The 72089-nt window shown below is 34.9% G+C and overlaps 2 long non-coding RNA genes, 1 other non-coding gene and 1 pseudogene across 3 annotated transcripts; 2 read left to right on the top strand and 2 right to left on the bottom strand.

Moving 5' to 3' along the window:
• Nucleotides 1-7291: 7291 nt before the first annotated feature.
• On the top strand, nt 7292-11007 carry LOC143679442 (uncharacterized). The gene is made up of 2 exons (XR_013173769.1): nt 7292-7372; nt 10671-11007. It is a non-coding gene; the product is annotated as an uncharacterized LOC143679442 (long non-coding RNA).
• A 12653-nt stretch (nt 11008-23660) lies between these two features.
• LOC143681808 (U6 spliceosomal RNA) lies at nt 23661-23767 on the top strand. Its single transcript, XR_013174866.1, has one exon. It is a non-coding gene; the product is annotated as a U6 spliceosomal RNA (small nuclear RNA).
• Nucleotides 23768-30591: 6824 nt separating this feature from the next.
• Nucleotides 30592-65300, bottom strand: LOC143679441 (uncharacterized). Its single transcript, XR_013173768.1, has 5 exons — nt 65234-65300; nt 42293-42360; nt 37874-38078; nt 35044-35131; nt 30592-30728 (listed from the first exon to the last, which is right to left on the bottom strand). It is a non-coding gene; the product is annotated as an uncharacterized LOC143679441 (long non-coding RNA).
• Nucleotides 53458-53972, bottom strand: LOC143679587 (proteasome subunit alpha type-1 pseudogene; annotated as a pseudogene).
• Nucleotides 65301-72089: the final 6789 nt, after the last annotated feature.

The following is a 72089-nucleotide window of genomic DNA, read 5'->3' as shown; positions in this document are numbered from 1 at the left end:
CAAAACTCAATTGATACAAATTCCAACTTAAGAATTTACTTTATAGAGGAATTCAGAATACACATATTTAAAATTATTTTTTCCGTTATATCTTGAACGCAAGTCAATTATGTCACAATATGGGAAAGATCGTATCTATATTTTCAACTATATAAATGCAATTTATGCTGACACTCAGTATACACAGAGACACACAAATACATTCATACATACGCATATTATACCACATGTAAAACAGATAATAAGGCTGGACGTCAAACAGGGAGTCTTCAAAGTTTTCAATGTATTATATTATTATGTTTTTATTTCTTCTTTAAAGAAAGCACATAAATTAATTGTTTGGAAAATGTTATTTATAAATTATTTAATTAAAATAGTTTTAATTTAGAACCAAGAAAAAATATATTTGTAGTGGAATTGACTTGGAAGTCCAACTTTCATGGGCTTGAGATTGCAACTCTTTCACATAATAGATCCGTGATTCTGGGAAATTATTCAACAATATTTCCTCTGGTTTTTCTTGTGAAATATAAGAATAACAGATAATTGATGTTGAATTCACAGCCTAATGTGCCCAAATGATAACTATGATTTTGCTTACTCTTGCTTTTTAATAGAGTTACATTTTTAATTTCTTTAACATATAATGCTGTCTCTTGATAAACTATTTTCAATATGAGCAGAATGTTTTAAACAAAGATTTTAGAAAAAATATTCTTTCATAAAATTGTTATCCTGGCTTATGAAAACCTGGTTTACATTCTTGCCTGCCACGCTGGAGACCCAGGTTTGATTCCCAGAGCTGCTTGTCCATGCCAAAAACAAACCAAAAAAACTAGTTTACTGTATTTGAGGATTTTCTTTCTTGAGAAAAAATAACCTAAAAGACACTTATGTAGCTACTTTTTCTATTTTTCAGAAGAACTTTCCTTTCCATACATTCTTGGTTAAAATCTCTGAACAAAATAAAGGAAAAAAAAAAAGCCCACTTCATATTTTTCTTCTTTCGTGATCTCCTTTCCTACTGCCAATTAGGATAATATGAAAAATTTTGACAAAATATGTACAGATCATCATAGCATCACAATTTTCTTAAAGGTCATTGCCCATACTCCAGATTTATAACTAAAATCAACTGCAACACCTTTTGCAATTTTCGAGAGAGAAATATTTATAATACTTTCAACAATTTAGCTTTTAATATATTTATGAGTTTTACATGCACTCAAATATTCTGAGGTTTGTTGTTTAAAACATTGTATTAACTATAAAATGAATTGAAATAATTTTTCCTGAAATAATGTGTCTTCTTTTCTAATATTAAGGTCAGTAAGGTATGTGTAGTGAGAATAAAAATAAAAAAAGAAGCCAAAAGCTATTAGTGCCAATTAAATGTGTGAGAAGTGATGATATTGCATACTATAATTCTTTTAAAACATTTAATTATAGAATCTTGCTATTCCTTGGATGAACATATTTGCTTATTCTCAGAGAATATAATTAAAGTGTCCATCGACTGCCACGAATACCTCTTCAATCTCTAGTGTCTGAAATTACTTGCCATGAACATTCTGAGTTCTGAGAATTCCAGCCAGTCCTGCAATCCTCTGGCAGAGAGCATGTATCATCTAAGCCACAGTGGCAATTTTTACACAACCTCTTGCCATTTCCTAGGATTAGCCCAAGAACCATTCTCAGATGAACCTTCTGAACTTCCACATCATGACATTAAAAAACAATGACAGTTAGCTCAAGGGTTGCAGCTGCAGTTCCCTTCCTTCTGTTAGTGTTAAAGCTATGAAATTTGCTGGAGGGAAGGAATGCACAACTTCTATTTCCCTACTGTCTGAAATTATTTTTGCTGAGAAATGATCCTTATAGATCACCAACAGTCAAGAATTCTTTATTTAGGAAGACCCCAAAGCTTGTGACAAATATAAGAAGGGTTATTCTCAAAATATAGATTAAATGTGCTGCCTCCAAAGCAATATTTTTAGATAGATGGTTAGCAGCAGAAACAGAAACAGAAACAGAAGAAACACTTTGTGGCTCCATGGCAGAGGTAAATATATATTTTAACACAATTTGCCTGCAAACAAGGACTGTTTCATTTCTTAATTCCAGTCTGCCTTTCATCCAATGATGGAATATTCCCTAGTTATTTATTATCTTCCACAAACACACACACACAGTAAAGTAATTTGAAAAAAATGCAGAGACTTAACTTTTGGGATTCAGACATGTTGAGCAAACATGCCAGTACCTTACTTTTATGGAAATTCACTTTGATTTCAACTTAAATAGAATTGTGTATTTCTTGTCTGAATAAGGTCAAAGTATTTTGTATTTTCATAACCACCTTAAAATTAATTAATAAAAATTGTAAAAATTACTTTAGAGTCATTATGACAGTTTGACATTGTGGGTGAGACTGATAGCTATTTTCTATACAACATATAAGAGTTTACATTTATGTTCAGGTTTAAAAATTATAATAGAAAGGAATACATTTTATTTACTAGTACATCTGTCTACATGCATTGTTACTCCATAATAGAACACTACATATATTACTTTACAGTCAAATTTTGGGCAATTAGTACATTTTGAAAGGTAGAAGCAAGGATATCATGTTTTAGCCACAACATTCTGATAGAGAAATTTAAGTTTTAGAGCACTATTGTAGTGCTATTGTAGACAACAGTAGTGCTTAGTTTGCCAGAGATGCTGTAATAAACAACACAAACTAAATAGCTTAAAATCAGGAATTTATTGTTTCACAGTTTTGGAAGCTGGAAGCCCAAAATTACAGTACGTGAGGGTCATGTTTTCTCTGAAGAGTGCAGCATTGTGGTGGAACTGGCGATCCCTGACTCAATCTCAACCTCAATCCCCCTACTGTGTCCAGATGTCTTTGCTATGAAGGAGTCAATCTTAGTAGATGAAGGCCCACCCTGATTCAATTTGTCCTGACTTCCACTGATAATATCTTCAAAGGACCTATTTACAATGGGTTTATACGCACAGGATGGGGGTTGGAATGTACACAGGTCTCTGTGAGGAATGCGATTCAATCTATGCATACACAGAGGGAACAAGCATTTCTTGAAAAACTAGGTCCTGCACTATGTACTAAGGACACAGAAATGCAAGAGTTTCCTGATTAAGAAATGCACTCTCCAATGGTAAGTGAATAAAGGCAATTAAAATGTTATGATGAGTTCTATAATAAAGGTACGCAGAATATATGCAGAAAAACCACAATGGTGGGTACTTTCCAGGGTCCCAAAGAGGCTCCCGAGAGAGAATATCAGTGTTAAATCTCATCAATAAGACATATTTTACCTTATTTTGAAAGGTATATATATCATTGTCTTAGTTTCCTGGGGCTGCTGTACCAAAATACCTGACTTTTCCCTTAAACAAAGGAAATGTATTATCTCATGGTTCTGGAGGTGAAAACTCAAAGCGAAGGTGCCAGCAGGACCTTGGTTCCTCTTAAAGCAGACAGTCTATTCCATGCATCCCTTCTGTCCTTTGGTGGGTGGGCAGACGTCCGTGGTGTTCCTTGGCTTGTGGCAGATTAACTCAATTTCTGCCTCCATCACATGGGTCTCTCTCGCTCTCTCTCTCTCTCTCTCTCTCTCTCTCTCTCTCTCTCTCTCTTGCTTTAGGTGCCCAAATTTTCTGTTTTTATGAGGTTACCAGGCATATTGGATTAGGCCCACCCTAATCTAATTTGACCTAATTTTAACTAATAAAAAGTTCAAAGATTCCATTTACAAACGAATTCATGTTCATAGGTCTGGAGTTTAGGACTTGAACATGTCTTTTGAAGGGACACAATTCAATCCATAATAATCATTTTTTTAAGGAAAGTGTAATCTTCTACCTAGACTATATTGAAATGTGCAGATTTATCATTATCAGGACAATGCCTGGCTTCAAGCAGGTTCCAGGGTTCTGATTCCTGCCATTGTATGATTTTGCGAAGTAAAACATGTTAGAACAGAATGTATATATTTAGTTGTTGGCAAATATCAAACTCGCTTCTATACTAACATTAGCAGTTAAGGCATTTTCTCCTCTCTGCATTGCATAGGGCATCCAAGGAATACTTAGAATCTCACACAATCAAGCAGAATTTAAACCTACACATTCATGGTCACCAATCTAAAACTGACCTTCAATAATCCTTCAATAGCCTACTCAATTTTTCCAATCATTGAATAATACTTACAATGATTCTTTAAAACTATATCCATTCTGAGTACTTGATATTACATCATATTACACTGGGACAATGAAAGATATAAAGCAATTTTTTTTTAACTTCCTGGCTAGATTATCCAAACCTATTCAATTTGGATACCATCTTTATTTTCACACTTATTTTGAAGATTGTGTTTCTTCTCCTATCAAGGCATCTTTCCATTTATGTTCTGACTCCCTTCCTCTTTCACTTGTTTTCTTGTCTAGTAATTACCCTGTTTCCACATCATTGCATCTTCTTATGCATTTTTCAATCTCATCATGATTTATATATTACATAATGCCTTCTACCTCAAAATTAAAAAAATTCTTGAATTGAGATTTCACCAGCCAATAACCATTCTAACTCTTTCCTCCTCTTCACCACAAAATGTGTATTGATTATAACTCCTGCTTCCTCCTTCCTGTCTCATATTTACTCCCAATCCACTCAAGCCTAGCATCTACCATATCACACCACCACGATAACACTACTTCAATTTAGTAGGATCTGCCATCCAATGAAAACATTTTAGTCTTATCAGTATTTGACAGATAATATCCAAGATTGTCAAGAACTCAGATAAGTTTTGTCAGTCAAAAAGGAAGACTTTAAATAAAAGAATTATAATATGAGGAGGGTACCAAGAACAAGAAAGTCATTAAAGGTTTTCAACTATTTTGTGTGAGATCTTTAGACCCCCAAAGTAGCAGAAAACATTCTAATTCTCCTTAACTTTAATGTGGACAAAGAAATTTTAAAAGGAGAACAGGAGACTGTTAATTAAGAAAATTATTATTTCTTTAGAATAGATAGAGCATGTGTTTTCTCCAAGGGACAATGCTTCTGAGTAGGATATGTAGTAAGTGAAACAATAGGCTTTGACTTTCTGACAATGAGAAAACACAAGCTAGAAAGGGAGGAGGTTTGCTTGCTTGAACTCATGGCCTAGAGCTCATCCCCTATTTGAACCCTGCAGAAAATGGCAGAGAGAATAAAAAGGAGATCTTTTCATTTGGGGGAGGACATGAGGCTGAGGAACTGCAAGACAAGAAGGACGTCTACATGTAAATGGCAATGTAAGCCAAAGGAGCCATATTGCAGTAGAGAAAGCCTTCTTAGGGTCACCCAAAATCCTCAAGCTTAAGTCTGAGGGGTTTTCTCCAGTGCTGTGCAAGTCAAAATCCAAATTGACCAGAACTTCATGCCTTTTTTTTTTTTTTTTTTTTCTGTTTTAACTCCAGCTTGACATTGCCCTGGTCTTTCTGAGCAGGACTTTGTGTCCTGGGACACTACTCTTGAAGGATAATAGGCACAGAGTGGAAAGGGAAAAGAGGCTTTATGTACTGTGTCCCTTTCTACCTCCACTGAAATTAGTACCACAGATTCCATGAGGAGAGTTTCATGAATGCTCCCCTATGGCAGGAGAAAGGAGTGAAGAGACTCATTATTCTGGACTTACAGGTCTCTAAAAACAAAGAGCAGAAAGGAAGACCAAACTTTAATAGCTCCCTGTAAGTTACCTGGAGTCCTCCTTTGAAAAGGAAGGAGTGTGAAGAAGCACCTGGGTTATACACAATTGACAACTTCCTCCTTCATTTAATCTCCTGTGATTACCTTTTTAAAAAATTATTTCAGTATCTCTGCCGTATGTTCCCAGTCTCCTTGCTTGACTTGAATTCATTAACCACAATATTAAATTTTCTAAGTCTTGGCCCTAGTTGCTTCACTTTCCCATCAATCACACAGTTATGAGAATTCTACCTCAGCAATTTCCTTGAATAGCAAACTTCTGTCTAACTTCAGGGCAGCACCCTAGTAAAGCCATTATGATTTCTCACCTGTCCTTGGGAATACCTTTCTACTTGGTCTCCACACATTCACCCATGCCACCCTCCAGATCATTCTCCATAAGGCATCCAGACAGCCCTTTGGACCCCTAAATCCAATCTCTAATCTTACTTTGCATAAAATATTTCAATGGTCTTCCTGATCTTAGAACATTCTCCCTTATACCCATGTCCTTACTACAATCAGCTTTACTAAGCTCCTAAAGACCTCATTTGGTTGCCTTTTATTTTCCTTTTATATCTCTGCCACAGAAGAGATTTCCTTTCACCTTTAACAGTCATTTTCTTCTGTTAGCTTGGATAATTTCCATTTATGCTTTATAACCGTACTTAAATGTCAAATATTTGTGAAGGTTTCTCTGAACCCTAACTTAAATTATGTGTGCTTAATATAGAAAAATAAATATAGAAGGAATAAAATGTATGTCATATATAATATATTGATGGTATGTAACATAAAAAATTGGGCGGGCCGCAGTGGCTCAGCGGGCAAAGTGCTTGCCTGCTATGCCGGAGGACCTCGGTTCAATTCCCGGCCCCAGCCCATGTAACAAAACAAACAAAATACAATAAAACAAGAAAATGTTTAAAGATGTTTCCCTTTCTTCCTCCCTTCCTTCCTTTAAAAAAAAAAAAAAAAAAAAAAAATTATATGTAGTTATAGTTTTTCATGTTGCTTGTCTATTCTAAGTAAGCACATGTGTAATTTTTTATGTTTAATTTTATTTTTATTTTTATTTTATGTTTATGTTTTATTGTTCTCAACTGGAACAATATATCATTTAGGGACTGTATCCCTCTGAATTGTAATGGACAATTCAGAGTCTGTATCATAGTATTCTCTTTCTCTGTCTTTATTTTCGTTCTTTCCCGTCATTCCAGCCTTTTTCTTTCCTTCCCTGATATCTTTTGTACATAAAGAAATATACGTTATAGAGTTGATGGAGGCACTGAGTCAGAGTTCAAGAAGTAAAATAAAAAAAATCAAAGCAGTGATACTGACAGTGAGTCAGCACAGAAAAGATGTGAATAGAATGAAAGAGAAATAGAAATATAGAGATTTGCAAATTTAAATTCATAAAAAACCCAATTATTTTTCAGAAATTAAAGTTTTGAAAAACAGAGTTAAAACTTCCTCTTTGTTTTCATCTATTGTGTAAAAGAGAATTTGGAATGTTATACACTATTCCACTACTCAAATGCCAGTGTTTTAAGTTCTTCACGTCCCCCTTATATTCATTTCCGCATGTGTACTGCATTTTCAATAATTGTAAGTAAGATAGAGGTTTATTTTGTGTTCTGAATTTTCCACTCAAATTACCAGAAACACTGTCCAACATAGAGTTTATAATAATCACTTAAATAAGGACATAATATTCTACTGAACTTCTGCACCATGATTTATAACTGTTCCCTTATTCTTCATCAATTTTCTTCTAAATTTTCTGTATTAAAAATGAGGCTGCTGGGTACACAGGTGGCTCAGTGGTAGAATGCTCACCTTCCATGCAGGAGACCCGGGTTCAATTCCCGGACCAGGCACCCAAAAGAAAAAAATAAAAAAAAATGAGGCTGCAGTTTAGTGGTCGTATATTTTTCAGCCTTTATTTTTTAGGTTCATTTTCAAAGAGGAATATTACTGTATCAAAGTTGATGAAACATTTATAAGTGTAGATTATTTTAATTAAATTCAAACAGAGCACATAGCATAAATACTTGGAATCTGCAAGCTTCCTTTTTTCCCTACTTCCTTCCTTCTTTCCTTCCTTCATTCTATTATCAACTCTTTTGTTATTTTTGACTGACTGTGGAGGAGGCATTCTAGTCTATTTGAAATTAGCTTCCCAAAGACAAAATTACTGTTTGAGAATATAACATCCAAAATGCGGCCTGTGAATCAGATAGTCTTTTGTGAGAGAAAACTGCATTATGCATTGAGTTGCCACAGATTGAATATTACTATTTCAAGAATTTTTTTTTCTCTCCAAACTTTTCAAAAATAGGAACAGATATGTGGAAAGAATTTAGGATTTCCTCATTTTTGCTTATTTTGTTTCCTTTGCTTCCTTTCTGTTGTCTGTCACTTATTTCATTTTTTTATGTCATTTTCCTAAAGATATATTCTTAAATATGATTATCATACTAATTGTCTCATTGATGGTTAATTATAAGGCAGAGCTGCATTAGTTTAGCAAACTCATTCTTTCTTTCAGAAAAGTATATTGACTTTTGATAGAAATGTTCCTCTATTCCTGCCAAATACTTTGTTTTGCAAGTGCTTTAATTTTCTTTAAGCTTAATTTTCTTTCCCTGTTCATTATGTACTGGAACTGCTGAAAATACTGGCAATCTCTCCTTGTTTTGCCTTGAGCTACATTGGACTTTAATTTTTTAAATTTTTTTAAATTTTATTTTAAGGAGTACAGTTGCTGAGAAAACTTAATGGACAATTCAGCAGCAGTTTTATTCCAACAAAAATAAAGAAAGAAGAAATGCATGAAGGGGAAAAAGCTTAGATAACAATGGGTGAATGCTTACAACATATATTGGAATACCCAGAGTTAACACAGACGATGTAGATTTAGGAGGACATGTAGTTACAACTTAAATATTTTTTTAAATAACTTAATTCTTTGGAGTCTACCCCTAATTATTATACTCTGCAATTGCATTTTAAGTGATCAGCTCGAAATCTAAAAATTATGAGATTATGAGAATGAAAGAAAGTGTGAGTAAAGATAGTTTTTTTTTTAAGTCTTTGAAAGCTTATCCTCACTCTGCTACATTAAAAAATAATATGGAGAAATCAGGAATCTGTTAGAAAAAAGGATAAATAGTGACAATATAGTGAAAGAGATCACAGTGCTTATTCAGAATTTTCTACACAGTATGAACCAGCGTGAATGTTGACTGCAGGCTCAGCACAGATACCGTTATAAAAACCTATAGACCAGTGCCTCGTTTTATCTTTTCAACTTCCCACTATGAAACTTCTTTTCAAATATCCTTCTGCTCCCTTCTATACCTTGGTTTCCATGAAGCCATTCATTTTGTGAAATGTGTCTCTGTCCCTGAATCTGTCATAGTACAAGTAGAGAAGCAGAACAAGTAGGAGATATATATTAATAGATTTATTGCAAGGAATTGCCTTACGTGATTATGAAAGCTGGTAAGCTAAATCCAAAATTTATAAGGCAGGTCATCAGGAAGGGCAGTCTCTAACTCTTCGGCAAGAGCTGAAAATGTCCAGAGGTAGAATTTTGTCTTCTTCAGGAAAACCTCTGTTCTGCTTTTCAATTGACTGAATCAGGACCATTCAGATTGCCTAAATCATCTCCTTTGCTTAAAGGTAACTGATTTTGGCCTTTGATCGCACCTACAAATTACCTTCATAGTAACCGCCTAGATTAGTGTTTGTTTGAATAACTGGGAACTATCCTCTAGCCACTATCACACTGCCCTTCATCTCAAATATCTGCAAAGAGGGAGGTGTTCACTCAATCTTATGCACTCTGGGTCCTTCTCTGAAAACTGGAAATGTAACCATGAGAGTTTGCTTCTTTTTATTTGCTGAAGATAGATGATACAAAACTTGGGTGCTGAAAAAGATGTGTTGTCTTCTGCTTTGTGGACCAGCAAGGAATAAAATGGCAAAACGCAGAATGAGAGAGTGCTCAGAGAGAAGCAGATGTATGCATCAAAAGGTGCTGAGTCTACTAGAATAGTTTTGTTTTGTTTTGTTTTTCTAGTTGCTTCTGATGTCCAAACAAATTATATTCTTGGAGTATTTGACAAATCCCAGGACCCTTGCAATACATTACCCTTTTGGTTTAAGCCTTTTTGAGTTGGTGTCTGTTACTTGCAATCAAAACTATTCTAGCTCCATGAGATTTTCAAACAAGCTAAAAAGGTACTATAGAAAAAATACAAAGTAATGAATAAATAAAGAAGACATTTGCCAAAGAATAAATAAGGCAATATATGATCCAAATCTCAGCCTCTGGAGTCAGATATAATTATTTCAAATCACCCCAGCAGTGTAGACTTACATTCATTAATCAAAACTTTTAATTAGGCACCTCCCATCACCATTGTCCTCAGTAGGATGTATATTAGGACTAAACAATCCTTATCACATGGAGCTTAAAGCCTCATGCATAATAATGCCTATGGTTCCATATTTACCATCTCCAGGACTCTGCATGGAAACAGAGGCTTAGAGTTATGTCTTAAGCAAGATCACAGCTTGTAAGTAGAGATGCTCTCCTCACACAAAATCCTAAGCAGATAGCCTAATTTCTGCATATAGTTATCACTTATTAAATGTTAACAAGAAAATGGTCTCATCTCTAATATCAGAGAATTGATCAAAGATGCCTCTAAAGTCACTTTCAACTCAGACAGTTCATTAATCCAGATTAAGAATAAAAGTTGATATCATATTGTCAGAGACTGCTGCTGCCAGCACTATTTCCATTCTCCTTTTCCTCCTTAGTAACAGAATCCTAATATCATTCAGGGGAGCAAGGCACGGAGGAAAAGATAACATTTTGAAATTTCTCTTGCAGGTTGGTGTGGCATTATATTTAATTCTTGCCAGTGAGATATAAATTGAGTGGCACTTCTGGGGAGGTTCCTTAATAACGTATAGGACAGGCATTCTGGCCTGAGTCTCTTTATGCCACTCTCACTTTCCGCCTTTCACCATTCTGGAAAATCATATCATAAAAAGAACTCTAGCAGTCATCTTGTGAACTTGCGGATGAAGCCATACATTATGGATCACAGAGCTGAAACGTCGAAGAAACCTTGGATCTAGCTGATTGCACAGAGCCAGCAAACCAACCCTGATCTGCTACTTCTGGGATTCTTTCATGAGGGGGAATAAACCATGTTGCATTTCAACATTTGTAGTCTGATGTCTATTACTAGCAGCAAAATGTATTTTGTAAATTATGCAGTAAGTTTTAGTGCATAACAATTTAAGGTGAGTATAAATAGATGAAAATCGGAAAGCTGCAAGGATGACCCTCAATTATGAATAGCTATAGGTATGCCTCATCCTCTCAAATTTGTCTTTTCATAATCTAGCTCCAGCTTGAAAAAAAGAATTTGTATTAAGAGAAGGGGGGAGGCACAAAATAATGCCATTTATATTCTTTAGGACAAATATAAAATGTTTGCTAAAAGATAAAAACTGGAAGAAACCAACAAGACTAAGGAATACATGCCAGTCAGAGATAAGAAGGCACTTGCATCTAAAGGTTAAAGCATTTAAACCTTTATGAGATGTGGAAATACCCTGCCAACGCTGGTATACTTTCTTGGCATTTATCTTGTCATTTAAAGTCCTCACAGCAGGCATTATATTGGGTTTATTCATCGTGCTTGGTAGGAGATTGGAAGGCATAGTGAAAAGAATAGGGAGAGAAAAGGAAAATGAGAGATAGGCAGCAGGAAGACAAGTCATCCTTGGTGGCACACAATGAAAAGAGTCTTGGGTCTCAGCTGAAGAATTAAAAACAACAACAATATATTTATTGACCCCATTTTATGAGACAATATATTATACTATAAAAGAGATTACAACAGGACCAATTTCACCATAATTAAATAATTCACATTACTTGAGTTTGTATTAATACAGAACATCCATTTTAACAACAGTTTTCTAACAGCAAAACTTGGAAATAAAATTCTTCCCCCCTCACCTTTCTCCAACTCTTGCTGCTTCATCTCTATCTTTCTCTCTCTCTCTCTCTCGACTCCACTCTCCTTTGCTACTTATATTTACTCTTCCCCACTCCCCACTTCCCACACACTAGCTTTTTTCAATGGATGCAAAGTTGTTTAACTTTCAGGATCTCTTCAATTTCCTGGCATTAAACGTCCTTTTTCAAAAAAAGTTAATTGATTCTTGAGAAGAGATTAATTCATGAAATTACATCAGCTTCAATAATTCATACAGGCAAATTTTAAATAAGACAAGCCATATTTCTGACTTAGAAATCAAAATTAAATGATGAAGGAATAATTATATACGTGGAAGGATACATACCATACACATACTCCAAATCTAACTCAAATTTTAAAGCTGCAGTTGATTTTTAATGTTATTTTCCACAAGCATTGCAGTTTTCAACTATTCCAAGTTTAGCACTGCTAGTGTGCTTCTAGCATAACAGTTTTCCTCTTTATATATTGCTTTATCTACCCAAATCATGAAGCTTATCCTCGGGGCTCTTCCTTTTCTAAAGACTTATAACAGAGGCTGGTCCCCCAATTGCTTAGAAAAATTGTTATCTAATGGTTGTACCTCAAATTGGATTATGTGAGCTCATTTTCTAGTCCTGGGACATTAGCCATTTTTTTTTTAATTCTCTAAGACTCAGTTTCTTTATTTGCACCATGGTGGTCATAACATTATTATCCTCATATGTTTGTTGCAAGGATTAAAGGAGAAATTATGTGTAATTATGTGTGCCAGGTATATAACCTGGTACAGAATGAACATTTTGTAAATGCTAATTCTTACATCAGGTCAATAGTCATATGATTAATCCCAAACGAAATTAAATTGCAGGCTACTTGAACAGAGGAAGCATGTCTTCTCATGATATGCATGAACCTTAGGACTTACCAAATTGCTCTATATGTAGCGAACATTCAGTATGTAATTGTGGGTTGATTCACTGTTGATATTCATTGTTTCATTTTAAGAAAGTAAAATACCTGCATTTGAATAAAACCCCACAACTCCGTTTTCTTGGATGATTCAATCTGTAAAATGGGATCAGTGTTTAATTCAGAGTTGTTTGGATGTTGTTCTTTTGTTTTATTAATTTTTAAGGGAACTAAAAATAATCTAATGCAGGTAGTGTAACCTGCAAAATGTCTAGCGCATGTAAACCTCTCATCAGATCTAACTAGCAATATATTTTACATATTCCTTCTTAGAGTCTAGAACATTTCACCTATGACTTTTATTGGTCTATATAACTTAATATGCATAAATTAATTTTCCTATGGCTTCTCTTTCTTTTCTACTTTTTAAAGCAAATATCTTTTTTCTTTTTTTTTGGTAGGGTGGGGTGGGTGGGGGCGATACATGGTCTGAGAATTGAACTCAGACGTCCCACATGAAAGGCGAGCGTTCTACCATTGAACCATCCATGCACCCAGCAATTACCTTTTAAGAAAGAATTTTTGTTAAAAGAGGTAGTTATTGCATTTTATTTTTTGCTTTATCAAGTAAACACTGACAAAACCTGGTAAATTAATTTTCAAATACAGCATTGTGGAAGAAAAACACATATAAAGATGGTCCTAATGTTAAACTTACGATTGCTGCCAAATTAATTCAATGACCAAAATAAAGTTATAAGGTATCAACACACATTTTCTACTTTAAACATTAGGAAACAGATTTATATTTGAAATCACCTTTGACGTTCCAGATTTGACTTTTATATGGTGGTGTTTTCCTCTCCTGCATGTTGGAAAGCAAGATTTATGCAATACAACACAACTTTTTCCCTGTATCCTAAACTGACATCCAAGATTCCTCTTCAGTTAAACTAACTGAAGTATTCAGCTGTAACAGTGTCTGGCTTACTTCAGCAACAATCTATTAACCTGTCTTTCTAGACAGCTGCTGCTACAAATACAGGAGATTGACAGGAACGAAGACACCAGCATGTTTGGAGATTAGACTTCAGTTCATTAACAAAGGTTTATGCACAATAAACTAATCAAAGTGTTGCTCAAAGAAAATACATCTAAAAAAAGAAGTACTTGCTATCTTTTTTAAATAATTAAATTTCAGAATTAGAATATATAATCATAGAAATAATAATTGTACATATTTAGGAAAATATATAAGCCTGTTCATATAATTAAAATAGCAACATATATAAATTGCTATCCCTTGTTAAAAAATTATATTAGGCTTATATAACATATAGAATGATGAGACAGTATATATAATACATTGTGATTAAATATCCCACATTAGGTATAATTATATATACCTTTATTTATGTAATTACTTATGATCTATATGATTTAGACGTATATGATACATGCAATACTTATATATTCTTGTATATGCTCAGATTATATCATCATATATTATCTATTATATAATATTACACCATTATATTCACATATAGAGATATTAACAAATAAACATCATAAAAGAGATGTTGGAACTAACAAGTAAAGAAGCAATGGGTATAGACTATTAGAAGTAAATTTTCCCAATGGTCATCTTATAAAAACTACAGAAAAATTAAAACAAAATTAAAGAAAAGTTTAGGCATTACGTCACTTGGAAACACTCACAGATAACCACTAGCACCTGAATGAATGTCTCTGATGGTATAACCGGTCTTGATGCCTCACCCTACAGCTCCATCATGCCACCCCCAGCACACCTACATTCATATCCCTTTCATGTCATATAGTAAAAGTTTTGTGAATGTTTTATTTGTTCTAAAGTATTTAAAAACAAAACACCCTTACTGAATTAGAAATCACCTATTATTTGAGTGCTCATAATTTCCCACCCACAATGCACTTTATTATAGACATTGCCTGGTCAGGAGAACAGCAGACAAAGAAGGAAGTCACTATACGGGCAGGAGTAATGGAAGTGGTCATCGTGAGAATACTGGTTGTCACGACATAATCTGCAGAAAAAGTGTACCTCAAAGTCAGAGAGTCACTGGGTGGCTTGTGGTACTTTCATGCTTGGTGATAACTAAATAGGCAATTGCCATGTTCACAATCTGACAACAAATGGTGATGGAGGACAAAGCAAACAAGAGCAGCATTAGTATTCAGGTGGCAGCCATCATTTTGCATCTAGTTGATGTCTTGTTCTGTCTCTTGTTATAGGTATCACCCATGGGAACCAGAGAGCCTAGCCCAGCAAATCCTTATGTTACAGACGGAAGTTACAAATTGCCTAATTGGGTCACTAGGAGTCATCGTGCTACTTTGTTGAATTGTTCTAGGAAGGGAACTATCCAGCACAGCAACTGCAGTTGGGACTACAATAGCTGTTTATGGTACTCCACAACCCTCTGCTATGATCTTTAGTTTTTTCTGGGCTGAGGTCTGTAAACTAGGATGTGATAGAGACAATTAACATTACATCTATACATGTTTGGGGATGGCATTAATCTCTACCATTTACCTGGATGTGTTGTTGCTTTCAATTAACTATCCTGACTTGGGTAGCGGAATAGTTTTAGGGTTTCATTTGGAGACACTGTGAGGTCAATATAACAGTTCTGATCATTGTGAAGTAGAGCCATCCCAATTATATACTAAGATGCCAGGTTAATGAACATAGGATGAGGTCATAGTCCATTGGTACCCTTGTGAGATGGACTTGGACTTGGACTGGTGTGCTATTTCTCTCCTAGGCTCCATTTACTTGAATTCTAAAAAGAGTTGTTGAAATGCTTTGTGATTGGTCATAAATTCTTAGGGAAAAGATATTGATATTCTCAACTTAGTTCAAATGTACAATTTATGATGCATTACATCACACAAAATTTCTATCAGAATTTCACAGACGATATTTTGTAAATCAAGATGGGAGAGAAGGTTTTCAATAAGAAGTTTGACAGATAACCCCAAATTAATCACTATAACCAAGAACCAGAGGAAAATTCTCTGCTTACACATCCAAAAAAAAGCTTCACTGTTCTTGATGATGGAATGAGATTCATTTAACATAATAATAATTACTTAAAAATAGTTAGAATGAAGTACTGTATTTAAGTCACTGCAAAGGCTGTAATAGTTATATTCCAATGGTTATATTATTGAAAAGTACGCATTTTAATACAGTCAGCCTTAATTTTTTAACTGTAAGTGAGAAACCCATGCAGCACATTGTAAACACTCCCATGAAGCTCTCCAAGATTTTACACAGAGGTCAGAATTTGCATTCCTTAGGATAGGGATTAAACTTCTAGGGTTCTCAGCTGTACATACTATTGTGTCCTTAGCATCATAACAAAAGTATTAGAACACTCTTAAATCCATAAATGGACAAAGTTTCCTAGTAAGCATTAAAAATAAGTGCATGCCTGGATAACTAGGCCATAACAAGAAAGAGTGTAGCCAAAAAATTAAAACTCACAGACACACAAAAGAATAAAAAATATAGTCCTTGTTGCAAAGATGTATAATCCACTCTTTCTATACAAGACCATAAAGCAAAGGAATTCATCCAGTCAAACCAGAAGTGCAATAAGAGAAAACCAACCAAGAAGCTAAAGAACTAATTTAGGGATTTACCAGTATTACAGAGTTATGCAATCTTCTGGTATCTGTAAGCTACTTCACACTGGAAAATTAATTTCATGCTTGCCTACTCCTGTAAAGCTCCTGACTGAAGGGTCTCGAGGTTTAGAATGGTCAAGAGAATGTCAAAAACTGCTATTGAAGAAAGTCAAGGAAAAAGCTATCAACATCACTGCAGTCAATAATCCTTTTCTTTTTTATAATAAACTACACATGCTAAACTAGGGATATCACCTGGCATGTGTCAGGTATAAACAGCCATTTATTAAGACATAATTTTTTTTTTTTTTAGGGAAAGAAGTCCTCAGTTTTAGAAATAAGCTTTTATGTATTTTTTAGAAAACTATTTCTTAAAATTAAAACAGCATACAGTTTTTTTATCATTTACTTTAGCTTTTAGCTTTTCATAAGATATTTTCTATAGTTGAATTATTTATCATATTTCTATAATAATAGATTCTTCCCATTATAATAAATTCAGTTTGTCTTTAAAATATATATGAATAAAACAAGAATGTTATAGAATATCACCCTTCCTAGTTTCATTTGGAAAAGTGTGAGCTCAAGAAAATGTATTTATCTATATAATTAGAGGAATAAATGAGAAACTGCAAGGATGGCAGTATTATGTTAAGAGAAATAAAGAAACATTCTGGAGTCTGTCTAAATATGGGGATGAAAACATGGATCATATAAATCTGGTAGACATATAGTGTTATTATGAGCACTTTGTTGGGTTTATGAAAGAAAATGAAAATGCTTCCATTGCAGTGGAGAATTAAAATATGAACAAAGAGGTAAGATCTTCAGAAGTGCAGCATTTGGCTAGTTGTTGTCTATCAGATCCATTTTAGAATGCTTGGGTAAGAGATGGACATAGAGATGCCTGCTCACATCGCTTCCGAGGAAAGACTTACTGCTCAGCTGCAGGAATGTGACCTGCAATCTCTAGTTTTCACCTCCTTGGGATCCAGCTCCGCTGCAGAGAGACCCTTTGTCTGAGGTTGGAGCAAGGTGGGCTGTTAAAGCCAGGCTGTTTAGTCTGGCAGCGCCGTCAGAGCTCTCTGCTCGGCTAGCCAAGGCTTTGTCAAAGCTACCTCACACAGTTTGACTTCTCCCTCAACTCGTTCTTTCTCCCCTCACCGTTTTTTTTTTCATCCACAGGTGCAGTTCTTAATAAAAATTTCACGTATGAGTTCATCTCAATATCTGCTTTTGGAGAACCCTGCTTGCCACACAGACATTCACACATCTAATTCTAAAACGTTCCTTAGACCCACATAGGGCTGTGGCTGAATAGATCTCCCTGGGCTCAACCCCTTCTCCCTGAAGACAGTTCTGAGAGAACAGGATAGAACAGTACATAGCATTACAAGCCCTCAAAATGTAAAACAAACAAATCTCTTGAAAGGCCTGCTGCTGTACATGATAGCCACATCCATGCTAAGCCTCATCCAGGTTGTTTCCTGACTTCCACAGCTGCTCTCTATCAGCTATTCAGCTTCAAGAACTTCTATGGGTATTTTGAGTTTAAAATATTGTTTGCTAGATGTATTTTATAATTTTTTTTCTCCTGGGCCCTAAAAGATCTGAAGCTCCTCACATAATTATAGTACTTAAATAATTTTACACAAGGTAAGCTTGTGTACTATTCCCTTCTATCACTTCTTCTTGCTGATTATCTTTTCAATGGCCTGTTATTGTCATATTGAGGAAGAGTTATAAAATTCACTTGGCAATCCAAAGGGCTTCTCTTTTTAGCAAAATTTATTCTGATACAGCAATTCCTTGGATTTTTCTTAAGCAGTCTCCTCTCACCTGTATGTCATTGAGTATACTTTCTGCCAGGGTCTCCTCTGAGGAGAACTTGTTCAACTTGTTCAAAGGCATAGAACATCTGCATTTTCTGCTTGAAGGAAGCAGAGGCCTCTGCCTATATTCATAATAGCTCATTTTATAGGATGTCTGGCATCCAAAGTCTCTGATGCTAAGACTCCTGCCCATAGTCCCACTACTGAATCATATTCCTCTGATCATCCCCCAGCCCTGGTCATTTGGGCCAATTTCCATATTGCCACGATGTGTAACTACTATTAAAAGTTATTATGTGTTTACCATGTACTAAAGCTTTTGATAAACGCTCTACATGTAGTATCATTTTAAAATCACTTATTCATTTAAATACAATACATTTTCATATAATAAAAATCCAAATGAGACATTTTTTTCAGTCCCCCAGGTTGCCAACTCCTTGGAATTTACTTATTGCCCATTTCTATTAGTTATGTTCATACTTCAAGAGAAGTATCATATCTAATTTATGACAATTTTATTATCATTCCAATTTTTCTAGATGAGGAAATCAAAGTTCTTAAAGTTTAAATCTCTTTTGCAGGTCACACAGTTAGCAGGTAAAGCAATCAGGATCTGAGGCAGGTCTAAATGACTCCAAAAAAAATGCTTTTAACCACTTTGCTGCACATCTGCCTGAAGGTATTTGAATGAACACAATCCCCAGATTTCCTGTTATAACAATGACAGCCAAAGCTAACTCATATGCTCTTTGATTCAAATTTTTAAAAGGCATCTCCTCCTTAAGACAGTTCCATCTGTGAGAACACTGTAATAATTTATTAACTTTGTTGCAACAGAGCATTGTCTTGTCATCACCAAAAATTTGTCACAAAAAATAATCTATCAATGAAGTGTCTGCTACTAGCATGATAGTACACATTGGCAAAATTATATGTGGCAGCCCTGATAATCCACATGATCTTTTAAACTGCAGCAGATAATCAAGAAGCATGATTGTTTCACAAGGTAGGGTCATGACAAACATATTTTAGCTAAGGAGGACGATTAATTTTCAGCAGTTATTATTCCTTCTAAAAGGAAAAGGTTTTGCAAGGCTATTCCCAGCACAAAACTACATGCAGAATGGAAACTAGCGGGCAGCGAAAATTCAAATTCAGAAATGTACAGGGAGCTTCAGGACTATCTAGAGAGGAAATCCTTCCCTAATAATAAGTTACTAGAAGCAGGCATTTTGCAGCACATATTGGAGGGAAGATTATTTTTCTAAGAGAATATCTGAAGTTGAAAAACTCAAAGTGAATTTTAAACAATTGAAGATGTAGAAATCTAGAGTTTCAATAAATGAATAAGAATATTCACACAGAGCGTTGACACATCAAATTTCATTAGTCTTGTATAAGGACAAAACAAGAGTAACAGTACAGAAGCAAAGAAGAGAAATTGAAATGGGCCAGAATGGAAAAGAAGACACATCCATCAGCTAACGCCTTTCATGAGTGTTCATAAACGTTACTTGCATATTAATGTAAATTCCAACGAAATCTTTAGTTTTAACCTGCAGGATGACCATGCATATTCACTTTCCATTTGAATTTAAAACTAACATTTTTACTTTGTTCATGAAATGTGGAGGCAGATAAATCTTGGAGTTATACCTTAGGAGAGAAATAAAAGCCTGGATGGATTCCACCCGACTTCTATATTTCTATTGATTCTGAAACCAAAAGTTGTCAGTTCAGGCAAATGAGCAATATCCCATGATTAGCTCTCTTTAACAGGACAGACTTTACTTTGAGATTCATGTTGTACATAATTCAAAAACACAGTTTGCCCATTGGGAATCAGAAGCATGTGTCTCAGAACAGAGGTTGTTTAGCAATACCTGTAAACATCAATCAATGTTTAACTAACATGCCTTTGAAGACACAGGGAAAGAAATTTCAAATGACATCATAAAAGCATTTGTATGAAACCAGAATAAAAAAATACCATAAATGGCCCCCATATCTAAATAGATCGAAGGAGCTGTCTTTGTCCAGATTCTATTACCTGAACTCAGGTTAACAGTGGTGAATAAAGATTATTGAACTATCATCCCTTAGATATGTATACGTTGTTTAAAATATTCTTTGATGATATCATATGATATATTATATGTACATAATAACACATAAACACCAAGGAAAATAAATTTCCTTCCACAAAGAATCAGCAACATTTTGCATATAATGCGTATTCCATTTAGTCTCATAGTTCATAACATGTTTTAACTGAATTTGATTCCATTAGAATTAAAACCCTATTAGAAGGACTTTTGTTGTTCTATTAACAGAAAAATCCCATCACCAACTTTGTTTATTAATATGCTCATCGACTGTTCCTGCCTCAATGCTTTACACATTAAAACAATACCTATCAGATGGAACCTGCTGCTGGTATCACATTTTTAAGTGGAAAAGATCCTTATTTTCCAGGAAATCTTTAGGATGTTAAAGACTCTAAGTTTTTGTAGAAATAGAATTATGTGGTGTCAACCATGTCTCTGCATACATATTCAGAGTATGTATTAAAACTCATGCATGTTTGAATCAGTGCTTTAGGAGAGAAGAAATCTTACTGCAAGAAAATAGCTTTGCTCAAACTTCTCATAAGAATCTAAATCACAGCAAAATTTCTTGGGGACAGGTTTTATTATATCAGGAAAAATGGAAAATTTCCTGAATTTTGATTCAGTTATTCTGCTTATAGGAAACAAAGACACAGAAATATTTTATTATTATTTATCACTATACAATTAGAATAGCAAAAATAGGGGTTATTTAAATGATCAAAAATAATAAGCTGGTAAAAATATAAGGTATATTTGAATGTAGGGACATAATGTAACCAAAAAATGAATATTATAGAAGACAGACAACATTCATTGTAAGATGTACAAGCCATATTTTAACTGACAACAAGCAGGTTATAATAGACTATGCCATATATTGTACTTGGTAGAAAAATATTGACAATTATTTTTAAAACAATGGACAATTATTGATTAAAGTTAGCTTATTCTAATATTGCAACTACATCCATAGAAAAACTATACTCACATAGTTTCTTATTAATTAATAATGTGTAAATTAATAGTGTGTGAATACATTAAGTTGTCATCCAATATAATAATAATAAGGAAATTTGGTCAGCACCAGTGCCAATGGACAGAACATAAGACCAATTACAACAAAACACTTGCTCTTATGAAGTACTTGTTCTCTGTGATCAAACACTAATCTAAAATGAATACATGTAGGAAAAATAGCCTATGTACATCATGAAAAAATTACATAACGAAAGAGTTGATAGTATCATTCCAAGACCGAGAAACAGATGTTTTTGAAACATTACTTTTATAGATATGAGAAATGAATTTTATAGGGTATTCCAGATTCAGTAGTGTACAGGAAACAGATTTTAAAAGAAAGCAATAGAATTTCCAAGAAAAATATGGGCTAATATATATTTTTAAATGGATGATAAGAAAAGGAAAGATGAATCCAATAAGAAAAGACTGTAAGAAAACTGAAGTAAAAGCAAATAGAATTATCTAATATATAAAATATATCTGAGAGCTTCTCACTAATAGAAAGGTAAAGGAAAAATAATAATAATAATGAAGAAAACAATAAATACAATAAAGAGTAAGAAACAAATATGCATAAAAGCAATAAGGGAGAAATGCAACAAGCAAAGAAATGATACTTTCACAGACTAAAACGAAAAAGCTGTGCATACAGATTTCTATCATCCTGTTCTAGGTATTTGATCCATATCTAGAACGATCCTGAAAGGATTTCTATTACTCCTTAATCATTTAAAAAGTGTTACATGTACACAGTAAAAATTAAAAAATGTAAAATAATTATAGTAAAAAATGTCTCACTCTCAGCCAGATTTCCAGTTCTCCACATCCCCCTGCTGAGGCATTAAAGTTTACTAGTTTTTAGATACCCATCTAGAAAAATTCTATGTATTGTGGTATATTATATTCAAATATGATTATGACATAGCACTCATCAGCACTTATTTTCATTTAATAATTCACTTTTTGGTGGGGAGGGGGATGGTGGTGCATGGTATGGGAATTGAAGCCGAGTCTCCCACATGGAAGGTGAGCATTCTACCACTGAACCACTCATGCACCCTTAAATATCTATTTTTGAGATTGCTTCACGAAAGCAAATATAAATCCAACTCACTATAAAAATTGTTGCCTGATATTCCATTTTATGAATGTACCATGTTAAATGAAATGGCATGAAGTAATCTCTATTATTGTTCCCCAGAAACTTCTGAAAAGAACACACATTTTTGTATATGTCTCTGCTTCAAGTGTGGATATAGTTATAGGATATATTTACATAAATGGAATTATTAAATCAAATGTATATGTGTGCTCACTGTCATACATTATGCCAAATTGCTCTCCTTAGAGTTACTACCAATTAATATTTTAACAAGCTGTATGTGCAAGTGTTCTTGCTAACCCTACATGAGATTGAACTTTTCATCTTTGCGAATTTTATTGGTAGAACAACATCTGCGATTATTTCACTTATTACTAAATGGCTACAATATAAGAAAACTGTTTATATTAGTTTTTTTCTCTTGCTGCTGAAATAAATTATCATGAATTTAGTGGCTCAAAACAACGCCATATTTTTCGTTTCAAAGTTCTTTAGGTCAGAATTCTAGGTCCTATGCTTAGGTTCTCGCTAGGATGAAATCAAATGTTCAGCAGGATGTGTCCCTTACTAGAGGCTCTGGGAAGGATCCTCTTCCAAGCTCATTCAAGCTGCTACCCAAATCCAGTTTCTTGTGGCGGGGCCATCTTTATAACTAGAGATTGCCCACATTCTTTCTCCCGTTTTCCACACGGCCCCTCTAGCAATGGTGTGTTGAGTCCCTCTCTCTTCGAATCTCTCATCTTCTTCTGCTCCATCCCTTTGACTTCAGCTGAAGAAAATGTTTTCATGAAGTTAGTTTGGACCCACTCAAATAATCCACAACACTCTGTATTTTAAGGTCCATAACTTTAATCATATTGGCAAAGTCATCTTCTCCATGTAACCTGACAGTCACAGGTTACAGGTTATCTTTGGAAGAGAGGCATTCTGGTTACCACACTTCTATGTGTGTATAAATTCTCTAAACCCACATCGGAGAAGAAATGTGCTAGTCTATTATTCTAACCTCAGAAATCTAAACATATGTTATGACAGGGAAAAAAATGTCAATCTTATCAAACTTCAGTGAGGAATAATTGTAACCATGGATTACAACTTGAGTTTGCATCGTCAAAGCAGTTTAGGCATATTCATAGATGCGCACAGATCCTGAAAAATACCTTAATAAAAAACTCTAAACACAATAGTTGAGTACTCGCTTCAGTAGCACATATACTAAAATTGGAATGATACAGAGAGGATTAGCATGGCCCCTATTCAAGGATGGCACGCAAATTCGTGAAGTGTTCCATATTTTTAAAAGAAAAAAATAGTTGAAAACATATTGCAATGATTAACTCATAAAACCAAATCAAGAAATGGGAAATATATGGTAGGAAGCTAATATATAATGTGGGGTGTATATGTGCAATTTTTTAGGTGTCTGTTCTAAGGATATAATCTTAATGTTGATAAAATGTTATTGAGAGATAATGCTCACAGTAGTACAAAATATTAGGGACCCCCCTCCCCCCCAAAATGGCCATGTGCTCATCACCAGAAGCTGCGAATGTTAGGTTACATAGCCAAGAAGATTTATGGTTCAGACAAATTTAAGCTGACTAATCAGCATAATCTAAAATAGGAGATTATTCTGGATAATACAGGTGGATGTAATGTAATCACAAGGGCCCTTAAAAGTTTAAGCAAGAGGCAGAAGTGTAGGTTGGATTGATGTGATATGCCATGGGCTTATTCCACCGCTGCTAGCTTTGAAGATGGAGAAAGAGACTACCAGCCAAGGAATACTAGCAGCCTCTAGAAACTGGAAAATGCAAGGAAGCAAATTCTTCCTTGGAGCCTCCAGAAAGAAGGGCACATTTATCTTAGCCAAGTAAGACCAGTGATTGATTTCTGGCCTTCGGAAATGTAAGGTTATAAATATGTTGTTTAAAGCCACTAATTTTTGGTAATTTGTTATGGCAGCAAAAGTAAGTTAATACAGACATTAGTTAAAGTATTTTTAAAAAGAGTTCTAATGATGTGAAAATATTTTTATAAAACATCAAACTGAAATTATAGAATTCAAGTTCAAGAAATTATAGACAGTTCAAGGAAAAAATTAGAAACTTGCCCAAACTGGCTTCAGGGTCTTCAATATTTGCTTCAGGGAAAAATTAATATCTCACAGTACTTAGGAGAACAAGGTTTACAATTAAACTTTTATTTGAAGTCTGTATATATATTACTTATTGGCTCTGCATAGACATGGTAAAGTTTTATAAATAAGTTGATTTTCTATTTAACATCTGTGAAATGAAGATAATTATATGTAATCCTTATGAATACTCTGTTTTTTCAGTGAAATGATATTTGCAAAATGCATATTCCAGTACCTGGCACCTTATACATACTTGGCAAACTTTAGTTTATGGTAAAACCATTATTCTTACCCTTTAAACCATCCATCTCTTAAAACCAAGCAGTTATGTTAAACACTGTTCCCCAAATAGTATCACACCATTTTTTTTTAGAATTTTTTTGAATGATAACTCAAATGAATATTCAACTGGTATAATGTCAGGAAGATTCCCAGAGCAGAGAAAAAGCTTTCAGGCAGTGTAAGATAAATATTCCCATCATGTAGGCAGGTAGGATATTCTGACTTCTCAGGATCTGTTTACTTACATTTAATCAATTCATGACTACAATCTTTTATAAACTTCTAGCCTCTGATTCTATAACAGTCAAATTCTATGCATCCTCCAGTAGCTTTAATGGTAAAGGCAATTGTTTTGTGTTTTGGGGAAGGTGCGATGAAGTAGACCTGGGAGAATTACTTAGAAGCAAATGAGTCCATAGAGTTGCAATGCCACAGAATAACAAAGACTAAAGCAGTTGAACTGAAAATGATACATCATTCCATCTAACTTTCTTATATATGAGATAATGCATCCCAATAGAATAAATAACCATCTGAAGGTTACACTGCTTCAGACATCAAGCAAATCCAAGCGTAAGTCCTAGTTAGCCTATTTCTGGTAATACACATTTTTTTGTTTCTATGTTTATTTACCATTCTACAGCAAAATTCCTTCCTTATGTTTGTCTTTTCATTGTTGAGATTTTCATGGAAAGAAAAAAACAAAACAAAACAAAAAAACCTGCTCAGTATTCTTCTTACCATAGAGCTGTCTGCTGTTGTTTTGCTGTAAGGAGGAATCTTACCCGAGAGGGAGCAAGAGGTATGTTGCTGCTGCTCAACAGAAAGGGCATTCGGTCACCAGGTGGAAAGACTCAGCAATTTATACAATCATTCACAGTACAGTTCATCCAGGTGTTTCCCTGAAATCTCAACCCCTTCCCTTCTACACCTCTTTAAGAACAGGTGTGATCCATGGAACATATGCGAATCAGCAGCATTAAGTGCAAGGTTATACAGGGTTGAAAAGCTGCAGAAAATGTGAAAAAAATAACTGTTTGCAGTAAGAAAACTTAACAATTTACCTGTAATTCTACAAGAATTACAAGAAAGCATTTTACCTGTAATTCTACAAGAAAACAACAGATTGACTCATCTTGCTCCAGAAATTAGTGACTTCAAAGTACATAGATTAAACGAATATATAAATTAGGAATGGTAGAAATTCTAAAGGTAATAGACATCATTATAAATGAGTTATTTTAAAATTTATTTATGTTATTTTTAAAAAGTCATAAAGTCAGAGACATGAAATACATCACTCTGTCACTTAGACCAATCTCATTTATTCTAATTATTTCATTTTCTCTTTCTTTGGGGTTTCTCATTAGGAATTATCATTAAAAGTTCATAAGCTAGTTCATGACAATGAATAATGAGCAAATTGTCAGATTTAGCCCATGCTGACATTTCTATTCTCTATTTGATGGTGGTTGACCTTATTAGTTATACTTATAAAATAGAATTTAAAATATAAAGGTCTCGGAGACTTGAAAGTAAACTATCATGTAACGTCATAATTCCAGCCTTAGGAAGTTGTTTTAATGTATTAACTTACACTAAGATGTGCAAAAAGAAAAAAAAAATCATTAATTGCTGAACAGAAATGTTTACCACAAGAACAAACTGTAATTTTAATTATCTTTACCAAAGCTTTGTAAGTTGATTAGCTTAAGATAGGTCATATGCCGCACAGATTAGAAAAATACAGCAGAGTTGCATGTTATGACGTGCTCAAAATATAAGCAAAGGTTGAGAGCGTATGTATTCTAGAGGAGAACATATTGTATAGCTCTAAAACCTTTAATCATTATTTGATTTCTAAGTGCTCTCGAGTGACTTAAGCAAATTTTTTCCTTTTTAGCAAATTAAGGATTTATTTTCCATATTAAATTCAGGTGCACTGTAGGTCTTTATTCGAACAAAATCTACAATTTTAAAAAGCAATTGTTTCCAACATACTCAAATCAATGACTTTTACATGTCAAGGCCAGCCTTCTTCTTGGCTTTTTTTTAATGCAATTAAGGTAAATAAATGATTACCAAGGTCTTGTACTAAGTTCATTTCAAAGAAGGCAGAAAACTGCTATTCTTAAGGGTCACATATAGTGATTAAATGTTACGTTTGGTAGCTACATTTTATTTGTTAATTGAATTTACTTATCAGTGCATGTCTTTGGAGAGAAGTAAAAGAATTAGGGAAGGATTAAGTTAAAAACTGGAGAAGTTGTTTAAAATTAAAGCAGAAATATTAATTATAGAAACTTAAAGGATGTTCTTATGGTAGAACATAATTGTGTTATGTTTACCCACAACATAAAGCTCTGAGCAACGTTTTCCTTTTTCCCATCTAGAGAGTAAGAAAAGGGAAGGGTAAATGTACATATATGTGAATGATTGTAAATATGGACAAAAACTTAGAAAGGTTATGTCCACAAAAGAAGAAAGCAATATTGATGAAATTCAGGTATTTATTTGTTTTCAAATAGGAGGATTGTTTAATGTTTTTCACTCTTCACTTAGTATCGAGTTATCAGGAAAGATAACCTGAATGTCTTATATTTAAATACCATGGATGGGATCATATGCTGTATCCTTATTACAGTTCCCTTGTGTTAACATGAGTTGACAGTGTAGTGTATATACACATATACATGAAAAGAATGAAGACAACCCAATAACTATTTATTACTTAGTTGAGGATAACTAGACTCATATATTGCATTTATCTGAACAGAAAGAGACAATACAATTAAAGACCTAGAAATAAACATTAAACTATAGTATCCTTTCATTATGTAAAGAATTGGGGCATTATAGCAATAACAAAGAAATTGATATTTTGGCATGGAACTCACATACAGTTATGTATTCATTATTTCACCACCATTTGGTAAAATATAAATAATCACTGAGTTATGAGAGTCAAAGTTCAATAGAGGGCGGTGTGATGGTGGCTCAGTGGTAGAGTTCTTGCCTGCATGTCGGAGACCTGAGTTCATTTCCCAGTTCCTGTCCATGTAAAAAAAAAAACGAAACAAAACAAAACAAAAAAGTTCAATGGAATGTGGTAAGCTAAACTTTGTCAAAGTAATGAAATCTTTCAAAAACATGCAGATAGCATTGTATTTCAAAGAGTCAATATCTATATTCCCCATCAAATAATCACTTTGTTTTTGTATATGACTTTCATTCTTTCAAATAAAAATAAATGACCCTGTGTTCTATTACCTATAAATCATCTTGAGTTCTAGGTCATTTGGAGGTGGGGGAAGGAAATTAACTTAGGTCAGCAGCACTGAAGCAGTGGCAGTCTTGAGAAAAAAAGTAGTTCGGGGTAAAAAACAAGGGTGGGGGGTGCGGAGAAAAAGCAATTCAGTCTAAGCTGAAGATGCTAAATATAAGATAAAGGTGAAATTTAGGAGAAGCCAACTGCCAAAACCAAAAATTGCAATGTAGGAATAACAACATAACGAACTGACAACCTTCATTTAGTTAACAAATATTTGTTGAGCATTTACTACGTGCCCGCCATTGTGTTAGCCACTGGGAATGTAAGGGCAAAAGACAGAAACTGCCATTATCTTCAGAGTGGAAAAGACAGAAAAAAGTTAGTAAGTCAAATGCATGTGATGATTTCTGGTTTTTACAAAGACTTTAAAGAAACCCAGAAAGCTGCAGCTACTTTGCATAGAGTTTTTTTTTTTTTTTTTTTTTACATGGGCAGGCACAGGGAATCGAACCGGGGCCCTCTAGCATCGCAGGCAAACATTCCTGCCTGCTGAGCCACCATGGCCCACCTATGCATAGAATTTTAAGTTAAGGTCTCTGAGGAGATTTTAGGCTGAGATGTAAAAGAAGGCAAGGAGCAGCATTCCTGATTGAAAGAGAAAGTAAAACAAAATGGATTGTGCTGATCTAAAGAGAGCTGTCCTTCTTGTTTATTCCTGTACTGGTATTACTTTCCAACTAACGTGATATTCATTTCAGTTGCAAAAATCTAAAATAATATTTTCATATCAAGTGTAAAATGTAATTACATTTTTTTGGTCAGTAGGTCATGCATTTTATAATGTTTTCCTGTTATTCTAACCTGGAACATGTGGCCCATTCTATTCCACAGAAGTCCATATAGATGCAAGTATTAATTATGATTAAGATGCACGTTGGACTTAATAAATGCAACTTAATATGCCTTTCTTAATTTGCTAAGAAAATTTTGTCACACAGGCCTTTATTTTTTTCAAGACACATAGCTTGTAATTAAACAGCACTTACAATTTTCCATAAAAAATTTACTTAGAAATAGGATTTGCATAGATTCCTTATTAAAACTTCTATATTGACAAGATGTGAACGTGGACACTGAGAGGAAGACCTTGCCTTAAAAAGTTTGGACTATTGTTGAAAGGTTAAGCCAGCTACATGTAGAATTTGAATAGAAGGTATAAATGCATTTTGCATATTACTCCCTTTGCATTATGTGACTATAAAAAAATAAGATTTAATATCAGTATATTAAAGATATATCCTTAAATATGATTTCACTGAAAATTGAAAGATCATATTGCATAGCAATTTTTTATGATTCTCACATAAGGGTAGAAGTTATTACTAATATAACTCCTAATTCTGAGCAGAATGTTTAAGAAGATTGCAATTCTACTGACCGTACATACATCCCACAAATATTGTCTTCTCTATAGCAACTTGTCTGTTTTTCACAATTCTTTCCATTGAAACAATGCAAATATGAAATCTGAAGAGCTGTGGCTTAGTCTTATTCACTTTTTAATTTAGTTTTGTTTTTTAGCTGTTTTGTGTATTGTACTTATAATTGGTAACTTCTAGAAGTCCATTATTTTGTCGTTGCCCAACATCTATGACTAAAACTGGAAGAACTACTTACCTTTAGTTGACTGGAAAGAAAATAGAACTTTATTGGATTTTACTGCTGGTGTTAGGAAAAGTTAACAAGGTGAATTGACTGTGCCTCTGAGAAGCTAAGAATTTATTGGTGTTATTATAAGATTTTCTAAATTTAAATGGGTTTCATCATTGATGATGAGCTTATATGTGGGAAGGCAGAATTTTAGCAGTGTCTAACATTAGCTATTAGCTCTTTCTATTTAGAACTGCATCACCTAAATTTAGTTTGTTCAGAGTAAAACAATGACAGAGAATTTCTTTAGCATAAATCTTCAAACAAATTGTAGATACATAATAAATATAAAAATCTTTATCATTCAATCACAGTTACTAGTATTGAATAGAAATATTTGGTATATTATACTTATAAAAAACATTTATGTCTAAACAAAGAGAGTCAGAACTATTTCATCCTGTGAAAACATAAAACATTTTGATTTAGGCAATTTCTACTTCAATCCATTCTTTGATGTGTCAACCTCACCTCCAGAGAATTTCTCCCATGTATGAATGTCTTTCCATTGGCATATACTCTCTTAATAAAAATTGATGCTATAATTATTTTAACAACTTCCTGTTACTTGCAGAGAAAAGACAGATATTGTTGTACTACATTTATTTGCATTAATTACGAGATGAAGAAAGAATTACTGAAAAATGCAACATTTGAAATATAATTTTTTTTTACAACCACTGCCTAAATAGCTTTTTTTTTTTGTAAGCTTTCTGGATGTACAGACTAGTAAACATGGATGCAGAAGCCTTCCGTTCTCATTTTTTTCTGACAATATGTTATAACATTATCTTGCAAGTTGGATAGATTCTGATCTAGGCAAATCAGATCACTTCTCTACCCTGGAATTATTGATCTGAAAAATAAAAAATATATAATCTACTATACATGGTGCTATGACAGAAGAGTGATGATTTCACAAGCGTGGTGCATTTTATTTAACTAAAAACCTATGAGCTAAACAATATTTTGGTATAATACTAATGTAAAGAAAATAAAGGTATTCTTTTTTTCTTTAAACATTGGTCAGCTGATTCAGGAAAAGGTGGATATTAATAAATATTTGAAGAAATGTTTTTCTAAAGTCACAGTAAGTGTTTGGGAACACATGCCAATACATTGGGCTTTTCTTTGGAAAGCTTGTCATGCACATTGATTAATGTGACACTCTCCTTACTTCTGCATGGATCCCCTGTGTTTCTGCACACTGAGTCTCTCCAGACCACACAGCACAGTTGTGTTGCTGCAATGATTATAGCCCAGCAGTTGCAGCATCATTAGTGGTACCCCACAGAGGGAAAGCCCATGATGGGTTGATGACACCCAGCAAAACTTGCATGTTGCTCAGGTAATGAAAGAAATAGGAGAGAGAAGAGAAAAAGAAAGTCAGGTCTTCAAATGTAAGAAGACTTGGCATTTTTTTTGATCACAGGTCAGACACATCATGAAGCCTGCCAGACATAATTAAAGAAAATCAAATAATGCTGGATTCTTGCCTTACAGGTAGAAGCAAAAATATCAGACTTGTCTTAGTTTCCCATGGACATTATGACAAATACCACCAACTGCCTGGCTTAAAAAACAGGAATTTATTGTCTCGATTTTGGAGCACAGAAGTCCAACATCAAGGGATCAGTACGCTATGATTCTCTGAAGTCTGTAGCTTTCTGGTGGTGGCTCATTCTTTGCAATTCACCATGTGGTATGCTCTCTTTCTCCTTCTCTGGACTCTACTGACTATCTACATCTAAATTTCTTCTTGGTTATAAGGACATTAACCATGGATTAAGATCCACCCTAATTCAATTTGACCTGATCCAAATAGGACCTCTGAAGATCTTTGGAGGTCCTATTTACAGATGATGGGTTTATATACACAGGACTGGGGATTAGCACTTTAATACGTCTTTGTATAGAACACGATTTAATTTACCAAGAGACTCATTTTTATTTATTCATTTTTTTGCCAGAGGCTCCATGCCTTAAATGGCTCTCTAACAGTGGGAACTTCAGGTGCAACTTCTAGCGGGTCAGAAATATTGATGGAGGGAGTAATGAGGATAATCTAACAAATGTTTAACTGAAGGGTAAAATTAACTCTAACAAAAAGAGGCAGAAGATTTTTCTAAAGCATGGTCACCAATGAATTATTTTCTTATATTACTGCTATGATGACCCAAATGCCAGACTTTGGAGGTTGAGAGACACCAGGAAAGAAATACCAATCCTAATCCCAAACCTAATTTGTTCATCTATTTACACAGGGATCCATGCATGTACTATTTTGCCTTTCCGATGGCTAAGCAGACATAATGCAGACAGCTGCTATGTTAGATCTAGTCATTCCTTTCCAGATACACTGTAGTAGAAGGAAAATGTCTGTAATGAAGTGACAAAAGTATATTGTCTCTGTTACTGAAATAGTAGGTAACCAGTGGGCACATAGACCCTAAAGGAAAACAATTCTTTGACAGGATTTCTTATCTGCTTCTTTGCCTATATATCTATTCTAAGTTTTCTACTCCCTTTATATTTTTCATCACATAAAATCATCATTAGTTTCGAAGACCTCATTGAAGACTGTATATTTAATCAGTTACTCTTTAATGAAAATTCTAAAAATAGACAATATCATTAAATCATTAAAATTGGTCCCAGAACACTACTTGTTTACTGGTAATAGAGGGCAATGGGCAGAAATAAATAGCATTATAACACATTATAATGAAGATATACTAGTTATCTAAGGAGTCTCTACATTCCAGGGGATTAACAAAAATGAAGTTATTCTCATACAGAAGTCCCTTGCGGCTATTTCTTGTCATTAAGGGGAAGGGAGGGTGACTGCTCCAAAAATTCAGGGACCCAGCTACCAAAAGCACTGGAAGTCAATATTCAACAACTAGAGGAAGGAAAGGGAATTTGGATGATCTTGTGTGGGAATGCTTTCAGGCAAATCTAAAATTTCCACCAAACTCTTATTGACTGAAACTCTCTAATGTGACCTCCCTATATTCTCCCCCTTACCCAAAGGAAAGAAGCTAAAGTCCTGCACAAGTTACCACTTGTATCTCAAGTTCAGTAACTCAATTGGAGCACATTATTCATGTTCACATGTAGTACATCATGATGTGGAAACTTATTCAATATATAACAAATGACCTGACCCTCACCCAACTCCAATGATGTGCAGTGGGGAACCAGGAACAGGATAACGTCAGTAAAATATCCTCTATAAACACAGAAAACAAAAGACACACAGCAGGCACTTCTCCCTGACAATGATGAACTCTTGCTGGCCAGGCGTTCTGAAGAACTTCTGTCTTGCAGAATTAGGAATTTCCTTAACTAAGCTTAGGATCTCCATCATTCTCTATGCTTAGAGAATGCTGGATTCCAGCCTTTGGAGTTTCCTCCTGTTACAATAGCCTTCATGGTAACATATGAAGTGACCAACTCTATGGGAGCTGGAAACATCCTTCTGTTGCAAATTCAGGTGCCAGTGTTCCTGGTTATGGACTTATTTGTCTCCCCACAGTGAATAAAATACAGAATCTCTTTCTTTCTTGTCACTCCAAATCCCCTCTTCACTCAAACATTCCAGGTAGAAGGATGGAGAAAAAAGAACAGAGAAAGTATGAAACACTACTTATAAATGTCGGGCAGGAATAACACCTACACTTCTGTTAACATTCCTTTGACAAGAACTACTTATAAGGCCACACATAAAGGCAAGGGATGGGGGGGGTAGATAAAATAGTCCCTGGATTATTCTCTGCTATGGTAGGAAATATGATTTTAAGGAACAATTGCTGTCTCCATTATATCAGAAAAAAAAAAATCAGAGTAAGTATTTGTGCCAATTGTAGTAGGAGTAGGCTGTATTTCTATTCTAAATGAACTGGTTCCTACTAAACATTGAAAATATTTCCTGTACAGGCAAGGTAAATGAACTAAAGCACATATAATTTCTGTTACTATAAATTTATATGCCAATATGCACATATATATTCTTCAGACAGTCTGTTTTTGTTTTTAAAAAATCAATTTTGAATGCAAAGCACTATATATTAATTTCTGCCCAAGCCAAAATGAATATATGAACTCTTAAACAACTGTGACCATAATGAAAGCAGCAGTCATAGGCAGTAGCTCAAAGAAGCTTACTCCATGAGCATTAAATGCCCTGCAATCTTTATTGTTTCTGTTTCTATTTTTAGGTTAGGCTCTCTGTGTCTGAAAATCCATAATGACTTACTTTAAAAGGAAATGCTAATTCTCCTCAAGATCTGTATCTGTTGTGGTCTAACTAGAAAAAGGGAAACCATTTAAAAATTTATAATCAAGGGAATTATTGCATTAAATAGTTTATGGAGAAGCTGAGAGCTCCAGTGGTTTGTAAGACAATCTAGAACTAAACAGCAGCAAGGGGCCACTATATTGAAAGGCAAACTGAGGTACTGGTGCTTCTGTATACCAGCAGTCTGGGTCACCTGAAAGGAAAAAGAATTCTGGCAACCTTGACTGGTGGGAATAGAAGCCATAAAGGAAAAACAACTGCTGCTAGAGAAGTTACCAGATATAGGAAAGGAAAGGGAAAGATAATTTGACTTCTAGTATCTTACTGGTGTTAGCTATGAGGATCCGGTTGATACTGGATAGTAAATGGGTGCCTAATTGTAGTACATTTTGCCTCCAAAATCCACAAAGGTCCAGCAAGTACTGGGTCCCTTTTTTAGCAACAAGGCATCATGTCTTCTATTCAAAAAGAATATTCAACAATTTTCATCATTAAAACCCCAGAAAATTCATACAGGAGTGATAGGTCCCTGAATATTTCTCATGGCTTATCTTCAACACTTTAGCTCTAGCACGTGCATTTACTTGGATGTCTAGGGTACCTGCTCCTTCTTGCTCATTGATCCGATAGTATGATGTCATTAATATATGAGGCCCGTGTGATGGATTATGAGATGTCTACATATTAAAGATCCCAGAAGAATATATAATGACAGAGAAGAGGAGAATTTAATTAGCCCTGGGGAAAGACAGTGAAGTTGGAAGTTGGATTTCTATCCCTGCCAGTTATAGCTCTCTATCCTTGCCACTGCTTGTTACATCCTTTTTTGCTTGGGATTGAGAAAATGAATGTGCTAAATCCAAATACATACCAGGTGTCAGGGACTGTGTTGATTTACTTTAGCAAAGGCCTCAGTTCTCTGGTCTCAGCTGCAACTGCAGTTACCACCTACAATAGCACTATAAAATGCAAAAGGGTATGTGATAAAAGCATCATTTCTGCATCTTTCAAATCTTCAAAGATATCACAAATCTCTACAACATTTATTCCAAAAATGTGGTATTGCTTTGACTTATTTTTTTTGGTATGAATGAACCATCCCAGGGGTTTCCATTTGGCTCTTTCAGCAATACTACCCCTTACTTCATTGGTCCAGAAACCAAAGTGTAGATTATTTCACTTGAGAAGTACATCTAAACTTTTCTTCAAATTTTCTCAAGAAGTGGACTCATGGGGCCTTATGTGAGATAATCTTGGGACAAAAACATTTCTTATATAACCTCCATAAGCTCCCATCCTGGCAATTGGCGATATTATGGTTACCTAAGAATTCAAGACCTTTTAGAACTGATATTTAATAACCTCAAAAGAAAAAAAATGGGGGCTATTCATTTTCTAGTATACAGTCACCCTGATAAACGGGCACCGTTTTCTTTGGGGCAGGCTTGAACAAAAAATCCATAATATGTAAATTATGGTGGGTAGAGTTGGAAGGTTCTTCTCGAAGCGTATTAGCTCTGAAACTGCAGCATCCATCAGAGTCACATGGGGAGCTTTTAAGACAGATTTCTAGGCCTAATCCCCTGAGCTTCTGATGTAGCAGCTCTATGAAATAGCCCAAGAACTCGCATCTCTAGCAAGTTCTTGGGTGATGCCGGCATTGCTGGACAAAGGACCACACTTTGAGAGGCATTGCTTAAGAAAATAAAATTTGCCTTTAATCAACCAGTCTATGAATTCCCTTAAATGTGGGAACTGGAAGACAGCTCTGGTCTTTCAAATTGAACTTTTAAAGAGAGAAAAATTAAATTTTGTTTTAGATTTGACAGGACTTTAGAGTTTCTTGTTATATAGATAAAGTAATACTTGAGTATGCTTTACATCTATTTCATTCCTGGTGACCCAGAGTTCAATTAGCCTCATCCCTAATTGCTATAGAGATACTGCTTACCACTTGGTCGATTATTCGCCAAATTAATACAAGCCCTATTGATTCAGTAATCCTGAGTGAATTATTCCTATGTATCCATGGAATGACCCAAAATAAAATAATATACTTCTATAGCAAATATCCTGACTTACATCTAATGTGTTCTTCTTTGCAATATTGGTGAAACAAAGAGAGAGTTCATGCTTTCCTTCATTTGTTCTTACTACGGAAGTATCAAGCTAGCATGTGAAATATATACACTTAAAATAAAATTCCCTGAAAAGCTCTAGGATTTAAATTTAGAAGCACACTGACTTTAAAGCAAATATTTTTTTCTTTTAAAAAAATTTCAAAAAATATCTAGACTCATCATAGTGTGATTATATTACATTTGCATTGATTACTAGAATATGTGCTGTTTTCCAAGCAGATCTTGTTTTAACATCACTTTTTTAAATTCTGAATTTCATTATTAATTTTCCAACATAAAGTCTAGAATTCTGGTAAAGACTATAATATTTCATAGATTTAGGATGGTTAATATAAAATTATAATCAAACCTTAAAAATGAAATATATTATTGTAAATAATAAAGTGATAAATTTCTTTTTGAAAATGAGCAAGCTAAATAAATACTTCTTAGTCATAAAAACTGATTTATGTTGAAGACATGGGACAAATTTGTTTCTCAACAATAATTACGTATAAAGCATTTGAAATTTCTAAAGAGAATTATTTTATATCTAGAGTATGGAGCATTTTCAGAAGTTTGAAGAAAGAATGCAGTTTATCATATTTTTATGAAGTTCTTAACCAAATGATTATTCTACAGAGAGGTTTGTGGAAATACTCAATGCCGTAAATGGGACTTTTAGAATTCTCTTTGTGGTTCAGAGTTGAATAAGTTAAGAGTAGATTGCCAAAGAGCCTTAAAGCAACCTTGAAATCTATTAAGAAAGACTGTTTTTCTTCACCCATCTTTGAGATAAATCTTCAAACACTAAAAAGGCACAACACCACGGGGGCTGCTTGGCAGATATGTAGAACAGCTGTCAAGAAAAAAAGTCCTCAAAATAAGGTCTTGAAAAACAAAAGTTTTAAATGTACCACACTATTCTTTTTAGAAGACCCTAATCATAGGAACAACTCACACAATAAAAAATAGAGATAACTCTGAAGGTAACCAAACATAGATTTAATGAAATTCATTCAGGTAAAGAAATGGAATGGGGAACATTAGACTATCTAAATTACATTTGTTTCATTACAGTCATTCGTATACCAGATGACACTAAATCCTTGTAACCTAATGTTTCCAAACACTAGTTACTCATTACATGAAGTGCCTCAAAACACAATACTCATAATAGCCTAGAGCTCAAAGTGTGAAACCTTGACTTTCTAATTACTTTCACTTCCTTCAACACTTAAATCAATTTTTCAAGACAATTTGAGTGTCTGGAACTGACATATATTTCTTTTCTTATTTCTAGCAGTTTATATAATCACTTGAATTCTTGCTGTCTGCTATAATTTGGAATGGCAGTATTATCTGTTTTTTATTCTGTGTATGAAAATTCATGAAAGCCCGTGTTATAGATTCTACTTCTATTTGCCAGCACCCTTTCCCTCATGTTATGGTTTGATAAACATGTTCTTTTAGGGAATGATCCCCTCTGCCTCTCACTCCACCTCTCTTTTATAGAAGCCTACAAACGTGATGCTCACGCTATTGGCACAAGGGACCTTAATAAACCCACTGGGCACTTACCTGAGGTGTTTTCTTTTTTTCAGTTGGAAATTATATTTGGAGATGCTTTGTATCTGGGATCTACCCTCTGCCTGTGATAATGTCTCCAGGTGTAGAGAAGAGGCCATTTGAGATTAATGAAGACAACAGAGAGAAGCAGAGACTTGCGGTGGAGATAAAAACACTGTGGTGTTGTTTGGATCAGTGATTCCATTCAGTCCTGTGGCTGAAATACATTGCCCTTTATGAGGGACTACCTAAGTTATCTTAAGTTGCATTTTACTTGCACCAAAAATATTGGAGTAATACAACAGAACCGAGGTTTCTTTTAGCGTTGTGTTGGTTTCCTATTGCTGCTATAAAACATTACCACAAATGTAATGGATTAAAACAACAAAAATGTGCTATCTTATAATTCTAGGGGTCAGAATTATGAAATTTGTCTCATTGGGCTAAAATCAAGGTATTGGCAAGTTGACACTCTTTTCTGGATGTTCTAGGGGACAGGCATTTTCTTGCCCCTTACAGCTCCTACAGACTGCTTGCATTCTGTTGTCTGTGGCCCTGTTCCATCTTTAAGGCCAGCAATGGTTGGTTGTGTTTTCCTTACTCTGCCGTACTCTGACTTCTTCTGTCCCCACCTCCCACTCTGTCTCTTCTGCAACCATTTCAACATTTCAAGATCCTTGTGATTACATTGAGACCTCCTGGATAATTCAGGCTAATTTCCCAATCTTAAGGTCAGTTGATGAGCAACCTTAATTGCATCAGCAACTTGAATTTTCATTTGCCATTTAATGTAAAATATTTATACGTACCAGCTACTAAGATATGGACACCTTTTGTGGGCCATTATTCTCCCTATCAGAAATACCAAACTTTAAAACAGTAATGGGGAAATAATATAAAGAATGGATTTATATATATTTATAATTTTGGCAAGACAGGAACAATTTCCTTTATTAATACTTTAAGAGAAATCAGGAAAAACTTACAATGTATTCTCAATTGCACTTTCAATTATACAATTAAAACATCTGGAAAATTCACATTAACCACAGATTTTATATAAGAACAGGGTATGGGACATTGTTTTGTAATTCCTATGCATTTTTGCTAGTGACATTTCTTTCCCCTTATACAATATGAAAAATATGCAGCATAAGGCATTGATTAAAAATGCCAGCATGGGAGAAATCCAAGAGGACTTCTCTGCCTTACATTAATACAATGCCTGATTATCTTCTAAAATATCCATATTATTCTGTGTTGACTAGCCAGTTATGGGGAACTCACTACATGGGAGTTTAGTGGGTAGCCAAATCTGTGGGCATTCAAGAATATCCACATAAATTTGTTTCTGTGGCTTCGCCTGGTTTTGCAACCTTGGTTGCCAGAGAGGGAAAGGAAGACCCATACTGAATGATTGTTTCCAATTCCCCATACTCTCAGTAGATTATAACCCCTGGGAGCCAATGAGAAACATGTGCTCACCAAGAGGTTACGGCATCACCAGCTCTAGTCTTGCAATTCTTTACTGTGGTTCAAAAGGAGAAATCAGAAAGAGTTCAGGGAGTGGCATTCTTTCACTGAAGTTCAAGAGGCTTGAATTACTCAGAATGCATCTCACTATGGGGAGTAGGATCTCTTACCCTTCTGTATAGTTTGAAACAACATATTTTAAAGTTGCCAAACTCTGAAATCTGTTCTACAACTAATTGTGGTGATGTGCTTTGAAATTTATTGCTTCTTTATTTGCAGTTCTTTTTCACAAAAAATTTGATTATGATGATAAATGCATAGCTATATGATGATATTGTGAACCCTTGATTGCATACTTTGGATGATTACATGGTATGTGAACATATAATACATATCAATGAAAAATAAAAAATGCATACTGTTAGTTATTGTGATGGTCAATCACATGCATCAAATTGGCTATCTTATGGACTGCAGTTATTTAGGTAAGCAAGCACTAGCCTGATTGTACCTATGAGGATAATACATCAGTGGATTTGCAGACATAACCCTTTGATTACATCTATGGATGACTTAATCTATAATAAACAAAATAGATTGACTTCAGCATTGAGAGGAGTCTCTCATCCAACCAGTTGGAGGCTGTAAGCCAGAATTAAGGATTCTAGAAGAATTTCTATGTCTATTTCAGCCATGCCATTTCTCCTGGGAAATTCACCTCCATCTTCATTGAGTTTTTAACTTGTGGTCTGTCCTACAGAATTTGGACTTTCATGTGAGTTCAAGGTCATGTGAGCCAATACCTATAATAAATCTCTCACTATGTGATGATCAGTTCTGTTTCTCTAAGAACCCTGAGTAATATACGGATTAAATCATATCTTCTACAAAGACATGTTCAAGTCCTAGTTCTCAGTCCTGTTGGTATGAATCCATTTATAAATAGACCATTGAAGATGTTTTTTAATTAAGAAGTGCCAAATCGAATGAGGGTGCCCTTTAAATTGGCTGAATTCCTTATAAGCAAAAGAAATTGGACATGAAAGTAAGAGTCAGATGAGGAGACAGAAAGAAAGAGAGATCATTATGTGACAGAGGATTGCTGGGAAGCCACAGCCTTGCCAACATTTTGATTTTGAACTCTTAGCCTCCAAAATTGTGAGATAATAAATTCCTATTGTTTAAGCCAACCAGTGTGTTTTCTCATAGCAGCCTGTGTCAGTTGGAAACTGTTATGTACCACAGAAAAGCCATGTTTTTTAATCCTCATTCAATATTGCTGTGTGAGATCTTTTTCATTATTTCCATAGAGATGTGACTTTTGATTATATGGTTTCCATAGAGATGTGTCTCCACCCATTCAAGGTGGGGTTGCTTACTGGAGCCCTTTAAGAGAATCATTTTGGAAAAAGTTTTAGAACCCAACAGAGCTCACCCCCACTAGAGACCTTTGGAGAGGCTGAAGGAAAGTGTCCCCAGGGAATCCTTATGAAAGAGAAGCCAGGAGAGAAAGCTAAGAGATGTCACCATGTGCCTTTCCAGTTGAGAGAGAAACCTGAATGTCATCAGCCTTCTTGAGCCAAGTTATCTTTTCCCTGATGCCTTAGTTCGGACATTTTTATAGCCTTGTCTTAATTTGGACATTTTCATGGACTTAGAAATGTAAATTTGCAACTTAAAAAATTCTCCTTTTTAAAAGTCATTTTGTTTCTAGTATATTGTTTTCCAGCACATTTTACAAACTAAAAAACAGCACTAGAAAATGCAGACACATGTTTAGTTTTAATAAGGTCATGGTTATATCTCTCTTAGTGATTAATTTTGCCTCTGAGTTGGATTTATATATTTACGAAAAAAAAATACCTACTCTTAGAATGATCATAATTGCAAACACAGTCAAATGTGACTTTTTTGGTTTGTGTTTATGATAGAACACAACCCTTTGTTATGTTTCCTCAGGAGAAATCACATAAAAGTAGAGATATCTTATGTTTAAAATATGTTTGTAATGAGAGCCTCCCAAGTTAATAGGCTAAGTCCCTGATCTTGAGGCTTATTTATGTAACAGGGAAGATAAGCCTACAGATAATTATGGCTAAGAATCACTTCCTGAGAACTTCTTTTGTTGCTCAGATGTGGGTTCTCTCTCTCTGGCTTGTTCTGGTTTGCAAGTAGCTAGAATGCAATATACCAAAACTGGAATGACTTTCAAAAAGGGGAATTTAATAGGGTACGAGTTTACAGTTCTAAGCCTATAAAAATTTCCAAACTAAGGCATCCAGGGAAAGATACCTTAATTCAAGAAAGCAGATGCATCTGGAATAGATCTGTTAGCTGGGAAATCATGTGGCTGGTATCTGCTGGTCACTTTGCTCCTAGGTTCTATTGCTTGAAACCAATTCCTGTGGAAAGACAGGCTCACTTTGCTTCTCTGGGGCTGACTTTCATCTCTTGGCTTCCTTTGTCTCTCTCCAGGTTTGGCTTGCTTAATATCTCATGGGAAGGCACACAGCAACATCTCCTGTGCTCCAAGCATCCCCAAACATCCCTGTCTCTGCTCTCTCTGTCAGCTCTGAAGTTTCTGTTGGCTCTCTCTCTATCGGCTGTCATTTCTGTTATTTCTGGCTCTCTGTAAAATGTTTCCTCTTTTAAAGGATTCCAGTAAACTGATTAAGACCCACTTGAAATTAGGGGAGTCACCTCTCCATCCAATCAAAGGTCACACCCACAATTGGGCATGTCACATCTCCATGGAGATAATCTAATCAAAAGTTTCCAACTTACAGTATTGAAATAGGAATAAGAGAAACAGTTGCTTCCACAAGATTGACTCAGTATTAAAACTTGGGTTTTCTGAGGTACATAATACTTTCAAACTGACACAAAGCCCAACTCTGCAAGTAAAATCCTTACTTTCCCCCGCTACATGGGGCATGACTTCCAGAGATGTAAGTTTACCTTGCAACATGGGACATGACTCCCAGGAATGAGCCTGGCCCAGGCATCATGGGATCAGCAATGTCTTTCTGAGTAAAATGGGGAAAATAAAAGTAACAAAATAAAATATCAGATTGCAAATAAAATCAAGAGGTTATTCTGGAGGTTACTGCCATACAAGATTCAGCTAAATATTGCTAATTGCCATAATATGACAATCCCCAGCCAACAGTTTTCCTGAAAACCTTAAAGAACACTCTAGGCTCTATCTGAGGCTCCATAAAAGTTTCATTCACTAAGTAAACTTTTCAGAAACTTAAAATCTCCAGATTTCTCCTATGCCCATAAGCCCCCAAACCCAGGAATATCAATTAGTTGCATCCCCTTATCCCATAATGCCAATACCCCTTTCCAATATAAGAAGTTAGAATGATCATTGCCCAAATATTCCTGAAGATTGGGTGAAGGATCAAATGAGATAGAGAAATTATAACAGAGAAGATAACAAATGAATATGACTATTGTATCTTTATATTGGTATTACTTGTTTGTCTCTACTGTATTAGAACAGCTAGAAGGAAATACCGGAAATGCCTGAACTGCAACCCATACCATACTTTGAAATTTGCTCTATAACTACTTTGAAACTTTTACTTTGAAATTTATTACTTTTCTATATATATGTTACATTTCACAATAAAAAATGTTAACAAGATGATATGCTTATATCATAAAAAATTGTTATAAATCCAATTATATGCTGTATCTAGATTGTAGAATATTCATAGATCCATTTCCATCTCATCAGGAATCCCAAAATCTATAAAAATAAATTCACTTAAATAAGAAAAAAATACCTTTGATATGCTAAAACATAAAATAAGAAGTACTACTACCACCATTTCAGATGATACCTGTTCTAGTTTGCTAGCTGTCGGAACGCAACACACCAGAGACAAATTGGCTTTTAATAAAAGGGGATTTATTTTGTTAGTTCTTCAGAGGAAAGTCAGCTAACTTTCCACTGAGGTTCTTTCTTATGTGGGAAGGCACATGGTGATCTCTGCTGGCCTTCTCTCCAGGCCTCTGGGTTCCGACATCTTTCCCTGGGGTGATTCCTTTCTGCATCTCCAAAAGCCTGGGCTGAGCTGTAAGTGCTGAGATGAGGAATGCCAAGGTGCTTGGGCTGTGCTACGTTGAGGTCTCTCATTTAAGACCAGCCAATTAAGTCAAACGTCACTCATTGCAGCAGGCACACCTCCTAGCCGACTGCAGATGTAATTAGCAACAGATGAGGTTCATGTACCCTTGGCTCAGGCCTGCAGCAACAAAACTAAGCACCTTCACCTGGCCAAGTTGACAACTGAATCTAACTACCACATGTCCACCCCTTGTCAACTTGGCAACTGCATGCATCACCTTAAACAATATTAAGGCGCAAAAAATTTTCTTGTGGCTGTGGACCTGTGAATCCGAAAACAAGTTGTCTGATGCCAATATACAAAGGAAGGACAGCCACAGGATATAGGTTTTCATTTCCATAGAGAGAAATTGGAAGAAACACAGATGTAAAACCTGCAGGGCAAGCACCATGGGATTTCAAAGTCCTAAAGTCATTTATCCTTCGACTTTAGAAACTGGCAGTTCACCTTTTCCAAGGGCCTATGCAGTGGCTTGTCTCTTTCCAAATCAACCTCGGGGAATATTTAGGAGACCACCTTGTTCTCGGCTCCACTGTCTCCGGGCATCAGGGCCACCCCTGGGCTCTCTGCCATCTCCGGGCATATGCTCAACCCCTCCATGTGGTGGCATCCAGGCTCTCCCCAGTCCCCCAAGGAGCATGCTACACCTTTTCCAAGGCCTGAGGCTGCACGACTCGTACACTGCAATGAGATGGGAGATTCATCCTCGCCCTTCAGAGTAAACTCACCCTCTCTATGTATGTGGGTGGGTCCACTCTCCTGGTTAGGTTTCTTGGCTTCAGACCCAAGCTTCCATGGTTCTCACTCTGCAAAATCCATTTTTTTTTTTCCTTTTGTGTCCTCCTATGTCAAGATTGGCAGTGGTTCCATTTATACCAACAGTCTCTTCAAACACTCCAGGACTTCTCGATCATTCTCTTCACGGTTCCTCCAAAATCTTCCCCTTAGCCATCCAAAAAACTGTTCCAACATATCTGGTATTTGCAAACTGCAGCAGCACCCCACTCTCTGGTACCAAAATCTGTTCTAGTTTGCTAGCTGCAGGAATGCAATATACCAGAAAGGGAATGGCTTCTAAAAAAGGGGAATTTAATCAGTTGCTAGTTTACAGTTCCAAGGCCAAGAAAATGTCCCAATTAAAACAAGTCTATAGAAATGTCCAATTTAAGGCATCCAGGGAAAGATACCTTGGTTCAAGAAGGCCAATGAAGTTCAGGATTTCTCTCTCAAGTGAGAGGGCATATGGCGAACAGAGTTTCTCTCTCATCTGGACAGGCACATGGTGAACACAGTATCAATACCTTTAAAAGTTGCATGTTTATGCCATACCTCCAGTGACTCAAAAATAGGTAATCAGCTAATATTGATATTTAACAGAGGTTTCCAGAGAATAGTAATTGATTTGAGTCCTAAATTCTAGATTTCAGTCCTGAATCTACCATTTAAATCTCATAGATTTAGTCAATGTAATTAACTACTTAGGAAATAAATTCTCTTATGTAAATAATAGGCTTTGGAGTACAGAGCACACTTAATCATTAGCCCGGCTCCTTTTCTCTCTTCTTTCCCACTGCTTTCCTACAGAATATTTATGCTTGTCACATGCCTTTATCCGTCCACATGAACACACAAAACATGCATAATATTTCTTTGTGAGAACAAATCAGATCACATTAGGGCAAGATTTCTTCAACTCGGCAATACTGACATTTTGGAATGGATGATTCTTGGATTGGAGGTGGGAAGAGTACATCTGTCCTCTGCAATGAAGGATTTTTAGCTGCAACCCTGGCCTCTACCCACTACACATCGGAGGTAATCCCCCAGTTGTGGCAAAAGAAAATGTCTCCAGACATTACCAAATATCCTCTGGTGAACAGAATTAATCACTGCTTTAAGAATGGTGTCTGTCAAATGTGTTACTATTAGGACAAAAATGAGAAACATTTTGATGCCCTGGAGTTTTAGAAAAATACTATAAGTCTTATATCTCCTTGTACTTTAATTACATGAGATTTTCTCCAACAGTTTCGGTTAATAAAAGATTTACTATAACTATTTTTTTCAATAGGTACTGTCTCTTTACTGAAATAAGCAGTATGATCAAATCAGAAATTGTTCATCTTTCCTTTCAAAAATCAAATGATTAATTATTCAATAATTTCTGAGACCCAAATTGTCATCTTCTTTTCCTACATGTAGCTCTAAAGAAATACGCATATCATTTTGCTTTTTTTACTTTAAATATATAACATTTATTGCACACTTACCTAAGTGTGCAATTTAGTCTTTTAATTTCCTCTAATTTGGAAGGCAGCTGAAGCCCTGGGATGATTTTTATGTAGATTTGTACCAAGGCTGGTATTGTCTCAGAGTTGGCTGTACATCTGCCTTGAGTTTTACTAGCCCTGCACTCTCGGTCCTCCCAAAGACAGTGATGTTGAGTACAGGAATGATGGATCTTCTTAATCAGCTATCTGGTCTTTCCCTCACTTGCCACCCCAGCAGCTTGCATACTGTTCTTGCTTAACTGAACTCATTTCCTCCAGCCAGGAATTACTTTGCCTCTTTTGGTCCCTAGACTCCAGAGAGAATATTTTTTACATTGACCTCCTCACTTTTCCACACTGGAGTTAAGAGACAGAAATCACTGTATTTTGACAGCACAGCTTGTTTAAGATGTAATTTTAATTTTGTGGTGCTCCCTACTGTTGGCCTTTCCCTTCCATGCTACAATTCTTGCTGTTTTTAATAACCTCCTCTTAGCCGGCTGCTCATTTTAATCAACACATATGGAAAACACCAGGACTCTTATTTAAAAAAAAAATGTCATCCTCTTGAAGAAAATTTAAATAATCCTTGCTAAAATCATCCATTGGAAGCCTTGAGACCCTAAGGGGAAGTGTGCTGTAAGGTAACTGTGATAATGCTTCAGTACTTAAAAACCAAAGGAACTCGAAGTATGGGAGTGATATGAGCCATACCCTGTAACATCAAAATTCTGAGCAAGAATTAAGTGAAAAATATCTTGCTAGAAAGGAAAAGGAGTAAATTAGGCTGCAAGAAAATAGTACCTGACTGACAGTGACTTGTACAATGATAATATGCATTATCTCTCATGATAAAAAGTCCAGAGGCAGGCAGATGCGGGGTTGGTTCACAGACTGGACAATGCAAGGCTCACAGCTCTCCACAGCTTTCTTCTTTGTACCCTCAGTGTTCTGTCCATATCATCCTTCATGATTTCAAGATAGCTGCTGCAATTCTAAACATCACATATTCCCAGCAGAAACCTCACAAAACATCCTAAAGCAGTAAGAAAGAGATGAACCTTACCTCACAGATCTTTTTGTTTTGTTTTGTTTTGTTTTAATCATGGAAAAAAATTTGTTTTCTGAAATGCCAGATTGTTTTCCCTTATTTCTACTGGTCAGAAATGAGCCAGGCGTTCAACTATAAACTAATCATTATTGAAATGATTAGTAGGCTTTAGGTTGTATGGGATCACCACAATTGGTTTAAATGATTAATTAATTCATGGATCAATTTCCACACTTAAATTTCCACAGATATTATCATCATGTGTTTCGGTTTGCTAAAGCTGCCAGAATGAAATTACCAGAAATGTATTGTCTTTTATTAAGGGGATTTATTAATTTACAAGTCACAATTCTAAGGTCAGGAAAATGCCCAAATTAAGGCACCAACAAGAGGATACCTGCACTCAACGAAGGCCAATCGAGTCTGGGATTTCTCTGTCACATGGAAAGGCAGATGGTGTCATCTCCTGTCCTTCTTTCCTGGCTTCTGGTTTCAAATGGCTCTCACAGCATATCCAGGCATCTATGTACTCTCCAAAATGTCCCTTTCTTAAAGGATTCCAGAAAGCAAATTTAGCCCCACCTTGAATGGACGGGGTTGTGTTTCCATGGAAACAACTTAATCAAAAGACCCCACCCAACGATAGCTCTGCCCTACAAGGTTGTATTAAAGGAAGATGGCTCTTTTGGGGTACATAACAGTTTCAGATCAGCATACCATGAAACCATCAAAACTGATGCGTCATCAGCACAGTAGAAAAGGGAGAAATGGCAGTTGGTCGTAATCAATATCATTTGCAACAATGTTTGGCAAATTTAATTAATTTAATATAGTGTTTAGGCATTAAATGTACAAGTATTAAGATATTACTTTGACACGGAAATAGTGCCTCAAATTTTATCGTACTTCCATAATAAAGTTTGGACACAGTTCTCTGCTGATAGACCACTAAGTAGCGTATCCTGGGATGATAAAATGATTGCTCACTCAGTGCTCAGACTATCAAGAACCCAGATGCGACTTTCCCAGACCATCAAAGGGAAAAATAACAAATATATATAGAGTGGCCACTAATTATAATAATCCAGGAAATAGATTTCTTTGAGTCATCTCAGACTGGACTGAATCAAAGATCTAGAAGTAGAGCCTCAAAATTAGTATTTTTTTAGCATTAACTTTCCAGGTAATACTGCAGGGCAGCCAGGTTTAGAAACAACTTCTCTAGAGTAAAAATGCTGCAAATTACTCTGGAGTTGAAATCTCCAGTTGGTGTGACAGAAAATGAGAAGCAGATCTTCCTTAATTCTCCCCCTTCTTCTCTTCACTTCCCTTTATCTTCCCACTGTACCACTAACATTTTTTATATTTCACTCTGACTCCTTGCTACTATCACATACTCACACTTTGAAATGTCTGAGCTGATTTCTTAGCAACCTCTTTCATATCTTGATAGGGAACAAAGTCTTTATCTAATCAGCCCCTGTACTGATTTATGCATTGTATTAAAAATTCAAAAACAGATTGTCAATATGCATTTTGCGTCTATTACTTCCTTTGAGCTAGTTCTACAGTGATTACCATTGGGGACAGCATATAGATTGAATCTGGAAATGAGTTTTTCATAAGGTCACACTTTTGCATTTATTACATTGTATAAATAAGCACTTCATTGAAAATAATATATCTCATTTATTAAATCCCAAAATGTATATGTTTTAAGAAACATTTTAAGAAACAGGCTATCATAAAAGTGTAAAACTAATATTTCTCATTCCTTGAATAATAACTAAGAGGCAGTATCATGTGTTTACCATGATCAGTACTATTGGAATCTAGGTTTTAATCCTAGCTGCTTAACATCTGATTAATCTTGGGAAAGTTAATTAACCTCTCTGAGTATTTTTTGACAAGTGTGAAATGGGTACATCACCTCATTCTCAGGATTATGATGACTATTAAATGAGACAATAGTTTATTCAGGAGCAGAGAAACATTATTACCAACCTTATAATTGTCATTGTTAACACTTAAGTACAGGGGGATAGTTTATATAAAACAATAGCTATACATTATTTTGTATGTACACATTGACTATTTTAATAAAAGTAACATAAACATACCTTTTCAAATATAGTTGAGTACACATCATCAATTTTAAATTGGAAGAAACAGAACTAGTTTTAATCCTAAATATTCTATATGTGTTATTTCCCATCAAATATTTATGTTTATAAGGATAGAATTATCAATATTATTTCCTCCCAGGGATCAGATACTTGAGTTGAAAATCACTTGAACAGTGGTGATCACCATCTTTTGTGAGTCTACTATCTTCCATTTGGAACTATAAATAGCATCACCCTTTTGCCGTGGTGTGGAAGCTAACATGAAGTTTGGCCACTTGATGAGGTAATGAATTCCAACAAAGGAGAAGGAAAATTACAGTGATTTTAGAATTCTACAGTTTCTAACATGAGGCCAACTCTGTGAGAACATCTTTTTCACCTGGCACCACAGGTTTTCATTAGGGTCAGTAGGTCAAAACAGTAATTTAGGATCTCTAGGAATTAGTGTTAGCTCAAATTAAGTATCTAGCAAAATAAAAGTTACTCAACAGTAACTCAAAGCCATAAGAGAAATAAAGAGCACTGGCAAAGGTAACTGCATGGGTACATATAAAATCCTGTAATATTGCATTTTTGATTTTTAACTTGTTTTCCTCATTTTACGTCTTAACAGGCAAATGTGTAAAATAACATTTTAAATCTCTGTTAATGGGCTTACACTGTATAAAGATATAATCTGAGCTAGTAACAATACTAAGGGGAGGGACAAAGTTATATGGGAGTACAGAATGTGTATGCTACTGAAACTAGGTTGGTACTGGACAACCTAGGTTGTTATTAAGACCATATATCTGATAAGGGGTTAATACTCAGAATATATAAAGAACACAACTCAAGAACAAAAAAGACAACACACTTAAAAAATGGGCCTAGGACTGAAATAGACATTTCTCCAAAGAAGATATGCAAAATGGCCAATAAATATATGGAAACATGCTCAACCATTAATAGCCATTAAAGAAATTAAAAGTATAATGAGATACTATTCTGCACTCACTATTATTAAAAAAAAAAAAAAAACTTAAAATAAGTGTTTGGGAAGATGCACAGAATAGGAATTCTTAAACATTGTTGGTGCAAATGTAAAATTTTACAGATACAGTAGAAAACAGTTTGGCTGTTCCTCAGAAATTTAAGCAAAATTACCATGTGACCTGGCAATTACACTGCTGGGTGTATACCCCCAAAAATTGAAAGCAGGGACTCGGACAGATATTTGTAAACCAAAGTTCATTATACCATTATTCACAATAGCCAAAGGTGGAAGCAATCCAAGTGTACATTCACAGATGAATGGATAAACAATGTGTGGTATATCCATATGTATTAGTTTGTAATACATATTGGAACAGTTTTATAGAGGGAATTTAATAAATTGTAATCTTACAGTTCTAAGTCTATAAAAATGCCCAAATTAAGACTAGGCTATAAAAAATGTCCAAACTAAGGCATTCAGCAAAAGATACTTTAACTCAAGAAGGCTGATGACGTTCAGGGCTTCTGTCAGCTGAAAAGGCACATGGTGACATCTGCTAACTTTCTCTCCAGGCTTCCTCAATTGCTTCCCTGGGGATGTTTTCTTTACGCATCCCCAAAGATCTCTGGCTATGTGGTCTCTGTTGTTTCTAGAGCTTTATCTAAAATGGTTCCCTCTAAAAGGGCTCCAGTAAGCAACCCCACCTTGAATGGGTGGAGACACATCTCTATGGAAAGCATATAATAAAAATTGACCACCCACAATTGGGTGGGTCACATCTTTGTGTAAACAATCAAAAAGATCTCATCCAGTAATTCTGAATGAGGATTAAAGATCTTGGCTTTTCTGGGGTACACAACAGATTCAAACCACCACACCATACAATGGGATATTTTTCAGCTATAAAAAGAAGTGATGTGTTGGTGCATGCTACAATATGGATGAACCATGAAACATCAGGTTGATGTCTTATTTTTTTTTTCCATTGTTCAGCTATATGTATTAATGATTGTCATGGCTTTCTTAGGAAAAAGAGGTCTAAAAAAGGGGTAATGGTTAAGAGTCTGACTTGAATCAAATTCTTGAGTCTGATTCAGGCACTTGAGTCATTCTGCTTGGGTTTGAATTTGGAATTCACCACTCTTTTGCAATGTGACATTGTCAAAGTAAACAACTTTCTTTAAGTCTCAGCTTCCTTATCTATATAATGAGTATATTAATAATACCTGACAAATGGATGTTTTTAATTAACTGAAATGATCCGTGTTAAAACTTAACACACCATCTGGCACAGAATAAATACTCAATCATAGTGATAATAATCATTACCAATAATATCAAATTTTCATATTGAGACTGAGTGCATTCCATTGACATGAGCCAATTTTATCAAAAGGCTAATCATTTTCATTTGCTAATCTCTTTGCCTTCATCTTTTTTTTTTTTTGCAAATAATCAGGCAGTTTCATTTTCTACTTTTGGAAGTGGTTTTTATGGAAGAGGACAATTGAGTTGCAGTTCATTTAAACATGTGTTTCTCTACCGTGAATGAAAGAACATATTTAGTGTTTGGATCTTCTGGGTCAATGAACTAGCTATTTTTCTCTCATCTAAATTTAGCTTTTTCAGTCCAGTGTCTCTTCTTAGCCCCACCCTCCAAGTGCAGTCTTGTCTTCCATTACATGCATTGTTAACTATTTTATTTTATCACAATGCTGTATTTATCTTGGATTTTGCTCTACCTCTAAATTGTAGGGGGCTAATTTTAGGACTGTACTGAAGGGTTGAAATGTGTTATTTCTAAATTTACCCTTGCAACAATTTTTCATGAATAATAGAACTTCGTATTCCTTCTCCATTATCTGGTTGTAACCTCTATTAAAATGCTGTATTCTTTGGAAATCCTTTACACTGTAAAATATTTTATATAAAATTTCCAAAAAGTGATATAAGTACATGTGATTCCAAGTTACTCACTGAAGTCTACCTGAAATGACATGCATACTTTAGTTTTCATATTTAGTTTTTTTAAATGATGCCTATACAATTTAACATTTTTGTAGAAATTAATCTTATATCCTTTTCTATTACTAATATACAATTCTGAATATACTCTACTCTAAATTTATTTTCAAATGGCCTATGGCCTTTTGAATATGGCAAGCATTTATAAGCTGTGTAAGTCATGAGTCTTCCTCTACTCAGGGACGCAACTCTGCTCTCCCTATTTTCTCTTCTCCCATTGTCTTGGTCTAGTTCTCATATATTTGATATATTCTCATATAAAAATCAAATAATTTTTCAGCTGCCAGCACATCCAAAGGATACACTTGAAATGTGATAGAAGCTAACCAATTCAAACAAGAGGTCAAAGGGAATAATCAGAATGTGAATGTGATTCATTATAAAAGTCAATGGTCTCAATTTATGTGATTATTCATTATTAGGTGTCTCCATAAATGATAATTATTAACATAGAAATTTCAATAATATTTCAAACATAGTACTAAGCAATGTGCAATTGCTTTATATTTGGCAATACTCACATTAAATTTAGTGGAGAAAAGTATTGGTCAACATACATAATACGTACATACACATATGCATATCACATGTTTGCCTAGAGAAAGCAATGCTTTAAGACTTTTTTCACAGAATACTATAGTATGTTTATCATATTGATAGCTTAGAATGTCTTAAAAGAGATGCAAAATAGACAAACATAAAAATTATTACACATGGAACTACTTTGAAATTGAACATTTTTATGAATCAAAATTCACCCTACAATGCTATACAGCCAGAGAGAAGTTATTTTCTATGTAGAGAACTTCTATAGATAATCTTATATATAAATCTCTCTCTATATATATACATGTATATATCATAATGTTTAAAAATCACACAGTAGAAAAGTTCACAATGAATATCAGAAACAAGTGAATTAACAATGAGAAGTCCAGCTCTTGGTAAAAAATCTGTGATTTTTCAGTCCCAACCATGAACAATGACTAAGCTTTACCTGACAAGTCTCACAGGGAAAGCTTCTCTGCCCACACCAGATACGGAGCTCGCCAAGCACTGAAGTCTCTGAATGGAGCTGCATAAGAACTCAGGCCCTGCTGCCCAGTTGTGCTCTTACATATAGCTGCATTCCTACTCTAAGGCCTTCCCCCTGCGGATCTGATGAGGCCTCCACGTCAGAGTGCGGAGAGAGACATCAACATCGAATACACTTTCTTGAACTCAGACTCAATATTCAGTATGTTTCCTCTTCAATTCACCACTCTCCCTTCTCAGGTTCCAGCCCCTGCTTACAGAAAGTAGCAGAAGTTTTTCTACCGATAGGTAAAGCAGTTTTATTTCATAGTTTTCTTTACAAGCACAAAGATGCTATCCTCTTCATAGAAAAAACTCATTATATGGTTTCAGCTAAGGTTTTTGGAAAAAAACTCACATTCTAGACTGATTCCTAAAATATATTCCACCATTCTTAATCTTTTGGTTCAAAGTATTGATTATTGGATTCAATTATTTATTCCTACATTGTTACATATTTTATTATAAACGTATTGACTGGTTCATCATGTAATATTCCATTGGATCATCAGCCTGTTCTGTAGGTTCATCAGAAGTTTGAGCAAGCTGTGCCTTTCTCTGTGTTCTTTCTTCAAGAACTCCAGGAATGGAGACACACCCTCACGATAGATCACGAACTATAAATCTTTACTAACAATTTCACTGAGAACATTCTTTGCACTTAGGTCCTGCTCTGTGTCCATCTTAAGGCAAGCATTCCATGTTTAACCAGTTCATTCATATTGCACTCGATAAACTCAGACATAAGCTTCTTTAAGTGAGCAAAAATTGATTGAGATTGGGCCCCAAAGGACATAGATCTGTAGTGGAAACAGTTAATAAATGGACAGGTTTGGAAAATCTAAGGGGCCATATCGTCGTAACCAGCAATGTGCAGCCCTATACCATAAGGTATCAGACCATATTTTTGGTTGGTATCTGGGTCTTCCAGTTAGAGATATGAGATGAGATACTGGAAGAGGTCTGTTCAACGTCATTCATTTGGACCACACCTTAACTAAAAATAACACCTTCAGAATGTCCTATTTGCAACGAGTTCACACCCATAGGAAAAGATTAAGAACATGTGATTTTCTGGAGGGCACAATTCAATTTACCACACCTTTATTTGTAAACAGTCATCAATCTTAAGCTTTTCAGAATAGCTCCTGCCTTTTATCAAAATTTATGTATACCTTATCCTCACTCAACTATTCTTAAGGAAATGGTTCTTTACCTCTCATTGTCACCATAGGTAACCTTCATTCCTGAAGAATATGAGTCTAATTGAATGTCATGGACATCACAAAAAAAGCTAAGTTTTGAAAGATTTGAAATTTTTCAATATTTCTTATGTAATCAAGTATGTAGTCTTTCTCATGAATTGTCTATGTGCACTTGAAAATCATGTGTATTATTGTGCGGTTATGTGTATTTTTTTAAAAAATCATTTATGTCAAATTGATCGATAACGTTAAATATTTTTATATGCTTTTGTTTTTTTACTTTACTTCATGAATTACTGAAAGAGAGAGATGTTACAATCTCCAGCTCTGTCAGACATGATTGCTAGAGATTCAAGATTTTAAATTTAAGCCCAATGATAAACACAAGGAAAATATATGAAAAATATATACAGAAAGAAATAAGAAGAGACTCAAAATAGTGCAATGAATAATCAAATAAATATGAGAACAGGAATTACCAAAAGAATTGAGGTTCAAAAAAGGTAAAACATTTACAAAGACCAAATAACAAAATGGCAGAAGAAAGTCCTGCTTTATCAATTGTTACTTTAAATGTACATGGATTAAGCTATCAGTTAAAAGGCAGAGAGTAGCAGAATGGATTAAAAAAACATGTCCCAAGTATGATTCTTACAAGAAACTCACCTTAAATTCAAATGCACAGGTAGGTGGAAGGTGAAAGAATGGAAAAAACATACCATCAAATAGTAACCTAAAGATAGCTGAGGGTGAATTTAATTGACAAGGGTTGTTTAAAGTGATGTATCTCACTGATAAACACTTTAAATAATGAAAAATTTAGCCATGAGCTACTACAAATATATGACACCTGTACAAATTGCTAATACATGGTATGTGAATATACCTCGTAAAATTTGGAGATTAGACAAATAAATAAATGGAAATACTGAAGTGCTGGAGAAGATGTGTGTAGAGAGGTAAACCTATTCAATGTTAGTAGGGAAGTAGAAAGGTGCAGCCCCTCTGGAGGTCAGTATGGTAGATCCACAGGAGGCTAAATATAGAGTCGCGATATGATTATGCAATCCTATTACCACAAATATACTTTGAAGATCTGAAAGTGGGGACACAATTAGAAATTTTCACACTGATGCTTATGGTGGCATTATTCATGGTTGCCATTGGTTGGAGGAGACCAAAAGGTCCATCAGTTGATGAGCAGAAGGTGAACTGTGGTTTATACGTGTGATGAAATTTGGTGTGGGAACAAAAAAGAATGAAGTTATGAGGCAAGCAACAAGATGAATGAATCTACAGGACATTAGGTTGAGTGAAATAAGCCAGAAACAGAAGGACAAATATTCTATGGTCTCATTTATAAAATGCTTACAAGAAAATTAGAGCCCAGACTGTAAGTTCTTATAGCAGTCACATTTATTCCTGAGTTCTGACTGTTATTTCTAAATTCTGAGATGCTGTGTTCTTCGTGTTTAGCCTGGTCATTCCATGGAACTGTGAGTACCTCTGTGGCACCTGAGACTCAAAATTGGAGTTCTGCGGTTCTGAGAGTCACCATTACTCCATACAGCAGCTGTTACAGAAGCTAAATAAAAAAGATCAGCCTTCAGTTAGAGATGTGAATAAAGCTGATCTGCTTAGTACTAAGGTAAAGCTGAATGCAGTGCGAAGGATGATATAGTCTATGTTTTTAATCTTCAATTTCTGCATGAGACCAAAAGAAGAGAAGTTTATTTTGTCCAAAATTTAAGTTTTCTTTAGCACATTATCTAATTTAACCTGTCTGAACAGGTTATTTAAACATCCTAAATACATGGAGCCTAGACTATGGAATGAGAACTCGTTATTCTGTATAGTTTAATGTAATACCCTGATACATACCACAGCATTTCGGGCAGAAAATAAATAATTATTTGCAAAATCCCTTGTGGTACTTGGAAAAATATATAGAACAATTAAACTACCCTACCTGTCACATTTCTGATATTCTCTCCAGTATTATAGACTCCCAGTTTAATAAGCAAACACTTAGTCTTGAGGCTTACACTTATGAAATTTATTTCTGTAATTGCAAAGCTAATCATGCCTATAATTATGTCTGAGTCATCCATGGAGAACCTCTTTTGTTGCTTAGATGTGTCCTCTCTCTCTAAGACAATTTTTCAAATAGACTCTCTACTCTCTCCTCTATGTGGGAGATGACATCCAGGGGTGTAGGTCTCCCTGCCAACATGGGACATGACTCCCAGTGATGTGCCTGGCCCTAGCACTGTAGGATTGACAATGCCTTCTTGACCAAAAGGGGGGAAATAAATGAAACAAAATAAAGTTTCAGTGCCTAAGAGATTTCAAATAGATTCAAGAGGTCATTCTGGACATTACTCTTATCGAAGCTTCAGCCAAATATTGTGCATTTCCATAATATGCCAAGCCTTGATACACAATATTCCTGAAAATCTTAAAGAATAACCTTGGGCTCTATCTAAGAATCAATAAAAGTTTTACTTAGCAAGTTTGTTTTTTCAGTAACTTAAAACCTTCTATGCCAGATAAGCCCTGAAACTCAGAGGTATCAATTTTTCCAAGTATACTAGGTGCATTCCTCTACCTCATAATGTCAACACTCCTTTACAGCATGAAGATGATAGAATAGTCATTGTCCAAATACCCACTGAAGATTGAGAGATTGATCAAATGAGTGTGGGTATTTTAACAGGGAAGGTAAGATTTAACAAATATTTATCACTATAAGTATTTCTTTTTAGTTTCTAGTGTGTTAGAGTATTTCAGAATATCTGAAATCATGGAATTACAACCCAGTAGGCTGATCTTTGTTAATGATTATATTAATTATACAGCTTTTATCTTGTTATCATGTGATTGTAAAAACCTTTGAATGATACCCCCTGTGTTAGTTATATTCAGTTGTCAACTTGGCTAGGTGAGCATACCTAGTTTTGTTGCTGTGGACACAAACCAATGGTACGTGAATCTCATCTGTTGCTAATTACATCTGCAGTTGGCTAGGAGGCGTGTCTGCTGCAATGAGTGATGTTTGACTTAATTGGCTGGTGCTTAAATGAGAGAGCGCAATGTAGCACAGCCTAGCAGCTCGGCATTCCTCATCTCAGCACTTGCAGCTCAGCCCAGGCCTTTGGAGATGCAGAAAGAAGTCATCCCGGGGAAAGTTGTTGGAACCCAGGGGCCTGGAGAGAAGACCAGCAGAGACCATCTTGTGCCTTCCACGTAAGAAAGAACCTCAGTGGAAAGTTAGCTGCCTTTCCTCTGAAGAGCCAACAAAATAAATCCCCTTTTATTAAAAGCCAATCCATCTCTGGTGTGTTGCATTACGGCAGCTAGCAAACTAGAACACCTTCTTTACCAGTGTATGGTTAGATAAGTAAGAAAGGCATGCATGAAAAAAATGTAGAATATAGGGTGCCTAGAAATAAAACCTAGAGGATGGGAAGTGGTTACCTAATATGTGCAGAATTGCTAATGAAGTTGAACTTAAATACTTGGGAATGGAGAGAGGTGACACTAGCTCATTCTTGAAATTATAATAAATAGCAACATATTGTAGGTCAATTTGATTGAAGGTGGTTGTTTAAAGTCATGTATGTAAATAAGTCCTTGCAAAACCACCACAAAAGTAAAAAAAAAAAAAAAAAAAATTAGAGATGTGCTAGTTTGAAACTGTTATGCACCTCAGAAAAGTCATGCTCTTTTCATCCAATCTTCTGGGTACAGACCTATTAAGTGGGTGGGATATCTGATTAGTTTGTTTCCATGGAAATGTTACCCACCGAATTCAACCTGGTGTTAATCCTTTCCTGGAGCCATTTATGAGAGAGAGCCCAGACACATTTGGAGATGCAGAAGGAAAATGCCCTGGGAGATGCTAAGATAAAAAGAAGCACACAGAAATATTTTTGAGACAGCCATTGATACCAGAAACTGGAAGAAAAGGACCAGCAGACATTAGCACATGCCTTCCAATGTGACAGAGGAATCCTAAATGCCATCAGCCTTTCTTCAGTGAAGGTATCCTCTTGCTGATGCCTTAGTCTGGACATTTTTATGGCCTTGGAACTGTATGTTTGTAACCTAATACATCTCCTTTGTAAAAGTCAATCCATTTCTGGTATATTGTATTCTGCCAGCTTTGGCAAACCAAAACATAGTCATTATAAACTATGGACTATAGTTAGCAGTGATATTTTAATATCTTTCATTAACTAACAGATTTACTCCACCAATACTATGGGTCAACAATAGGGGGAATAGGGGTATGGAAAGATTTAGGTTTTATTTTTTTCTCTTATTTCTGTTCTGGAGTAATCAAATTTTCCAAGATCAGTAATGGGGATATATTCCCAACTATGTGATGGCACTGTGAGCCAGTGATTGTATACTTTGGATGATTTGTATGATGTGTGACTATATCTCTGTAAAATTGAAGAAGAAAAAAATAGAGCCAGGATAGCTATATTAATATCAGATACAATTTTGCAAATAGACTCTTTACCCTCCCCTCTATGTGGGACATGACTTCCAGGGATGTAAGTCTCCCTGGCAACATGTTATAAAGAGATCAATTCAACAAGAAGACATAACAATTATAAAGAGGTCAATTTAACAAGAAGACATAACAGTTATATATATACATATATATTTTATTATATATATATATATATATATATGTAAGTATATGTGAAACAAATATTGACATATTTTCATATTGGGTAGAACATCTAGACAGAAGATGAATAAGGAAATAGAAGACTTTGACAATGCTCTAACACAATCAGTGCCTAACAGACAGACATACAGAACACTTCACCCTATGGCAGAATACAAATTCTTCTCTAGTGCTCATGAATCATTCTCCAGGTTGGATCATATGTTAGGTCACAAAACAACTCTCAATGAATTATAAAATATTGAAGATCAAAATATAGAAATTTTGATTTCTATACATATTGTGTATCTTTTCCAACCACAACAGAATGAGCTAGAAAATGAAAAAGCCTATAGGTAGACTGACAAAGATAAAAAAGGACACATAAATAAAATCAGAAATGAGAGGGGTGCATTATTTGCAAATCCACAGAAATAAAAAGGATTATAAGAGGATACTATGAACAGCTGTATGCCAAAAAATTATGGAACCTAGATGAAATGGGCACATTATAGAACCACACAAATTACTGATACTTATTCAAGAAGTAATAAAAGATTTCAACAGCCCAATAGCAAGTAAAGAGATTAAATCAGTAATCAAAAACCTCCTAGCAAAGAAAGCCCAAGGTGGAATGGCTTCACTGGTGAATCTGGCTAAATGCTCCAAGAATTAGTACCAATTCTGCTTCTGAAAGTTTGCAAAGGAAAGAATGCTTCATAACTCATTCTATGAGGCCAACATCATCCTAATAAGAAAGCCAGATGGCAATATCGCAGAAAAGAAAATGATAGATTTTTGTCCTTTATTAATATAAATGCAAAAATCGTCAACAAAATGCTAGCAAACTGAATCCAACAGCACATGAAAATAATTATATACCATTATCAAGTGTAATTTTTCCAAGGTATGCAAGGGTGGTTCATGTAAGAAAATCAATTAATGTAATACACCACATTTACAGAATAAAGGAAAAAAAATGTGATCATCTCAATGGATGCAGAAAAAGCATTTCACAAATCCTAGCATTTCTTCTTGCTAAAAACACTTCAAAAATTAGGAATAGATGAAAACGTTATCAAATGATAAAGATTTTATACAAAAAGCACACAGTTAACACAGTTAATATTGTATCCAATGTTGAAACGTTGGGTTTTTCCCCTAAGATCAGGAACATGACAAGGATGCCCACTGTCACCACTGTCATTTAACATTGTACTGGATGTTCTAGTGAGAGCAATTAGTCTAGAAAAAGAAATAAAAGACATCCAAAATGGAAAGGAAGAAGTAAAACATAATTCTATATACTGAATTTCCTGGAAAATGCACAACAAAGATACGAGATCTGATAAACAAATTCCACAAAGTGGAAGAATGCAAGGTTAACATGCAGAAATCGATAGCACTTCATTACACTAATAATGAACACTCTGAAAAAGCAATTAAGAAGAAAAAAATCCATTTAAAATAGCAACACAAATAATCAAATATTTATGAATAAATTTGACCAAGAATGTGAAGGGCTTTTACACAGAAAACTGTAAATCATTCTTAAAGTAATCAAAGAAGATCTAAATAAGTGGAACGACATTCTGTGTTAATGGATTGGAGGTTTTAAATATCAACTGATGTCAAAAATATCAGTGTTTTTACAGATTCAAAGCAACTTCAATCAAAATTCAAACACTACAAAATTCACTCAGTTGGGAAAGAATAGTCTTCAACCAACAGTGCTGGGAAAATTGGATATCTAAATGCTCATAAATCATTGCTTTACAACAAAAGCATGAGCAACAAGAGAAAACATAGAGAAACAGAACTTCATCAAAATTAAGAATTTTTTCTGTCAGAGTGCTTCATCATGAGAAAAGACACCCTAGAGAACGGTTGGAAAATCCTTGGAAGCCACTTATCTGATTAGGATTTAATATCCAGAATGTTTAAAGAAATTTTAAAACTTAGCGACAAGCAGTCAAACAACTACACAACACAGTGAACCCTAATTTAAACCATGGACCATAGGTAATAATACAATTATGATAATATTCTTTCATCAGTTGTAACAAAAATACAGCACTAATGCTATGTGTTAGTTGGGAAAATGTGTATTTGAGGGAGTGTATGTAGGAGCTCTGTATTTTCTGCAAGATTTTTCTATTAACCTACATCTCTAATAAAAATTATTAAAATTGAATTTAAAAATTTATTTATATATGATTATGGATTTCTCACCAATTTTTGGGCTCTGATATTATATGCATACATATTTTAGTCTGTTGTGTTTTCCCAAGGAATTTAATCTTTTATCGTCATGAAGTGTTCTTCTTTGTCTCTGGTAATACTCTTAGTGTCTAATTTGTCTAATAATAAAACATAAAACTTTCTTCTTTTTACTTTTTTTGATGATATATGCTTTTCTATCATTTTATTTTAGCTTATCAATATATTTTTGTCTTTAAGACATCAAATGTCAGTACTGGCATTTTATTCAGTTGGACAGCTGTGCCCTTTATTGGAGTGTCTTTTATTTACTGCATTACTGCTTGAGCCTTAAGAGTTGGGGTATGGGAACTAGCACAATTATTATTATTATTATCTAATAATAATCTCTCCCAGGTGCAAAAATCTCTTGTATACATGCAGAAAAAATATCAAAGATGATTATTAAAAACCTAACCACATTTCCTGTGACTATTTTAAGATTTTATTCTTATCTTTGGATTAATTGGACTATAATGGGCCTAAGTATGAGTCTTTTTATATTTACCTTGTTTGTGTTTATTGACCAATATAATATGTAAATTGGTGATTTTCATCACATGTGGGGAAAAAATCAGTGTCTTTTTGCCAAATATTTTTAATGCTCCTATCACATTGTCCTTTTATTCTGGAATCCAAATTGTGTACATATTAGAAAACTTCATCTTCTCCTGCAGGGTACTGTGAGGGTACTTCACAGTTGTCAGGTTTTTCCCTCTATACTTTTCACGTTGGAAAGTTTTTATTGTTCTATCTTTGATTCATGACCTTTTTCTGCAGTTATCTAGCTGCTGTTAAGTCCTTTCAGTGATATTCTTCATTTTAGGTATTATATTATATTATATTATTTTAGCTTGACATCATTTCCATTTTGCTGCTAAAATTTCACATCTGGTTACTAATTGTGACATCTTCTTAAATCTTAGAAACTGTTTTCTAATAGTTTCTAATAACATCTACTTCTCATTTATTATTTGCTAATGCACACAGTTGGCTATCTCAGAGTTTGTTTCTATCACTTAATATCTACCTCTTGATTGTTAATTTTATTTTCCTGCTTTTTATAATTTTTTATTGCCTGTTAGACAGCATGATTGATATGCAGTAGGTATCTGGATATTAACATCATATTTAAGTTGATATTGGTTTTATTTTTGCAGGTAGAAGATACAACAAATTATTAATTATAATAGTACAACTAATTATTAAATATTTAGTGCAGAATCTCTTTGGCATTGTCAGGTTTGGTTTTAATCTTTGTTAAGGTGGCTCTATTTCAATGTTGAACCTAGTACTATAGTATGGCCTTACTGTAAAAGGGTTATATTCTTAGAGGCTGTTACTCTTTTTCTGTAAAGGTCAGATAGTAAATATTTTAGGTTACATATTACTCAACTTTGTTGTTGTAGCATGAAAGCAGCCTTAGATGAATGGTTGTGGTTTTGATCCAAAATATAGGTATCTGTTTACACAAACAATGACTAGCAGGATGACTGGAGGCCATGGTTTGTGTCTTCTGATCTAGGGTGTGACACACTACTCCTTGCTTTTGTGATTGCTTAGCCTGTGGTCTCACGTAAATTCCTGAAACTCATTGATATCTCTCTAGTCAGGATGTACCACATCACAGAATGTGCCAGCACTGTTGAACCTCTTATTATCATTTAGTCGTCAGCACTACATCAGATTTTTTTATATTTTGTAGGACTTGCAGAGTCCTATTGTGTGGCTACACATTCCAATTTTTGGTTAAAGATGTTCTAACCTTAGACTATAGAATTATGTGAATCCCCATTCAGTTTCAGTCCATGCTCTCCTCCTAATCTGGACAGCTTCTCCTTCTCTTGTAACATGACCAGCAAATTCTAGCTGCTTCAGCCAAATACAACTTCAGTGTTTTCCTCTTCATTTCAACAAAACCATATTTCACTTAAGCTTCACTTCCCTCAGGCATAGCAGGGAATGTTCCTAGCAAGGAAACTGGGCTGTTTTTGTGACTTATTTTATTTGTTTCTCTTCTTTAAGAAGCAGTTTTTTTCTGCTCCATACTCAGTGTCTGAAAACATTTTCCCATATATTTTGTCCAATTTCTTTTATTTTTTTCAGTGGCACAGAAAGACCAATATCAGTTATTTTGCTATGTCCAGAAGCAAAAGTTCCAGGAGCTACTTGTCAAATGGATACTAATTATCCTAGCAGAAAAGGGTATGGCCTAAATAAAGACCTTCAGTGTAATTATTCACTTGAGGTTTGCCAGAAGTTCCATAACACCCATTTTTCTCCCAGACACTTTTATGTCATAAAGTGTGCTACTTTCTAAAGAACAAATGGTAGAATATCTTGCACCATGACCTGTACTTTCTTCAGACCCTTTTCTTTTTATTTATTTATTTTTTTAGGCAGATCATACTCAACAGTGAAAGCTGTTAAATAAACTAGTGGAGGTATCAGAAAAAGTAGTCCAAACATGGTGAGTATTTTCTCCAAAATCCAAAGAGTTCCAGCAAGTATAGTCTCTCTTTCTACATAAGGGGAAGTACAGCCTCAACACTTAATCACTCATTTTAATTAAATTACTTAGTTTATTTAAATTAAACACAATTATCAGTGTTACTGGAAATTATTATCAGTATTGTTGGGATTAATTCTTCTATCTTGCTACTTGATTTAGCTTTTCCCATTTGTCTTTTGTTTATTTTTTTCTCTGAACTTCTTGTAAGTAGATTGATTATGTATTATATTCTACTTCTATTGGTTTTTTAGATACACTGCTTTGGTTTATTATTTTTTATTGGTGGCACAATAAATTAAAATATGCATCCTTTACTCATCCCATCTTTCATGAATATTTTATACCATTTCAAATGTAATTTGAGAAGCCAATTCCTTCATATTTCTATGGAAAATTGTTGTCATATGATTCCTTTATATATATGGCATGAATTCCACAATCCATTGTTAGTATTTATGCTTTAAATAATTGTTTTTAAATGTAAAAAATGAGTATAAAAGCTCATAATTACTCACAAATTTACCCTTTTTTTAGTCATCTTTACTTTATACAAAAAGTTTCCTTCTTTATCATGTTTTTCAGCCTAAGGAATCTTATTTAACGTTTTGTGTGGCAGTGAACGCCTGCACATGATTTATTAACAAAGTTTTTACTGACTGAAAATATCTTTTTCACACTTTCATGTCTTATTAATAGTCTAGTTTATAATCATTGCTACTTCAGTAGTTCCATCATATCTGGGTCTGCTTTGATTATTGTTTTGTTTTTCTTTTATCTTAATGCTGAGTCACATTTTATTCATTCTGTGATTCTGTCTTACTGTGTATCTAGATTCTGCTGAATTCCTTTAGCATGTACTGAGATTCTTTTTCCTGTCTTTCTTTTTTTTTTTTATATGCATATGTGTGTGCATAAGTTGTTTCACTTAACGGTGGATGGTGGATCACCTTGATGCGTTTGAGGCTTTTTTATTTTTAGCTTTTTAAAGATTGTATTATAAAACATATATATATATATATATGGCAAAGAATGAAAAAAGCAAGAGTTTTCAAAGACTTCTTCAACAAGTAGTTACAGGACAGATGTCAGAGTTTGTGATGGGTTACAATACCATCATCTCAGATTTTTCCCTTTTGGCTTCTCCAGAACATTGGAGGCTAGAAAGAATAATTTTTTTTTTTATCAGCACAATCAACATTTTTATGTGTGTGTGATAACATATATTCAAAAAAGCAATAAATCTCAAAGCACATCACGACAGTTAGTTGTAGAACAAATTTCAGGGTTTGGTATGGGTTAAGAATTCCAAAATTTTAGGCTTTTACTTCTAGCTACTCTAAGATACTGGAAGCTAAAAGAAATATCAATATAATGATTCAGCAATCATACTTGTTTGTTAAACCCTACCTTCTCTGTACAATTCTACCATCACTTTTGATCTTTCTTCCACTCTTTAGGGTATTTGGGCTATGCCCAGTCTAACTTTTTTCATGTAGGGAGGAGCTGCCAATAATATGGGGTAGGGAGATAGAACTAGTCGATGTTCTGGAGAGGCTGGACCCTCTAGGTTTCAGGACTTACCTGGTCGAGGAACCCATCTGGAGGTTGTAGGCTTCTGGAAAGTTACTCTAGTCCATGGAACCTTTGTAGAATCTTATATATTGTCCTAGGTGTTCTTTACAATTGGCTAGAATGGTTTTGGTTGGAATTTGGCAAGTTATGGTAGGTAGCAATGTTTAACAGAAGCTTACATAAAGGTGACCTTCAGAGTAGCCTCTTGACTCTGTTTGAACACCCTCAGCCACTGATACCTTGTTACACTTTTTTCCCCCTTTTTGTCAGGATGGCATTTTGAGGCTTTGTTTTTAAACAATGTTTACTCAGGTCTGAGTAGCCGTTATTCTATGATTAGAATGATCCACAAAATGAGATTTTCTTGGGTCCTCGATTGATTACTTATATACTATGCTTAGTTGAAACTAGTATGCTTCTCAATAATTATACAACCTCAAGAAAATCTGTTTACCTCACAACTTCATAGTAATTGTTCTTATACTTACTTGGTTTCACTCTGAGCAGGCACACTTTGTGTTTACTAAAATGTTGAAGTGTACCTGATGGAAATATCTTGAGATCCTTCTCCGTTCCCAGCCCCCATTCCAAAAAACAGTGTTACTTCAGTAGTCCAAACTCTGACTTCTAGCCCCAGTAATAATTCTGTTCTCTTATTCCTTTCCACATCCTATATCATAATCTAGAATCTGTTTTCAGGCATAAAATCAAGGCAATCATGGGTTCACTCGTGTGTTTCCCTGCTCTCCATGACTATGGTCATTTATTGATTCTTATCCAACATCTTAAGAGTATTTATTCATATATTTAGCATACTTTCATACTTGTTTCAGTGAGGCCTTGTCTTGTAACAGTTCATCTAAATGACTATAACAACACTATATGTCTTTCACTCTAAGTGGGGTAACAGGATATTTCTCAGATCACTGGAATCCTGTAAAGTTCACCAATGTGGCAGATTTTTAAACTTCATGGGATATTTTCCACACTTTCTGATGACACACATCTTACTGTGGGGCTCCAGGGCCCAGGATTCCCCTCCATACTGAGAGCAAGTCATTATACGCTGCTGCCTACATGACCAGGACAACATTAAAGGTCATTAGACTTCTCAGGGGAGAAAGAATGTACAAAAATTATCTATACATATTTGCAAACAAAGCATTGAAACTCCATCCCTTAATCACTGTTGATAACAAACCTCTAAACCCCTGTGTCATGAGACCCTACTGAAACTTTGTTCTCATGTCCTTGTCCTAAAGCCTTATAAGCATTAGTGCTTTCCACCCCTCTTGTGGATCATTGAGCTTCATTTTCCATGGCTGGCATGGGAGATATTCTCCTGCTCATAGTCCTAATAAAATCCACGTCTAACTCCAATTCCTGGCATGTCCTTTGGTCTTTAGGCTGCCCCCATCCAAACCATCCATGAGCTCGGTTGTTGCACTTAGTAAGACATTTAACGTGTTTTTCTTCTTGTTTACTAATTCCTACTAGTAAAATGTTGTCAGTTGTAACTGAGCTTGGTGTTCTATGAGATATCAAGATGGTCAGATTCCTCAAAGACATAATGGCAATGTGCCAGTTTGAAACTGCCATGTACCCCAGAAAATCTGTGTTCTTTAATCCTCATTCAATATTGCTGGATGAGTTCTTTTTTATTATTTCCATGGAGATGTGACACAATTGGGTAGTAACTTCTTTTTCTTTCAATTACATGGGCAGGCCCCGGGAATCGAACTCAGGTTTCCCGCAAGACAGGCGAGAACTCTGCCACTGAGCCACCATTGCCCTGGGTGGTAACTCTTAATTAGATGGTTTCCATTGTAATGCATTTCCACCTATTCCAGGTGGGGCTGCTTTTTGGAGCCCTTTAAGAGGCAACTCATTTGGAAAAAGCCTCAGGGTCCAAACAGAGTCTACATAGCCAGAGAACTTTGGAGATGAGGAAGGAAAATGCCCCAGGGAAACCTTATGAAATGAAGATAAAAAGCTAGCAGATGTCGCCATGTGCCTTCCCAGCTGAGAGAGGTGTCCAGATGGCAGAGACCCCAGCAGACACCAGCCATGTGCCTTCCCAGATGACAGAGATATTCTGGATGGTATCAGCCTTTCTTGAGTGAAGGTAACTTCTTACTGATGCCTTATTTGGACATTTTTATGGCCTTAGAACTATAAACTTGCAAATTAATAAACTCCCTTTTTAAAAACCATTTCATTTCTGGTATATTACATTCTAGAAGTTTTAACAAACTAAAACAGACAACATAAGAGTTTCCATAGCCCTGAGGCAAGACAGTACAACTATACACTTTACCCTGAAAGTCAAAATAATCTGCTTTTGATTTTACTTACCATTGGGGATGAACTTATTTTAACCATGTAAATAGCTGCATACCACTGCAGTAGATTGTGTTGCTTTGCTCCGGTGAAGGAATCACAATTACAAGTGCAGCTGAATTTGATATTACCACCTAATTAAGGCTTTGGGAATCTATTGTCAGTATATATGCAGCATCTGACTTCACATTGCTCAGTCAGGTCACTTAAAAGGGAAATAAATGTATAGGAATCACCAACCCCTGCTTGTTAAAAGTCTTTCCTGATAGCAGTAATTATTGGAAATTCTAAATGGATCTGGTACTGCTCTGAATTTCCTGTCTTGATGGAATTTGAAGGTGGATGGTTTCAAAGGTCCCATTTTGTCCTTGTGCCCATATGAATTTTTGCTGTGCAAATTAGGGACTCAATGTAGGGAAAATGATTACTAACAATATTTTTTGTTTCTACTATACATGCTTGGAGAAGATAAATAATTACAGGCTAGATACATGGTCTCAACATATTAAAATGATTAATTTGATTAATTATTAATTAATTTTATTAATTAATGAGATAGAACAGGGAAATATTCAATTTAGGAATTGATTTACATAAATCCCCACTCTTTCTGTGGGCAGGCCCATGGAGGAATTGCATGTCATCAAGGATTAGTATCTGTTCAGTTACTATATAAAAAATCTTGGGATGTCTTAATATTTTGCTTTCTCAGTGAAATTTATATTGTTAATTAGATGCAAATCTTCCTGAGAAATGCTTAAGGGAAAGATTCATAGTATATCACTGTGACCAATTTGCAAGAATGTTTCTCTAGATAACCTGGCCTCTTTCTAAGTGCATTTTGAATGGGCTTAAGTCTAGAAACTTATTAAATCATTGAGCCAATCTATGATGATTTAGAATAGGTTTTTGTTTAGCAGATATACAAATTTCTGCTAAATAATGTCAAGCAGTACCATGGTAAACTGACCATCGATTTCATTTTTAAGGATCCATTGCCACAGATCCTTATAGTACAGAAGTCTGTAATTATCATTCTGTTCCTTAGTCATATTGTAGTAATTGTACACATCTTACTTTGGAGAATTATTCATTACAATTTGGCTCCTACTATTTCTACTAATAATGAATAATCCATTTCTCTTTCAATATCCTTATAATCATCTCTGAAATATATTCCTGTCATCAATTCACTAATTGATTTTGTGAAAGACTTTCTCAAGAGCATTTTTAGGGGAAGGTTAAGCAACTTCTACAGAATAGATCCATTCCAAAATGATCAATTCTTTTATATACCTTCCTATGTTGTGTGCCAGGAAAAGAAGATATTTTGACTTCATTCACTGTAGATGATCAATTCTAGACTTATTTATCTTTAGTATATTATTAAAACTATTACTCTGGACTTCAGCCAACATATTAAAAATTTAATTCCTATTAAGCAGTTCTATATTTATAAAGTACTCCTATTGAATGTTGTATATCTCCTCCATTGTTAAAAACCTTTAGCATATAATCCCATATATGCTTCTGCTGATACTGTTTCATGAGAGTTTGAAATTCTTTCAGTGTATATTTTATTAATTCCATGATAGCATCTTGTAATTTCCATCTGGACTGTGTTGGTATCTGTTGTGGATTGAATTATGTTCCCCATACAAACATGTCCACATCCTAATCCCCAGTCCTATGGATGTGACCCATGTGTAAATAGGCAATTTGAAGATATTATTAGTTAAGTTGAGACCAACTGAATCAGAATGGACTTAACTCATTATGACTGGAGTTCTTTTAAGCAAAGGAAATTTGACTATCAGGAAGAGACAGATGACAATGTGAATGAGGCAAAGATTGATTGCCAGCAAGCCACCACCAGAATGCTGCAGACATTGGAGAAAGTGTGACCCTGCAGACACTTTAATTTTGTACTTCTTGTCTCCAAAACTGTGATCCAATTAATTCCTTTTGTTTAAGCCAACTCGGTTGTGATATTTGTTGTGGCAGCCCTGGAAAACTTATATGGGTGGAGACACAGGAAACATGGGGTGGTAGGATCTGTTCTGAGGTTAATAAGCTTTACCTTGTGAGTCTGCTGCCCTGGGGGTAATCAATAAAAAGATTTAAGGCAGACAAAACTTTCTTCTGACATAGATTTAGAGAAAATTTCTCCCTTTACATTTTAGTTTCCTAACAGCTAAGACAAATGCAATGCAATAAGTTGGTTTAAACAACAGGAATTTATTGGTTTATGGTTTTGAAGTTAGGAGAAGTTCAAAGTCAAGAGATCCTCAAGGTAATCTTGAAGAGATCTTATTTACCGTGGGTTCATACTCTTCAGAATGAGGTTCAAGATCATGAACATGTCCAAACAGCAGTACAAAATTAAGTCCATAACACCTTGTAATAGAATTTCCCATAAATTTGTGTTTACTAATTTCTCTGCCTTATCAATATTGACTCAAATATCTATATCTTTCCTATTTCAGTGTCACACTCCTTCCTTACTATTAATCTTATTTATCATAGAAAACCATGAATAACTGAGGTTTATTTAGCACTGAATCTATTGAACCCTTAGAATAAATCCTTTTCAAATGTCATCCACCACCACACCCATGTTGCAGCTGCAGAAGGAGAAAGTAGAGCACAAAGAATCACTTACCCAATGCCTTATGCTCATTCGCAGAAGAAGAACCTGCCTCTTGTATACATGCCTGTGTTAGTTAGATTCAGTTGTCAACTTGGCCAGGTGAGGATACCTAATCCTGTTGCTGCGAACATAAGCCAACGGTACCTGAACCTCATCTGTTGCCAGTTATGTCTGCAGTCAGCGAGGAGGCGTGTCTGCTGCAATGAGTGATGTTTGACTTAATTGGCTGGTGCTTAAATGAGAGAGCACAATGTAGCATAGTCTAGCAGCTCGGCATTTCTCATCTCAGCACTTGCAACTCTGCCCAGGCCTTTGGAGATGCAGAAAGAAGTCACCCCGGGGAAAGTTGTTGGAGCCCAGGGGCCTGGAAAGACCAGCAGAGACCATCCTATGCCTTCCACGTAAGAAAGAACCTCAGTGGAAAGTTAGCTGCCTTTCCTCTGAAGAACCAACAAAATAAATCCCCTTTTATTAAAAGCCAATCCGTCTCTGGTGTGTTGCATTCCGGCAGCTAGCCAATTAGAACAATGCCTTAAATACAACATAACCATCAAGATGACTTCAGGAGAAAATCAGAGAAGGTATCTGTATATGAATATTTATGTATAAATAATACTGAAGAAATATAGGAAAGAAAATGAAACCTAGAATAGTACAATTGACCATGCTGGTGTCTAATTAACTCTGTCAGACAGAATGGAGAGTTTGTGATATGTAACAATTTTTTTCAAATTCAATATAAATAGATCAAATATGATTGCATAAAGTAGGAGTTCCTTCTTAATTTATGGAAAACTGTCCCAAAATATGCAAGACAAAATAAGGAATGAAAGTAACATAAACTCCATTATAAGGAGATACAGGTGACAAATGAACTTGTAAGCGAAAAACATGTGAGAGCAATTTAATTGAGTTAATGTGATCAATTTTGAATGTCAAACCAACTTTGAATTCCTGTAATAAACCATACTTAGTCATGATATAGTATCATTTAAAAATTTTGCTGCATTTTATTTGCTAATACTTAGAGATGTTCTATGTTCAAGAGATTTTAACTTATGTTATTTCTTGCAGTGTCTTTGTCTTGTATGAGTATCAAAGAATGTTCATCTTAAAAAGCAACACAGGAAGCTTTCTTTCCCCTTCCATTTTCAGGAAGGTTATAGGCTAAATTAGAATTACTTTTTTGAAAATATTTGGTACAATTCATTAGTGAATTCATCTTCATTTTCCACTAGTATGTATATATAGATGACAATGAAACTTTTAAGTAAAAATAAAAGCATAAATAACTAGCAACATATTTAATACACTTTACAAAGGGAATGTATTTTAAAATATAAGATAAGTCACATAATCCTTAAAGAGAGTTTGATACAAAACAACATTCTGTAAGGTCAAATAATAATAATTAAAGTTAAAATGCAAATGACAAAATGAAGAGAAATACGTTCAATTCATATTTTGAGCCAAAGACTAACTTCTCTAATATTCACAGAGCTTTCCAAAGTGAAAAGAAACTAGAAATTTGTACAAAAAGTAGTGAATAAATAATTATCCAAAAGGATTTGCAAATATATTCTAATCATATGGAATAAAATGTTCAATCTCATTCACAATCAGAGAAATGCAAAAGTATGCATTAACATCTTAGTTTTTCTTTCTAGAGGGTCGAAGATCTCAAATTGCTAAAACATGCTTTTTGATGAAGGTGAGAGGAAGAGGCATTCTCGTGGGTTATTTGTGGACGTTTACATATATACATATTTATGGATTTCATCTATTGCAGCCTATATGCTCACACATACACACACAAAGGGCAAAAACACTTTGATCAAGCAATAATTCTTCAAAGAAATTATCCTACAAACATAT

The sequence above is a fragment of the Tamandua tetradactyla genome, chromosome 4 (genome assembly GCF_023851605.1).
Source record: "Tamandua tetradactyla isolate mTamTet1 chromosome 4, mTamTet1.pri, whole genome shotgun sequence".
Lineage (NCBI taxonomy): Eukaryota > Metazoa > Chordata > Mammalia > Pilosa > Myrmecophagidae > Tamandua > Tamandua tetradactyla.
The sequence above is the reverse complement of the archived record's forward strand: the minus strand, read 5'-3'. Positions and strand labels throughout refer to the sequence as shown.